This window comes from Oncorhynchus keta, chromosome 2 (genome assembly GCF_023373465.1).
Source record: "Oncorhynchus keta strain PuntledgeMale-10-30-2019 chromosome 2, Oket_V2, whole genome shotgun sequence".
Lineage (NCBI taxonomy): Eukaryota > Metazoa > Chordata > Actinopteri > Salmoniformes > Salmonidae > Oncorhynchus > Oncorhynchus keta.
This window is the reverse complement of record NC_068422.1, coordinates 80,676,392-80,748,480: the sequence shown is the minus strand read 5'-3', so window position 1 is coordinate 80,748,480 and position 72,089 is coordinate 80,676,392. Positions and strand designations below refer to the sequence as shown.

Here is a 72,089-nt window from a genome sequence, read left to right as displayed (position 1 = left end):
CTCTGTTCAGTACATCTCTATCTCTCCTTTGTACTGTGCTCCTGCCCTGCTCTGTTCAGTATATCTCTATCTCTCTGTTGTACTGCTGCCCTGTTCTGTTCAGTATAGCTGTGTCTCTATCTCTCTGCTGTACTGTACTGCTGCCCTGCTCTGTTCAGTATATCTCTATCTCTCTATGTGTTATACGGTCTGCTGAATTACTCTGTTTACAGTAGCTCTATTTCTGTCTCTACCTGTACTGTACTTGCAGGACAAATGAAAGATTTACACCCCTCGACACAAGAGGGCACTCCAGCCTCGCTGACCTCCTGGGGATAACGCCCCCACCCCTCCCTCCCTTGCCCGGCTAGGACTGACGTGGCTGGGTCTGGGGCAGCCGTACACAGCTGGCAGCATTAGAAGCCTAACCCCTGATGCTAATGTGGCTCCGCAGCGCAGGACGGGCACACTGAGCTGGGCAGGCTGGGCAGAAGGGGGCTTTTCCAGGGTAGGATTAGTGGACAGTCTGGCCAGGGCAGACCACTGGAGGATCAGCATGGGCTGGCCAACCGTGTACTCCATCACAGATGCCAATCCCTGCCATGCTTGTTGTTCACAAGCCCATACAGAGTCGTGTTGTCTGAATGTGGCACAAGCTAATGGAGACTTTTGACCTGGTGGATAATAACACCATTCATGTGACTGTGTGGTTGGGCAGTATTGTTATGGAAAATATTTATCTTTGATGACAATCCTTTGTCACTACATTCTCTTTGAAAAAAAACATATCGCTTAGCTGACATCCTTTCCTCCTGTAATATTTATTCAGTCTGGAGTTGTCATGGAGAAGCCTTAGCCTCTGGCGCACCACAATTTCCCAGTCCAAGTGAACCAGTGCCCTTTGGCCCAGAACCACAGTATCCAGCCTCTATCACCATCTCCTCCATTTCTCTCTCTGCCAGCCATCCCTCTTTATTCCTCTCCTCCTCTTTTGGTTTTCTGCCCAGTCTTCCTCCTCAGAGGCGTCACCAGCTGCTGAAGCAACATGGCCGACGCTGACCTGAGGCCAGCAGCCTTTTCTGCCTGCCGGTCGGGTTCCCACACTACCTCCAAACCTCTGTTTATGAAGACGAACGATCAGGGGCTTATATTTATAACCACACCACCATGACCACTGTTCAGTCCTGCAGCATCGAGGTAATCACCACTGTTGCTTTGAGGCTGAGTGGAGTGGAGCAGACCTGATCCAGATGGGCCTGAGCCAACTTGGCTCCTCAGAGCTGCTGGGCTGAAATCATAGATTAAGCTGCCACAGAGTGCCAATGCTCGGCTCGTTGGACGGACTGACTGGCAAACCAGTTATTCTGACAGGGGAGAGAGAGAAAAGGGGAGAGAGAAAGTGATGTTAATGTTTCAGCTTAATTATATAAAGGTCAGATTGCTTTGTTCAATCATTTCTTTTGTACAGTGATTTGTTACTTCTGGGCTTTCCATTTCAGGACAAATACTGGGGTTTGGTAGAGCTAGATATCGTAGCAGGGTATTGGGCAGAATCCATAATTGATGATACCAGAAACTGATTCAGTTCGGGATTGCCCAAATTGGGCATTCTTACAGTATAAGGGATAATAAGGCTTAGTCTGTACCTTAATTTACAGACTTAAAGGCAAGCATCTGTATTCCTCTAAATACTTAACCCACTTAAATGTAACTTAAATTCTTTGTTTACCTGATATGTCTCCAAAGTCTCTTCATTTGAACTGACAGAACTGTTCTCATCAAATCAAATCAAATTGTATTTGTCACGTGAGCCGAATACAACAGGTGTAGACCATACAGTTAAATGCTTACTTACAAGCCCTTAACCTACAATGCAATTGAAGAAAATCCCTGAAAAAGTAAGAGATAAGAATGATAAATAATTAAAGAGCAGCAGTAAGTAACAATAGCTGGGCTATATACAGGGGCCACGGTACAGAGTCAATGTGTCAATGTGCGGGGGACACGGTGTCAAAATGAGGTAGTTATGTACATGTAGGTAGAGTTATTAGAGTGGCTATGCATAGATAACAACAAAGAGTAGCAGCAGTGTAGGGAGGGGGCAATACAAATAGTCTGGATAGCCATTTGATTAGCTGTTCAGGACTCTTATGGCTTGAGGGTAGAAGCTGTTTACATTACATTACATTACATTTAAGTCATTTAGCAGACGCTCTTATCCAGAGCGACTTACAAATTGGTGCATTCACCTTATGACATCCAGTAGAATAGTCACTTTAAAATAGTGCATCTAAATCTTAAAGGGGGGGGGGGGTGAGAAGGATTACTTATCCTATCCTAGGTATTCCTTAAAGAGGTGGGGTTTCAGGTGTCTCCGGAAGGTGGTGATTGACTCCGCTGTCCTGGCGTCGTGAGGGAGTTTGTTCCACCATTGGGGGGCCAGAGCAGCGAACAGTTTTGACTGGGCTGGCGGGAACTGTACTTCCTCAGTGGTAGGGAGGCGAGCAGGCCAGAGGTGGATGAACGCAGTGCCCTTGTTTGGGTGTAGGGCCTGATCAGAGCCTGGAGGTACTGAGGTGCCGTTCCCCTCACAGCTCCGTAGGCAAGCACCATGGTCTTGTAGTGGATGCGAGCTTCAACTGGAAGTCAGTGGAGAGAGCGGAGGAGCGGGTGACGTGAAGAACTTGGGAAGGTTGAACACCAGACGGGCTGCGGCGTTCTGGATGAGTTGTAGGGGTTTAATGGCACAGGCAGGGAGCCCAGCCAACAGCGGTTGCAGTAATCCAGACGGGAGATGACAAGTGCCTGGATTAGGACCTGCGCCGCTTCCTGTGTGAGGCAGGGTCGTACTCTGCGGATGTTGTAGAGCATGAACCTACAGGAACGGGCCACCGCCTTGATGTTAGTTGAGAACGACAGGGTGTTGTCAAGATCACGCCAAGGTTCTTAGCGCTCTGGGAGGAGGACACAATGGAGTTGTCAACCGTGATGGCGAGATCATGGAACGGGCAGTCCTTCCCGGGAGGAAGAGCAGCTCAGTCTTGCCGAGGTTCAGCTTGAGGTGGTGATCCGTCATCCACACTGATATGTCTGCCAGACATGCAGAGATGCGATTCGCCACCTGGTCATCAGAAAGGGGAAAGGAGAAGATTAATTGTGCGTCGTCTGCATAGCAATGATAGGAGAGACCATGTGAGGTTATGACAGAGCCAAGTGACTTGGTGTATAGCGAGAATAGGAGAGGGCCTAGAACAGAGCCCTGGGGACACCAGTGGTGAGAGCGCGTGGTGAGGAGACAGATTCTCGCCACGCCACCTGGTAGGAGCGACCTGTCAGGTAGGACGCGATCTAGCGTGCCGCGCCGGAGAGATGCCCAACTCGGAGAGGGTGGAAGGAGGATCTGATGGTTCACAGTATCGAAGGCAGCCGATAGGTCTAGAAGGATGAGAGCAGAGGAGAGAGTTAGCTTTAGCGGTGCGGGCGCCTCCGTGATACAGAGAAGAGCAGTCTCAGTTGAATGACTAGTCTTGAAACCTGACTGATTTGGATCAAGAAGGTCATTCAGAGAGAGATAGCGGGAGGCTGGCCAAGGACGGCACGTTCAAGAGTTTTGGAGAGAAAAGAAAGAAGGGATACTGGTCTGTAGTTGTTGACATCGGAGGGATTAGTGTAAATTTTTTTCAGAAGGGTGCAACTCTCGCTCTCTTGAGGACGGAAGGGACGTAGCCAGCGGTCAGGGATGAGTTGATGAGCGAGGTGAGGTAGGGAGGAGGTCTCCGGAAATGGTCTGGGAGAAGAGAGGAGGGGATAGGGTCAAGCGGGCAGGTTGTTGGGCGGCCGGCCATCACAAGGCGAGATTTCATCTGGAGAGAGAGGAGAAAGAGGTCAGAGCACAGGGTAGGGCAGTGTGAGCAGAACCAGCGGTGCCGTTTGACTTCGCAAACGAGGACCGGATGTCGTCGACCTTCTTTTCAAAATGGTTGTGAAGTCATCTGCAGAGAGGTAGGAGGGGGATTCAGGAGTGAGGAGAAGGTGGCAAAGAGCTTCCTAGGGTTAGAGGCAGATGCTTGGAATTTAGAGTGGTAGAAGCAATACCAGGCAGTGAGGGTCCCCGTGTTGAGGATCTGCGTAGCGGATTTGTTGTTACCTACCCTTACCACCTGGGCGGCCTGTCAGGAAGTACATGATCCAGTTGCAGAGGAGGTGTTTAGTGATGAGCTTAGAGGCACTATGGTATTGAATGCTGAGCTGTTGTCAATGAATAGCATTCTCACATAGGTGTTCCTTTTGTCCAGGTGGGAAAGGGCAGTGTGGAGTGCAATAGAGATTGCATCATCTGTGGATCTATTGGTGCATTGGAGTGGGTCTAGAATTTCTGGGATAATGGTGTTGATGTGAGCCATGACCAGCCTTTCAAAGAATTTATTGGCTACAGACGTGAGTGCTACGGGTCGGTAGCACTCACGTTACCTTAGTGTTAGGCAGGTTACCTTAGTGTTCTTGGGCACAGGGACTATGGTGGTCTGCTTGAAACATGTTGGTATTACAGACTCGGACAGGGAGAGGTTGAAAATGTCAGTAAAGATACTTGTCAGTTGGTCAGCACATGCTTGGAGTACACATTCTGGTAATCCGTCTGGCCCCACGGCCTTGTGAATGTTGACCTGTTTAAAGGTCTTACTCACATCGGCTGCGGAGAGCGTGATCACACAGTCGTCCAGAACAGCTGATGCTCTCATGCATGTTTCAGTGTTGCTTGCCTCGAAGTGAGCATAAAAGTTAGTTAGCTCGTCTGGTAGGCTTGTGACACTGGGCAGCTCTTGGCTGTGCTTCCCTTTGTAGTCTGTAACAGTTTGCAAGCCCTGCCACATCTGACTAGCGTCAGAGCCGGTGTAGTACGATTCGATCTTAATCCTGTATTGACGCTTTGCCTGTTCGATGGTTTGTCGGAGGGCATAGCGGGATTTCTTATGAGCTTCTGGGTTAGAGTTTAGCATCTGCTTCACCTGACCACTTTTGTATAGTCACTGGTGCTGGTGCCTCCTGATCTTATATCAGTCAAGCTCCGTTCTCAAGCTCTTATCCTTTATTTTCTGATGTTTTCCCTTTCTACCCCATCTTTTGTGCTTTTTCTTTTCATTTCCCATCCTGACCCCGTAAAAACATGTCATTGTGGTGGTGGTAGTGGCTCGGGGAGATGCGTGGACTGTGGACTATTCCCACCACACCACGACAACCTGACAACGCTGTTCTCCACAATCCCACTGGTGTTCCAGACACCAGATGTAGCAGAAGATCAGCAACACCTCCCTAAAACCCTGACCATTGTTTGTGGATGCTGTAACCCAACCTTTAGAGAAACCAACGAAACAGTGCAGGCTACATCAAAGTACACTTAATGGAGCAAGTTTAAACTTAGCCCACACTGACATGTCGATTTGGGTTTTTTAAGTTGCCTTTCTATGGTTTTCTGCGGAGGAGGTGTTCTTGAAAATATGCATGGGGTAGAATTAATGTGGGCTTAGGTGAAAGGCAAAGGGAGCAAAGGAAGTAGCTGTGGATGGCTAGCGCTAGTTTCTAGCTAGTTAGCAGGCTCAGAGTTGGAGCCCTGGCCGGTAGTACTTGCTGGTTTTGGCTGGCTGTGTTGGACTCCATGGTCATTGGGAACGAGGGTGAGACTGGGAGAGGGAGAGGGAGAGGGAGAGGGAGAGAGAGAGAGAGAGGAGAGAGGAGAGAGAGAGAGAGAGAGAGAGCACAGAGATAGCACAGAGAGAGAGATAGCACAGAGAGAGAGAGAGCAGGAGACTGGGAGAGGGTTCCCTGCTGTGATTATAAAGTCACCAGTGATCTCACCAGTATTATCGATACTTAACCTTCCAGTCATTCAGAATGGGATGTTAGCTCTATTGCTGGACCGGAGCGTAAAAGTATTTTAAGAGTTAAAGAGTTCCTGTTTGAAGACGATTCCGTGGAGGATTAGTTTGATGGGCTGAAACAGATAGAGTCATTAAACCAACAGGCCTCAGTAAAATAAGCCAGACCATATTTCTAACTAGATTTTTGACATGTGTCCATCTGACAGGTGGCATCTCAATGGTTTTGTCTGGATGGCTAACACTGGGTACTGTTAAGCATTATGGTTCTCTTTCTATACTTTCTCTATGCATATCCATGTGTGTGTGTGTGTGTGTGTGTGTGTGTGTTATAATAGTCCATGAGAAGAAAAGCACTTGTGTTCAGTATTCAAGGAATGCTATGTGATTTCTGAAAGGCCTACAGGTATAAGTGGTAGTGATGCTGGTGGAATGCCTGTCTATGAGATTCTCTCTCTCTCTCTCTCTCTCTCTCTCTCTCTCTCTCTCTCTCTCTCTCTCTCTCTCAATTTACTTTATTGACATGGCAAGTTCATTATTACTTACATTGTCAAACTATACATATCAAAAAATAAAATCAAAATATATGTTTATCTCTCTCTCTGTCAGTGTGTGTGTGGGAGGGAGGGAGGGTGGGTTGGTGTTTGTGTTTCAATGGGCTTCTCTGTCTTATCTATGTCTGTCTGGGTCAGTTTTAGTATGCCATGTATCATGTAGCCCTGTACTCATTAACCCTGTCTGTGGAGCCAGCCTGCAGTTCATACAAGGCGTATAGCAGCCTCTCCAGCCTGCAGCCGCTGCTCTGGGATCAGTGTGATGGAGAGAGAATGAGATCAGGTTACGCCAGGGATAATCCCCCAAAGCCCTTTTGTTCTGGCCTAAAGCGCTGGATATTATCCTATCCATAAGTGATTTTAATTGGTTGTCTCATATGACACATGCGCCCGCCCACTGCTAATTCTGCCCTGTAATTGGCTGAGAGCCTTCTGTGTCTGAGAGCTGCATTTTAAGTTCAGATGACAATAATGGTTTAGGTGGCGTGGTGGTCAGAGGTTGGATGGTCAGTGTGTGGAGGATGGTTAGTGTGTGGAGGATGGTCAGTGTGTGGAGGTGACCAGTACCCTGACTCACTACACTGTCTCTGTCTGTCTGACTGTCTGGCTTTGTTGCTGTTTTCATCACTGTGAAGAACAGGGAGGGAGGTTATTTAATTGTCTCAGACATGGTTGTCTGTCTGTCTGTCCAGCTCCGTTATTGAAGGCTTGCCTCCCCAGATGACAGTAGATAATGGGTTACCATTGTAATCATGAGGTCTTTGATTACCACGGATGGCTGTAATGCTATCTCCTGCTAGCTCCATTCACCAAGCCTGGCCAGCACCTGGGACCCTGCCTGCCTCCTGCCTGCCTGGTGGGCTTGTTGGCTGGCCTCATGGAATCTGCTGTCTGGCTGCCGGTCAGAAACAGACTCCATGAGGGTGGTATGAGGGCCCGACGTCCACAGGTGGGGTTGTGCTTACAGCCCAACACCGTGCAGGACGTTTGGCATTTGCCAGAGAACACCAAGGTTGGCAAATTTGCCACTGGCGCCCTGTGCTCTTCACAGATGAAAGCAGGTTCACACTGAGCACGTGACAGAAGTGACAGAGTCTGGAGACGCCGTGGAGAACGTACTGCTGCCTGCAACATCCTCCAGCATGACCGGTTTGGCGGTGGGTCAGTCATGGTGTGGGGTGGCATTTCTTTGGGGGCCGCACAGCCCTCCATGTGCTCGCCAGAGGTAGCCTGACTGCCATTAGGTACCGAGATGAGATCCTCAGACCCCTTGTGAGACCATATGCTGGTGCGGTTGGCCCTGGGTTCATCCTAATGCAAGACAATGCTAGACCTCATGTGGCTGGAGTGTGTCAGCAGTTCCTGCAAGAGGAAGGCATTGATGCTATGGACTGGCCCGCCCGTTCCCCAGACCTGAATCAATTGAGCACATCTGGGACATCATGTCTCGCTCCATCCACCAACGCCACGTTGCACCACAGACTGTCCAGGAGTTGGCGGATGCTTTAGTCCAGGTCTGGGAGGAGATCCCTCAGGAGACCATCCGCCACCTCATCAGGAGCATGGCCAGGCATTGTAGGGAGGTCATACAGGCACGTGGAGGCCACACACACTACTGAGCCTCATTTTGACTTGTTTTAAGGACATTACATCAAAGTTGGATCAGCCTGTAGTGTGGTTTTCCACTTTAATTTTGAGTGTGACTCCAAATCCAGACCTCCATGGGTTGATAAATTTGATTTCCATTGATAATTTTTGTGTGATTTTGTTGTCAGCACATTCAAATATGTAAAGAAAAAAGTATTTAATAAGAATGTTTAATTCATTCAGTTCTAGGATGTGTTTTTTTAGTGTTCCCTTTATTTGTTTGAGCAGTGTATATAGAAGTCAGGACCCCATATGTGAGTCAATATACTGTAGAGTGAGATGACATTGTTGGGTTTATCAGAGGTACATTTACTTGTATGTCTTATCTGTGATGTAGAGTATCTGTCTAAATGTGTTTTTCTTTTTGATGAACGTTGTGCTTGGAAATGTGTTGTGTTGGTGTTGCAAGTGTTGCTTAGAAAGAAAGGCATCCGGTACAAAGGGAGGAAAAGATGAGGAAGTAGAACAATTGTCAGTTTGGTGAAGGAAGGATCAGATCAGATTGTGTTAGAGGAGGGCTGGCACCACAGGAACCATAGGCATTCGGCACAACTTCTTGTTGTAGCTCATTCATTCCTCATGGTTGGTATCCCTCTGTGGACTATAACACAAACTGGATTTCACCTGATGATTAGCAAGAAGTTAAAATGGTGTAAGGCACATGGGAGCTCAATAACATAGTAAACACACATCCACACTATTCAAATTCTCTTCTGCGTTGTGTTAGAAGGAGGAGGAGTTGGGGTAGGAAAATAATGGGAGGTACTGTAAAGGAAAGGGAGGAGTGGTTAGGGTGTGTTGGGGCACAGAGACTGTGTGTGTGTGTGTGTGTGTGTGTGTGTGTGTGTGTGTGTGTGTGTGTGTGTGTGTGTGTGTGTGTGTGTGTGTGTGTGTGTGTGTGTGTGTGTGTGTGTGTGTGTGTGTGTGTCCGTGTGTGTGTGTGTGTAGTACCCCCACCCTACCCTTCTCTAGGGGTCGTTCCTAGTAATGTGGGCTCCCCTTCTCCTCCTCCCTCTCCTCCTTCTCCTCCTCATCCCCCAAAGGTGACTCTGTGCCCCATAGGGCCCCTCACTCCCCCGCTCCCTGGGCTAACTCTGGAGTTTACAACTCCTTCTATTACAATCATCATCCACAGACACAACCACTAATGAATTACTGTTGAGGCAGCTGAGGGGGATCCATGGTTTAGAGAGAGATCCAGGGTTTGGGGAGAGGGAGAGGGAGAGGGAGAGGGAGAGATCCAGGGTTTAGGGAGAGGGGAGAGGGGAGAGAGAGATCCAGGGTTTAGGGAGAGGGAGAGGGGAGAGAGAGATCCAGGGTTTAGGGAGAGGGAGGAGAGAGAGATCCAGGGTTTAGGGAGAGAGGGAGAGAGAGAGATCCAGGGTTTAGGGAGAGGGAGAGGAGAGAGAGAGATCAAGGGTTTAGGGGAGAGGGAGAGAGAGATCCAGGGTTTAGGGAGAGGAGAGAGAGATCCAGGGTTTAGGGAGAGGGAGAGGGAGAGAGGGAGAGAGATCCAGGGTTTAGGGAGAGGGAGAGAGAGAGATCCAGGGTTTAGGGAGAGGAGAGAGAGATCCAGGGTTTAGGGAGAGGGGAGAGAGAGATCCAGGGTTTAGGGGAGAGAGAGAGAGAGAGAGATCCAGGGTTTAGGGAGAGGGAGAGGGAGAGAGATCCAGGGTTTAGGGAGAGGGAGAGGGAGAGAGAGAGATCCAGGGTTTAGGGAGAGGGAGAGAGAGAGAGAGATCCAGGGTTTAGGGAGAGAGAGAGAGAGAGATCCAGGGTTTAGGAGAGAGAGAGATCCAGGGTTTAGGGAGAAGGAGAGGAGAGAGATCCAGGGTTTAGGGAGAGGGAGAGGAGAGAGAGAGAGATCCAGGGTTTAGGGAGAGGAGAGGAGAGAGAGAGAGATCCAGGGTTTAGGGAGAGGGAGAGGAGAGAGAGAGATCCAGGGTTTAGGGAGAGGAGAGGGAGAGGGAGAGAGAGAGAGAGAGATCCAGGGTTTAGGGAGAAGGAGAGAGAGAGAGAGAGAGAGATCCAGGGTTTAGGGAGAGGGAGAGAGAGAGAGAGATCCAGGGTTTAGGGAGAGGGAGAGGAGAGAGAGAGAGATCCAGGGTTTAGGGAGAGGGAGAGAGAGAGATCCAGGGTTTAGGGAGAGGGAGAGAGAGAGAGAGATCCAGGGTTTAGGGAGAGGGAGAGAGGGAGAGAGAGATCCAGGGTTTAGGGAGAGAGATAGAGATCCAGGGTTTAGAGAGAGGGAGAGGGGGAGAGAGAGATCCAGGGTTTAGGGAGAGGGAGAGGAGAGAGATCCAGGGTTTAGGGAGAGGGAGAGGGAGAGGGATCCAGGGTTTAGGGAGAGGGAGAGGGAGAGGGAGAGGGATCCAGGGTTTAGGAGAGGGAGAGAGAGAGAGAGAGAGAGAGAGAGAGAGAGAGAGAGAGAGAGAGATAGATCCAGGGTTTAGGGAGGAGAGAGAGAGAGAGAGATCAAGGGTTTAGGGAGAGGGGAGAGAGAGAGATCCAGGGTTTAGGGAGAGGGAGAGGGAGAGAGATCCAGGGTTTAGGGAGAGGGAGAGGGAGAGAGATCCAGGGTTTAGGGAGAGGGAGAGGGAGAGAGATCCAGGGTTTAGGGAGAGGGAGAGGGAGAGAGATCCAGGGTTTAGGGAGAGGGAGAGAGAGAGATCCAGGGTTTAGGGAGAGGGAGAGAGAGAGAGAGAGAGAGATCCAGGGAGGGAGAGGGAGAGAGAGAGAGAGATCCAGGGTTTAGGGAGGGAGAGGAGAGAGATCCAGGGTTTAGGGAGAGAGGAGAGAGAGAGAGAGAGAGATCCAGGGTTTAGGGAGAGGGAGAGAGAGAGAGAGATCCAGGGTTTAGGGAGAGAGAGAGAGAGAGATCCAGGGTTTAGAGGAGAGAGAGAGAGAGAGAGAGAGAGAGAGAGAGAGATCCAGGGTTTAGGGAGAGAGAGAGAGAAAGAGAAAGAGAGAGAGAGATCCAGGGTTTAGGAGAGGGAGAGAGAGAGAGATCCAGGGTTTAGGGAGAGGGAGAGGGAGAGAGATCCAGGGTTTAGGGAGAGGGAGAGAGAGAGATCCAGGTTTTAGGGAGAGAGAGAGAGAGAGATCCAGGGTTTAGGGAGAGGGAGAGAGAGAGAGATCCAGGGTTTAGGGAGGGAGAGATCCAGGGTTTAGGGAGAGAGGAGAGGGGAGAGAGAGAGATCCAGGGTTTAGGGAGAGGGAGAGGGAGAGATCCAGGGTTTAGGGAGAGAGAGAGAGAGATCCAGGGTTTAGGGGAGAGAGAGAGATCCAGGGTTTAGGGGGGAGAGAGAGAGAGATCCAGGGTTTTAGAGAGAGAGAGAGAGAGAGATCCAGGGTTTAGGGAGGGGAGAGAGAGAGAGATCCAGGGTTTAGGGAGAGGAGAGGGAGAGGGAGAGAGATTTAAAATCCGTCTTTAACAATTCCTGACATTTAATCAGAGTAAAAATCCCTGTCTTAGGTCAGTTAGGATCACCACTTTATTGTGAAATGTCAGAATAATAGTTGAGAGAATGATTTATTTCAACATATTTTTCTTTCATCACATTCCCAGTAGGTCAAAAGTTTACATGCACTCAATTAGTATTTGGTAGCATTGCCTTTAAATTGTTTAACTTGGGTCAAACATTTCGGATAGCCTTCTACCAGCTTCCCACAATAAATTGGGTAAATTATGGCCCATTCCTCCTGACAGAGCTGGTGTAACTGAGTCAGGTCTGTCGGCCTCCTTGCTCGCACACACTTTTTCAGTTCTGCTCACAAATGTTCTATAGGATTGAGGTCAGAGCTTTGTGATGGGCACTCCCCTACCTTGACTTTGTTGTCCTTTAAGCCATTTTTCCACAACTTTGGAAGTATGCTTGGGGTCATTGTCCATTTGGAAGACCCTTTTTCGACGAAGGTTTAATACCTCTTAGGGATCCCTTAACCTGTTGCGACGAGCAATCCCGTATCCGGGAGCGTAATTATAGCCTCAAGCTCATTACCATAACGCAACGTTAACTATTCATGAAAATCGCAAATGAAATGAAATAAATATATTGGCTCACAAGGTTAGCCTTTTGTTAACAACACTGTCATCTCAGATTTTCAAAAAATGCTTTTCAACCATAGCTACACAAGCATTTGTGTAAGAGTATTGATAGCTAGCATAGCATTAAGCCTAGCATTCAGCAGGCAACATTTTCACAAAAACAAGAAAAGCATTCAAATAAAATAATTTACCTTTGAAGAACTTCTGAAGGTTTCAATGAGAGACTCTCAGTTAGATAGCAAATGTTCAGTTTTTCCAAAAAGATTATTTGTGTAGGAGAAATCGCTCCGTTTTGTTCATCACGTTTGGTTGAGAAACCCCCGGAAAATTCAGTCATTTACAACGCTAACTTTTTCAAAATTAGCCTATCAAAAGCTTCTAAAGCCATGACATACATTTCTGGAATTTTCTAAGTTGTTTAAAGGCACAGTCAACTTAGTGTATGTAAACTTCTGACTAACTGGAATTGTGATACGGTGAATTATAAGTGAAATAATCTGTAAACAATTGTTGGGTCATGCACAAAGTAGATGTCCTAACCGACTTGCCAAAACTATAGTTTGTTAACAAGAAATTTGTGGAGTGGTTGAAAAACTAGTTTTAATGACTCCAACTTAAGTGTATGTAAACTTCCGACTTCAACTGTATAAATACTTGTTCTCCCCACTGTATATATATATATATATATATATATATATATATATATATATATATATATATATATATATATATATATACACACAGTGGGGAGAACAAGTATTTGATACACTGCCGATTTTACAGGTTTTCCTACTTACAAAGCATGTAGAGGTCTGGGATGGGCTACAGGATGATAGGCAAGCAGCTTGGTGAGAAGGCAACAACTGTTGGCGCAATTATTCGAAAATGGAAGAAGTTCAAGATGACGGTCAATCACCCTCGGTCTGGGGCTCCATGCAAGATCTCACCTCGTGAGGCATCAATGATCATGAGGAAGGCGAGGGATCAGCCCAGAACTACATGGCAGGACCTGGTCAATGACCCGAAGAGAGCTGGAACCACAGTCTCAAAGAAAACCATTAGTAACACACTATGCCGTCATGTATTAAAATCCTGCAGCACACGCAAGGTCCCCCTGCTCAAGCCAGCGCATGTCCAGGCCCGTCTGAAGTTTGCCAATGATCATCTGGATGATCCAGAGGAGGAATGGGAGAAGGTCATGTGGTCTGATGAGACAAAAATAGAGCTTTTTGGTCTAAACTCCACTTGCCGTGTTTGGAGGAAGAAGAAGGATGAGTACAACCCCAAGAACACCATCCCAACCGTGAAGCATGGAGGTGGAAACATCATTCTTTGGGGATGATTTTCTGCAAAGGGGACAGGACGACTGCACCGTATTGAGGGGAGGATGGATGGGGCCATGTTTGGGGCCATGCAAGATCTTGGCCAACAACCTCCTTCCCTCAGTAAGAGCATTGAATATGGGTCGTGGCTGGGTCTTCCAGCATGACAACGACCCGAAACACACAGCCAGGGCAACTAAGGAATGGCTCCGTAAGAAGCATCTCAAGGTCCTGGAGTGGCCTAGCCAGTCTCCAAACCTGAACCCAATAGAAAATCTTTGGAGGGAGCTGAAAGTCTGTATTGCCCAGCGACAGCCCCCGAAACCTGAAGGATCTGGAGAAGGTCTGTATGGAGGAGTGGGTCAAAATCCCTGCTGCAGTGTGTGCAAACCTGGTCAAGAACTACAGGAAACATATGATCTCTGTAATTGCAAACAAAGGTTTCTTTACCAAATATAAGTTCTGCTTTTCTGATGTATCAAATACTTTGTCATGCAATGAAACTTAAAATCACTTATCACTTAAAAATCATACAATGTGATTTTCTGGATTTTTGTTTTAGATTCCGTCTCTCACAGTTGAAGTATACCTATGATAAAAATGTAAGACCTCTACATGCTTTGTAAGTAGTGTCATGATGTTGCCCTCTTTGAGTACAGCGGGCAACATCCCCCGTTCTCTGCTTCTACAACCAGACTGCTGTGTTCAGAGGTCGTAAATTCCTCCGAACACCCTGCCTCATGGCCACACAGTATTAGAGATTGGATAAACTTTCACAGAGGACAAAGGAAATCTTTCCACCTCACAGAACTTGAGGTACGAACAAATTTCATGTTCCAGAGAAAGTGTAAAAGATCGGTGAAGAATCCAGCTACAAACTGGTCTGTTTGTCACAACTTGGGAAGCTCAAGAGAGACGGTGTGGCCACATTACCATAATGCTGTTTATATAATTGTTACAACTTCTACAAATGATGCGGTGGAGGAGTCAAACGCAGAGAGCAGGTAATATCCTACGTGAATCTATTTATTCCAACGACAGCGGAGACATGGACATGCCAACACTAGGGCGTAAGAAACCACCCGTCCAAAATACACAGGCCTGTAAAAAACTGTCTGGAAAATAATGAGGAATACACTTATACACCAACATCAAAATAACAGAGAACAAGCCCGCACAAATACCCAGCGGGCCTAGTGCCCTTAAATAGCCTACAAACAAACACTAACTCAAAACTGGTGTACCCAATTAAACACAATAAACAGAAACAAACGGAAAGGGAATCGATGGCAGCTAATAGGCCGACGACGACGACCGCCGAGCGCCGCCCGAACAGGAAGAGGCACCTTCGGTGAGATTCGTGACAATAATAGCCTCAGATATGAGGTTTACATCAAATTGTTATATAAGATGAATGAGTAAGTATGATACTGTTTGTATCATGGTGTAATATGATTGTGGACTGTTAAATGAAGAATAATACAATTCCCAATTGGATTTGAACTAAATCAGAGGAACGCTCCTGAGCCCAGTTAGGGTCAGACATCCTGGGACAGCCCTCTTCGGCCCTTCCGAATACAAAACAACTTTGAGAAATTATCACCAGACCAAGCTTACCTCAATTACGAGATGACTAAAGGTTGTAGAATATTTTCAACATACCACGTGGTAAAACTCTTAGACTATCGATACCGACAGAATAAGAACAAGTCTTTGATATTTATTACTAGTCTGCAGCTAGGATTTCGGTCTCATTGAACGCGAAGAATGACAACCGCCGAAACCTCCATTCTATAATGAATGTCACTTTGAACTATCCCCTCTAACCAAGACAGAGAGAGAGAGAGGGAGAGAGACGGACAATTCTACCAAAAGAAAGACTTTTCACCAGCGATCAAGATGACACACTGAGCGTAAATATATATATATATGTTCATGTGTAAAGGATTAGCATTTTGATTGTTATAGTTAACTCTGTAGGGCCTTCTTAGTCGACCCCCATTGCCCCTTTGTCTAACAAGCCGCCATGCCGGTTCAGCCCACTAGGCACATCCTATCATTTCATGTAACCATATCTACTGTTTGTTTATGCATTTCTGTGAATTACTTAGTTAGTAATAAATAAATGATTTATTAAGACAATTGATGTATGGATGACTCATAATGAAGACTGGATTCGTGCAGATAACCAACAATTTACGATGTTTGGAATGAGACTAACGTGAGATAAACAAATCATTAATCAGAAGACTATTGATCCGATATGAAAATATCTGAAAGGTTATATTGGGAAATTATAACTTTGTAATCTGAAAACTTTCCTTGGTGCCCCAACTTCCTAGTTAATTACAGTATATGATTATTCAATTTAATCGAGTAACTAATTACAGAGTATATTTGATAAAAACGAAGTCTTCAGTTTAATGATAGTAAAGACACGACAGTAGGAAAACCTGCAAAATCGACAGTTTATCAAATACTTGTTCTCCCCACTGTGTATGTATATATATATATATATATATATATATATATATATATATATATATATATATATATATATATATATATACTGGATAGAGAGAGAGAGAGAGAGAGAGAGAGAGAGAGAGAGAGAGAGAGAGAGAGAGAGAGAGGGAGAGAGAGGGAGAGAGAAAGTGATACAGTGGGGCAAAAAAGTATTTAATCAGCCACCAATTGTGCAAGTTCTCCCATTTAAAAACATGAGAGAGGCCTGTAATTTTCATCATATGTACACTATGACAGACAAGATAGAAAAATAAATACATTTTTAATTAATTTATTTGCAATTTATGGTGGAAAACAAACCCTCCCAAAATCCATTTTAATTCCAGGGGTGAATACTTTCGCACTTTGAAGACAAAATATTTTTTATTGTGAAGCAAACAGGAAATAAAAACTGAAGACTTGAGCGTACATAATTAACCTCCTCCTCAAAGTCAATGCATTGTCGAGCCACCTTTTGCATCAATTACAGCTGCAAGTCTCTTGGGGTATGTCTCTATATGTCTCTATAAGCTTGGCACATCTAGACACTGGGATTTTTGCCCATTCTTCAAGGCAAAACTGCTCCAGCTCCTTCAAGTTGGATGGTTTCTGATGGTGTACAGCAATCTTTAAGTAATACCACAGATTCTCAATTGGATTGAGGTCTGGGCTTTGACTAGGCCATTCCAAGACATTTCAATGTTTCCCCAGAAACCACTCGAGTGTTACTTTAGCAGTATGATTAGGGTCATTGTCCTGCTGGAAGGTAAACCTTTGTCCCAGTCTCAAATCTCTGAAAGACAGAAACAGGTTTCCCTCAAGAATATCCCTATATTTAGCACCATACATCATACCTTCAATTCTGAGCAGTTTCCCAGTCTCTGCCAAGGAAAAACATCCCCACAGCATGATGCTGGGGATGGTATTTTCGGGTGATGAGAGGTGTTGGGTTTATGCCAGACATAGTGTTTTCCTTGATGGACAAAAATTTCAATTTTAGTCTCATCTGACCAGAGCAGCTTCTTCCATATGTTTTGGGAGTCTCCCACATGTCTTCTGGCGAACAACAAACATGTTTGCTTATTTTTTTCTTTAAGCAATGTCTTTTTTCTGGCCATTCTTCTGTAAAGCCCAGCTCTGTAGAGTGTACAGCTTAAAGTGGTCCTGTGGACAGATGCTCCAATCTCCGCTGTGGAACTTTGCAGCTCCTTCAGGGTTATCTTTGGTCTCTTTGTTACCTCTCTGATTAATGCCCTCCTTGCCTGGTCCGTGAGATTTTTGCATGCACCCCTTTTCCATTTACGTTTTTATTTATTTATTTTTGAAACAAGTCATTTTTTAAAAATTTCATTTCACAAGTTTGGACTATTTTATATATATCCATTATATGAAATCCAAATAAAAATCCATTTAAATTACAGGTAGTAATGCAACAAAATATGAAAAACGCCAAGGGGTGATGAATACTTTTGCAAGGCACTGTATAGAGAGAGATAGCCAAACAACCCTCCTCTCACAAATAACTACTCAGAGCTAATCATAGATACACTTTGAATCAGGACCAAAGAAATGTAATAGTTTACAAGATGTTCCAGTGCTTATTATTTCACTTTTATTTCAACTATGTCAACCATAGTTCAACACCGACAGTTGATGTAAAAAAACATACCAGACCATATTTTTGTAGTTGCAGAAACATAGAAAACAACATACTGTCACACCCTGAACGTAGAGATCGTTTTAATTCTCGGTTTGGTTAGGTCAGGGTGTGACTAGGGTGGGCAATCTATTTTTTCTATTTCTTTGTTGGCCTGGAATGGTTCCCAATCAGAGGCAGCTGTCTATCGTTGTCTCTGATTGGGGATCATATTTAGGCAGCCTTTTCTCACCTGTAGTTTGTGGGATCTTGTTTTGGGACTGTGCTGTTCAGCCCAACTATACTTTACGTTTAGTTTGTATTTGTTGTTTTTTCTTCAGTGTTCATTGAATAAAGTTAGATGTACGCTGACCACGCTGTACCTTGGTCGATCAACGAGCGTGACAGAAGATCCCTCCACCCATGGACCAAGCAGCGTGTCCAGGAGGAGCAGGGATCCTGAGTCTGGGAGGAAAGCCAGGAGTGGAGGACAACCTGGACGTGGGACAAAATCATGGCAGGAGACAGAAGCCTGCCATGGAAGCAGGCGGAGGCAGCGAGGGAGCAACAACGACGACACCGGGGTTCGCGGCCACGATGGAAGCCCGAGATGCAGCCTCAAAAGAAATTGGGGGCGGCACACGGGTTGGTCGGCGGAGCGAGGTGTGAACCAGAGCCAGTCCACACGGGGTGGTCGGTGGAGCCGAGGGTTGAACCAGAGCCAGCCTGGAGGAAGGTGAACTTGGAGGGGAGTGAAGGTAGTGAATCAGAGACAGTTAAGGAGTTGATGAGGAAATTGGAGGAGAGAGTTATGAGAGAGCTGTGTTGGTGCATGAGGCACGACATTCACCCTAAGGGGCGTGTCCTCAGTTTAATGCCACCTGAGTCAGCTCTCCATACTCGTCCTGACGATCCACGGTCCGGTTCCTCCGGCGACAATCCACAGTCCGGAGTCCCTGGCGACGATCTACGGTCCGGAGTCCCTGGGGGCGATGCATGGTCCGCAGTGCCCTGCGACGATCTACGGTCTGGAGTCCCCGGACGACGATCTACGGTCCGCAGTCCCCGGCGACGATCCACGGTCCGCAGTCCCCTGCCACGATCTACGGTCCGAGTCTCCGGCGCGATCCACGATCCGGAGTCCCCGGCGAAGATCTACGGTCCGCAGTCCCCTGCCACGATCTACGGTCCGGAGTCTCCGGCGATGATCCACGGTCCGAAGCTTCTGGCGGCGATCCCCGCACCGGAGCCGCCACCAAGGGTAGATGCCCACCCGGACCCTCCCCTATAGGTTCAGATTTTCGGCCGGGGTCCGCACCTTTGAGATGGGGTACTGTCACGCCCTGACCATAACCATAGAGATCCTTTTAGTTTTCTATTTGGTTATGTCAGGGAGTGACTAGGGTGGGCAATCTATGTTTTCTATTTCTTTGTTGGTTCCCAATAAGAGGCATATTTAGGCAGCCTTTTCCCACCTGTTTGTGGGATCTTGTTTTTGTGTAGCTGCCTGTGAGCAGCCCAGAACGTCATGTTTAGTTTTCTTCTATATTGTTTTTGGTGAGTTTCATATTTATTCAACATCTGGAAGTCTCAGTACCCTGCGCCTTGGTCCATTCATTCAGACGAGCGTGACACATACATTCCTTTTTCTGTTTTTCTCCGTCTATCTTTGCAGATGCCTGATTGTATGTCATTGCCACACACAAAACATTTACAAATGGGAACAATGAATGTGGTGGAGATCAAACTGTGTCTAAGAACAGAACAGCTGTGTAAAACAATGGGGCTGTAACAGTAACAGCATGTGATATATAGTCTCCTGACTTCGCCTGTGATTTCACAAGATGCCAGTTCTCTACTTTCAAAGGGAATACTCAAATGGTAATATCAAGATAAATCAAGACAAAGCTGCAACATGACTTTTATATCCACTGTGCCACTTTCATAGGTGCCTGTGCTATGTTGAACTGTACTGTATCCTTATGGGCCCTGAAAAACAGGGGAATACATTTCATTTTAGTGGTGGTGAGAGGTGGGACAGATGGCTCTCTTTAGACCAATCCTTGGGGAGATGGAGAGGAGAGGAAAGACGTCCAGCTTTGTCGTCTCTCTTAGTGAAGTTCTGCTGTCTTCAATACAGGTTTTATTCTTCTAAATCACACAAACACATCGTCACACACACAGAAGTGCAGGGGGTTTACATCCCTACTCGAGCACACACACACACACACACACACACACACACACACACACACACACACACACACACACACACACACACACACACACACACACACACACACACACACACACACACACACACACACACACACACACACACACACACACACACACACACACACACTGTCATTGCTAAGCCTCTGAGAAGAGGACTCGCAGGAAATGAAAGACACTTGTAGTAGTATAAGGAATTAGCGAGATATAGCAATATATAGCATACTTACCTATGTGACAGAGGCAATACCAGTTCATGAAGTTCTTTGGTGGAAATTCAGCCCTGTTTGTAACACAGTCCATTATAGTGTAATCTGATTTAACTCTCGTATATTGTGACCTATTATGAAAAGAATAGTATAAAGAACATGGCGGTAAATGGCATCTGGGGATGCTGTCAGTCCCCATCCTCCCTGGAAGTCCACTCTCTCCCTCACACTGTCACAGACCTCTGGGGGCAGAAACCAGGGGACAGGTGGGGAGGGAGTGGTGGTGACCAGGAGGACACTTGTCAGAACAGACCTGTGTTTGAATAAAACAGAGGGGGGTTACAGAGAGAGACAGAGAGTGTGTGTCCAGGCCAGTGTGTGTAATTGTGCCTAAATAAGAGAGTGTGTGTGTGTGTGTGTGTGTGTGTGTGTGTGTGTGTGTGTGCGTGCGTGCGTGCGTGCGTGCGTGCGTGCGTGTGCGCGTGCGTGCGTGCGTGCGTGTGTGTGTGTGTGTGTGCCAGTACGCGTGTGAGGTGTGCACACACTTAAGTGTGTGTCTGTATGTATGTATGTATGTGTGTGTGTGTGTGTGTGTGTGTGTGTGTGTGTGTGTGTGTGTGTGTGTGTATAGGTGTATAGGTGTATATGTGTAATCATGTGCAAGTGTGTGTATGTGTTAAAGAGACAGCTGTTGATGTAGATGGGATGTGACAGTTCTTCCTGGGATTCTGGGATTAATTGGGATCAGGTCACCTCTTCACTGTCTGGACAGTAATGCTATGCAGTCTCATATGGCTATTTACATAGCCAGCCTCCCTGGGCTCTTCACTCACACATAGGCACACACGCACACATACACACACACAGCCACGCACACATACACACACACGCACAGACTATACAGCGTGCCTAGCTAGAGACGATGTGTTGTCATTATTTTTAGCCGAGCTAGCAGCAGAAGTTGTTTTACTAGCAGCAGTCGAGCTTGTTGGTTACCATGTTATATTCAGATATACTTTTTTAGTAGTCACTTTTTTTATATATTTCCTTGCTCAGGAACAAATATGTGTACTTGACAAGAGCCTCCCTACTAAGAAAGTGGTTGTCGATGCTGAAGTAACTATGTTACCTTTTGCAAACTCTGTCTGAAAGCGGCAGCCCCCTTCAGAAGAGCAGATAGATGGGAGAGAGACAATGAATGTGCAGGTACTAAGAAGACACACTGTACTGAATAATTTATGTCTCAGCAAAATAAAGACAGCGTCTTGAAGTCCTGAGTAAAGTAGAAGATGTAGACTGTGGTGACATATGAAGAGACAATAAAGACAGGAACAGTGGAGGGAAGGGGAGAAGCTGTGAGCCTGAGTTAAGAGATTGTTTTGGTTTCACTGCCAACTGCCTTCTTTCTGAAAGTTGTATTACTTTGACTTGTTTACCACGAGGCCTCTCCCACTCTCTGCTCCTTCACGACCATCACACTCGGGAAGCTACAGTAACCAGGTGAATCCTGGGTAGACACACTAGAGGAAGAGAAACAGCCAGTGGCCTCTTTGATTCCAGGCCTCTGGTTCTCTTAGATGAGCTATTCTCTCTATAGATACAACTACAAACCCACTGGCAGGTAGAGCAACCTGAAGAATGGAGAAAAGGATCCTGTCCCTATTCTAATTGAGGTGGAACAGTAATGGAATGGTGCTGGGTTGGTTGGTTTGATGGTTGGTTGTTTGGTTTGATGCTTGGTTGGTGGCTTGGCTTGGATTAGGTTGGGTGGTTGGTTGATTTGATGGTTGGTTGGTGGCTTGGCTTGGATTAGGTTGGGTGGTTGGTTGGTTTGATGCTTGGTTGGTGGCTTGGCTTGGATTAGGTTGGGTGGTTGGTTGGTTTGATGCTTGGTTGGTGGCTTGGCTTGTATTAGATTGGGTGGTTGGTTGGTTTGATGCTTGGTTGGTGGCTTGGCTTGGATTAGGATGGGTGGTTGGTTGGTTTGATGCTTGGTTGGTGGCTTGGCTTGGATTAGGTTGGGTGGTTGGTTGGTTTGATGCTTGGTTGGTGGATGTATTAGATTGGGTGGTTGGTTGGTTTGATGCTTGGTTGGTGGCTTTTGATTAGGATGGGTGGTTGGTTGGTTTGATGCTTGGTTGGTGGCTTGATTAGGATGGGTGGTTGGTTGGTTTGATGCTTGGTTGGTGGCTTGGCTTGTATTAGATTGGGTGGTTGGTTGGTTTGATGTTTGGTTGGTGGCTTGGCTTGGATTAGGATGGGTGGTTGGTTGGTTTGATGCTTGGTTGGTGGCTTGGCTTGGATTAGGATGGGTGGTTGGTTGGTTTGATGCTTGGTTGGTGGCTTGGCTTGGATTAGGATGGGTAGTTGGTTGGTTTGATGCTTGGTTGGTGGCTTGGCTTGGATTAGGATGGGTGGTTGGTTGGTTTGATGCTTGGTTGGTGGCTTGGCTTGGATTAGGTTGGGTGGTTGGTTGGTTTGATGCTTGGTTGGTGGCTTGGCTTGTATTAGATTGGGTGGTTGGTTGGTTTGATGCTTGGTTGGTGGCTTGGCTTGGATTAGGATGGGTGGTTGGTTGGTTTGATGGTGGCTTGGCTTGGATTAGGTTGGGTGGTTGGTTGGTTTGATGCTTGGATGCTTGGTTGGTGGCTTGGCTTGGATTAGGATGGGTGGTTGGTTGGTTTGATGCTTGGTTGGTGGCTTGGCTTGGATTAGGTTGGGTGGTTGGTTGGTTTGATGCTTGGTTGGTGGCTTGGCTTGTATTAGATTGGGTGGTTGGTTGGTTTGATGCTTGGTTGGTGGCTTGGCTTGGATTAGGATGGGTGGTTGGTTGGTTTGATGCTTGGTTGGTGGCTTGGCTTGGATTAGGATGGGTGGTTGGTTGGTTTGATGCTTGGTTGGTTGGTTTGATTGGGTGGTTGGTTGGTTTGCTTGGTTGGTGGCTTGGCTTGTATTAGGATGGGTGGTTGGTTGGTTTGATGCTTGTTTGATGCTTTGGTGGCTTGGCTTGGATTAGGATGGGTGGTTGGTTGGTTTGATGCTTGGTTGGTGGCTTGGCTTGGATTAGGATGGGTGGTTGGTTGGTTTGATGCTTGGTTGGTGGCTTGGCTTGGATTAGGTTGGGTGGTTGGTTGGTTTGATGCTTGGTTGGTGGCTTGGCTTGTATTAGATTGGGTGGTTGGTTGGTTTGATGCTTGGTTGGTGGCTTGGCTTGGATTAGGATGGGTGGTTGGTTGGTTTGATGCTTGGGATTAGGTTGGGTGGTTGGTTGGTTTGATGCTTGGCTTGTATTAGATTGGGTGGTTGGTTGGTTTGATGCTTGGTTGGTGGCTTGGCTTGGATTAGGATGGGTGGTTGGTTGGTTTGATGCTTGGTTGGTGGCTTGGCTTGGATTAGGTTGGGTGGTTGGTTGGTTTGATGCTTGGTTGGTGGCTTGGCTTGTATTAGATTGGGTGGTTGGTTGGTTTGATGCTTGGTTGGTGGCTTGGCTTGGATTAGGATGGGTGGTTGGTTGGTTTGATGCTTGGTTGGTGGCTTGGCTTGGATTAGGATGGGTGGTTGGTTGGTTTGATGCTTGGTTGGTGGCTTGGGCTTGTATTAGATTGGGTGGTTGGTTGGTTTGATGTTTGGTTGGTGGCTTGGCTTGGATTAGGATGGGTGGTTGGTTGGTTTGATGCTTGGTTGGTGGCTTGGCTTGGATTAGGATGGGTGGTTGGTTGGTTTGATGCTTGGTTGGTGGCTTGGATTAGGATGGGTGGTTGGTTGGTTTGATGCTTGGTTGGTGGCTGCTTGTATTAGATTGGGTGGTTGGTTGGTTTGATGCTTGGTTGGTGGCTTGGCTTGGATTTAGGGTATGGTTGGTTTGATGCTTGGTTGGTGGCTTGGCTTGGATTAGGATGGGTAGTTGGTTGGTTTGATGGCTTGGATTAGGATGGGGTTGGTTGGTTTGATGCTTGGTTGGTGGCTTGGCTTGGATTTGGGTAGTTGGTTGGTTTGATGCTTGGTTGGTGGTTTGGCTTGGATTAGGATGGGTGGTTGGTTGGTTTATGGTGGCTTGGCTTGTATTAGATTGGGTGGTTGGTTGGTTTGATGCTTGGTTGGTGGCTTGGCTTGGATTAGGATGGGTAGTTGGTTGGTTTTGATTGGTTTGGATTAGGATGGGTAGTTGGTTGGTTTGATGCTTGGTTGGTGGTCTTGGATTAGGATGGGTAGTTGGTTGGTTTGACTGGATTAGGATTTTTTAGTTGATTAGGCAATAGGCCTGACCAAATTTAGTCGACTGATCGATTGTTTGGTTGATGGCTGTCGACTGAGATTTTTTTTTTTAGTTGAGCAATGGCAAATATTACACTGTCTGATTCCTCTTTCTGAGTGGACTAATACATTGCGGAGGCTGCGGTATGACACACCAGTATCACCAGTAGTATATTTACTGTTCATTCCCAGCCTATCAACCAAACAATCGACCAGTTTACTAAATGGAGTCAGGCCTATTGCCAACCAACCAACCGACCACCCCACCAACCATCAAACAAGCCAACCAACCACCCAACCTAACCCACCAACCAAGCATCAAACCAATTACAATGTTTGTTACAGTCATTTCTGTGCATTCAATACATTATTATTACAGTCTTACTGTTGTCATTGTAACAGTGGACACATTGTTTGCAGAGCGCACAACCTAGGCTACACTTGTGAGCAAAAAGTTTTGGTTTATTTCATTCCATTTAAGATTTGTATCATTTTCATTTAGATAGGATCTTGATTAACCACCTGACGGTGATTTTGAGATATTATAAATTAAATTGTTCCATGAAAATGTGCATATGGAAATCATAACTGGCACGCAGATCAGTAGAAGTGGTATGATAACTTGGCACTCCAAATGGAAAAGGTTGCCGACCATTGGTGTAACCTATAACCGGCAACAGGAGCGTAACGGCTGTGAAGGCCAGCAGCAGCGGGCAGCGGGAGGAGCAGGGTGGGGAACAGGGTTTTTTCTTCTGGTTATATTTATCTCTGGCTCCCTCTTTAGTCATTTATGTGTCTTCATTTTTAATTGCAGTGCCTAAAGCATCAGACAAGCACAGTAGACAACGTATAGTTGATTTTAATCAAACATACGGTGTGTCTATATATGGGAAAATACACATTTCATCAATTTGACCAACAGACGACTCTTGATTGACCAAGTTTTTTTTTTTGTCGGGGACAGCACTATGTGGGAAGCTGGTGGTTGGTTGGTAGTTAGTAGCCTTGGTGACGCTGGAGAGAAATGCTATCCAACTGGATTGGTTGGTGATTGGCTTCCCTCCCTAATAAAGGAGGATTGGTAGCTGGATTGTTTGGTGATTGGCTTCCCTCCCTGATAAAGGAGGATTGGTAACTGGATTGGTTGTTGATTGGCTTCCCTCCCTAATAAAGGAGGATTGGTAACTGGATAGGTTGTTGATTGGCTTCCCTCCCTAATAAAGGAGGATTGGTAACTGGATTGGTTGTTGATTGGCTTCCCTCCCTAATAAAGGAGGATTGGTAACTGGATAGGTTGTTGATTGGCTTCCCTCCCTAATAAAGGAGGATTGGTAACTGGATTGGTTGTTGATTGGCTTCCCTCCCTAATAAAGGAGGATTGGTAACTGGATTGGTTGGGGATTGGCTTCCCTCCCTAATAAAGGAGGATTGGTAACTGGATTGGTTGGGCATTGGCTTCACTCCCTAATAAAGGAGGATTGGTAACTGGATTGGTTGGGGATTGGCTTCCCTCCCTAATAAAGGAAGATTGGTAGCTGGATTGATTTGTGATTGGCTTCCCTCCCTAAGAAAGGAGGATTAGTAGCTGGATTGGTTGGTGATTGGCTTCCCTCCCTAATAAAGGAGGATTGGTAACTGGATAGGTTGTTGATTGGCTTCCCTCCCTAATAAAGGAGGATTGGTAACTGGATAGGTTGTTGATTGGCTTCCCTCCCTAATAAAGGAGGATTGGTAGCTGGATTGATTGGTGATTGGCTTCCCTCCCTAAGAAAGGAGGATTAGTAGCTGGATTGGTTGGTGATTGGCTTCCCTCCCTAATAAAGGAGGATTGGTAACTGGATTGGTTGGGCATTGGCTTCCCTCCCTAATAAAGGAGGATTGGTAACTGGATTGGTTGGGGATTGGCTTCCCTTCCTAATAAAGGAGGATTGGTAACTGGATTGGTTGGGGATTGGCTTCCCTCCCTAATAAAGGAGGATTCGTAAGTGGATTGGTTGGGCATTGGCTTCCCTCCCTAATAAAGGAGGATTGGTAACTGGATTGGTTGTTGATTGGCTTCCCTCCCTAATAAAGGAGGATTGGTAACTGGATTGGTTGTTGATTGGCTTCCCTCCCTAATAAAGGAGGATTGGTAGCTGGATTGGTTGGTGATTGGCTTCCCTCCCTAATAAAGGAGGATTGGTAGCTGGATTGGTTGGGGATTGGCAGGCGAGGTGAGGGTGCCTGCATGATTTCTGGAGGAGGGAGGGCACCAGGTGGGTACGCAGACAGACACTCAGACACCCAGACGGCCAGTGGAGAGCTCCTGTCCTGCCAGTCTGCCCCCATTATACCTCCGGAGCACTGATGACACCTGACGATGGCAGCCTACTGGGTCCTCGTCTGGAGTAATGCAGCTGCCCGCACGACGCCAGTCATTTCCAACGCCACTTTCATCCCTGTGCTCACTTCAAAAGTGACATCTGTCATCCCTAAGAAGCTTAGAGACGTCATGTTCCTGCCATCAGACGCTTTGATGGTGATTTGGCCCCGGGCATTTGTCATACATAACTTACCAAGAGAGAACAATGGAGGAATCAGACTTGGGTTTTAAAAGTAATGTTGTAAAGTACAGGCAAGATGAAGTAAAATCCCCCCACTATCGCTAGAGAGATAGGGAATCAAAGTGTAGCATTGAGCTGGTGGAAGTGTGTATCACACGTCTTGTCAGCTTTCTTCTTGTTCGCCTCATGACTGCATCTGCCTTGTCTGCACCACAACGGAGCAGCATCTGCTGATGACGTCTGCATGATTGGTTTAGCCTTGTTGTATTGTTTTGTTACCATACACCATTTGAAAGAGCTACAAACAGTGTGTTTTGGTGTAAACTCACCCAATGTGTCTTGATATTGTGTAATGAAGGGAGGAGAAGAAGAAACAGCTCATCATAGTTCACAAGGCCGTCAGAGGAATCAGACTTATCATAGGGAATGTGTGAAGTGTGTGTGTCTGTGTATGAGAGTTTGTTGAATGTTTGTGCCAGTGTTTGTGGAATGTGTAGTGTATGTGTGTGTGCTTGTGGCTGTTGTAGTGTGTGTGGCAGTTGCTGTGACTGAGTTCATGACTCTGACTAGGATCAGATGCTATATAACTGTCAAATGGTCATGTCTCTAACTCAGTTAGCAGGCGTCACATTTGATTGTATCTTTGGAGATATATTTAGCTCTAGCTATGGCCATTTAATTTTCTGTCCATCTGTAGCAATGTTCTCTATCCTTCTGAAGCAATGTTCTCTCTCTCTCTCTCTCTCTCTCTCTCCCCTCTCTGTTGCTCTCCCTCCCTCTCTTTCTCTCTCTCTGGGTTAACCCAGAGTTCATCCATCCCTCTTTCTCACCTCTCTGTGACTGACAAGTCTGTCTTCCAGATGGCTGCCAGATTGCCGGCTCCCTGTCACTTCATATTAAGACCCGTTTGATTAATGCATCATTTAAGGCCCCGTTAAGTTCCTCTCCACAAATATATGTGTATCCAATTAGAACTGTTAAGCTAGGTGACATCACTGCCTAACTATTTGTTTTTCCTCCCCACAATCAGTTTTCTACTTATAGCCTGGGCTAGCGGGCTAGGCTAACCCGGGCAAGGCGTCTCTCTAACCCCGCCTCTTTAACCCCACCTCTCTAACCCCGCCTCTCTAACCCCGCCTCTCTAACCCCGCCTCTCTAACCCTGCCTCTCTAACCCCGCCTCTCTAACCCCGCCTCTCTAACCTCGCCTCTCTAACCCCACCTCTCTAACCCCGCCTCTCTAACCTCGCCTCTCTAACCCCGCCTCTCTAACCCCGCCTCTCTAACCCCCGCCTCTCTAACCCTGCCTCTTTAACCCCGCCTCTCTAACCCCCGCCTCTCTAACCCCGCCTCTCTAACCCCACCCGCCTAACGCCTCTCTAACCCCGCCTCTCTAACCCCCGCCTCTCTAACCCCACCTCTCTAACCCCGCCTCTCTAACCCCGCCTCTCTAACCCCGCCTCTTTAACCCCGCCTCTCTAACCCCGCCTCTCTAACCCCGCCTCTCTAACCCCGCCTCTCTAACCCCGCCTCTTTAACCCCACCTCTCTAACCCCGCCTCTCTAACCCTGCCTCTCTAACCCCGCCTCTCTAACCCCACCTCTCTAACCCCGCCTCTCTAACCTCGCCTCTCTAACCCCACCTCTCTAACCCCGCCTCTCTAACCCCGCCTCTCTAACCCCGCCTCTCTAACCTCGCCTCTCTAACCCCACCTCTCTAACCCCGCCTCTCTAACCCCGCCTCTCTAACCCCACCTCTCTAACCCCGCCTCTCTAACCCCGCCTCTCTACCCCGCCTCTTTAACCCCACCTCTCTAACCCCGCCTCTCTAACCCCGCCTCTCTAACCCCACCTCTCTAACCCCACCTCTCTAACCCCGCCTCTCTAACCCTGCCTCTCTAACCCCTCCTCTTTAACCCCACCTCTCTAACCCCACCTCTCTAACCCCACCTCTCTAACCCCGCCTCTCTAACCCCGCCTCTCTAACCCTGCCTCTCTAACCCCGCCTCTCCAACCCCGCCTCTCTAACCCCACCTCTCTAACCCCACCTCTCTAACCCCGCCTCTCTAACCCCACCTCTCTAACCGCACCTCTCTCCATCCTACTCTCTGGTTGTTGAAATAAACTGTCAGTGGAACCAACCGGGGTGAAACAAGGCTGATTAAGCTTGTTTACCACTGATGCTGGGTTTTGGATACACATACTCACACATGTACACAAACACACAAATGCGCAGAAACACACGTGTTTGTGTTCTCGGCAACTGCCGGTGATGAGGCTGAGCTGCAGAAAATCAGAACTTTAAGATGGGGTCGGACCGCAAGCCGGAGGCACTCGTAGGATTTGTTTTATTTGCGTCGCCAAATGATCCTGGTTGTTTAATTCCAACATTAACACATCTACCCCAACAACATCAACTGAGGGAGGAAGTGGTTTAAGATACTGTTCTATTCTTACCACCTAAATACAACTACCGTGTCATGTCTGAAACAAGTGGATACCAAAGTATCTCAGAGTCTAAATTGGATGCCACTGGATCTCCATTGGGTCTTACATATTCAATCCCTTCTGATCACAGAATATTGATTCATGTAGTACACATACTGGGTCCTGTGTGTGCTACTGACCACAACCAAGCACATTTTGAAGCATACTTCAATAAACTCTTGCAATAAAACATAACACTCTTTGTCAGAGCACAATGTCCTCCTGGCTGCATATGTATTTTTGTACTTTAGTCAGTGTGGCTCTGTCTGTGAGTATGTCTCCCTGAGGCAGGGCTGTATTGTAGAAGTGTAGCCTCAGTGTTCAGTGATCTCCTCCTAACTCACACAGGCCTTGTCTTCTATAATTCATCAGCTCCATCACTGTGTGGTGGCTCAGGGGGACTGGATGCTAGAGGTACCTGGGGTACAGGACCATCACCCCTGGTACACACACATCGTCCTGCTCTGGTGAACGACACAGACAGAAGTATGAAGCAGATTGGGCTTATGTTGCAGGAGGAGAGGGGGACCAAAGAGATGAGGAAAAGTTTCAGTTCATCTAGGTAGAGGAGTATGGTGAGTTCCAAAAAGCCTAACAGTACATTATGTCCTGAGGCTGACCAGACTAAGGCTTTAGGAGAGGCCAGAACAGCCCTGAGGTAAAGGCCAACACACTGCCTCGACAACTGAACACACACTGTAAATACACACACACATTCAGACATAACATTCCCTCATTCACATTGTTGAACGTCGTTATTCTTTACTTTCGACGTGAGGAAACTTATGAGGTAAAATGCATTTAAAATACTTATTTTCTCCTTATACAGAGGATACAGTAAACTAATTCAGTAGTTGTGTATAATGTACTATACCTACTAAGTTCCATTAATATTCAGTAACATAATCATCATAAGAGAAATTACATGGATACAAAACTAATATTGAAATGAAGCCTATGTGGAAATATCATCGCTACTTAAAACACCGTATGAGAATTTATACACACTCAAACTGACAGCTTTCCCATCAAATGATGCACTCAAGCCACATTGGGTAACTGAATGTAAATGTCACTCTCCAAATAATAACTAATCAAGTTCAGTGGGAGTACACAGGAAAGCAGGAGTCCACTTCCAACCCAGCCAGCCAGCAGAGTGCTGAAAGCCTCAGCCTCACCTGCACTAGCAGCTACTTTAATATGGAGGCATGAGCACCCACAGATCTATCTGTCAAAAATAACTGTCATATCTGAGTCCAGAGAGAGAGGAAGAACAGGAGAGGGAGAGAGAGGGGGAGAGAGGGAGAGAGAGAGAGAGAGAGAGAGAGGGGGGAGAGAGAGAGAGAGAGAGAGAGAGAGAGAGAGAGAGAGAGAGAGAGAGAGAGAGAGAGGGGGAGAGAGGGAGAGAGAGGAGAGAGAGTGAGAGAGAGAGAGAGAGAGAGAGAGAGAGAGAGAGAGAGAGAGAGAGGGGGAGAGAGGAGAGAGAGGAGAGAGAGTGAGAGAGAGAGAGAGAGAGAGAGAGAGAGAGAGAGAGAGAGAGGGGGGGGAGAGGGAGAGAGAGTGAGAGAGAGAGAGAGAGAGAGAGAGAGAGAGAGAGAGAGAGAAGGGAAGAGTGAGAGAAGTGAGGATAAAGAGAGAGGGGAAGAGGGAAATAATTAAGAGAGAGAGATCTCCAGACTCATTTGTACGTGTCCCTCAGTGTGTGTACTCTAGCTTCGTTATAACAGTGGTTGAGGCTCTGATCTGTCAGCGTGTCTCTACCAGCTGTCACTGAGATGGGGCTGCAGATTTCACCCAATCACAACTGTCGTCAGTTCCCTCTGTGGGCACACACACACAGATGAAGAGGAGAGTGATAGGGCTATGGCTGGCTGTGTGCAATCCTAACTCCACATTCAGTACATATGATAATGTATGAAACATAGTATGATGAAGGAGAGAAGCCAGCTGACATAGACCTAATCCTACTGTGTGTTTGATGCTGTATGGTCCCTGTATGGATAGTTCATACTTCACTGCCTACAGCACAGGTAAGCCAAAGTGTTGTAGGTGCATCAAGGCCCTCTTATCAGAGCCATTGCAGGCCAGAGTACGATAACAGAATATCCACTATGATAATGTATGAAACATACTGTAATCAAAGAAAGAAACAGATGAACCCTGTGTGGATGAGTAGACACGTGCCTACACAGTGGTGCATAGGCAGAAGTATTGGAGGTGCATCTCGCTCCTCTATCTTCTGACAAGTTTACACTGATTGTTTCATGTATCTGGGCCTGTACCCCTGACGCCTGCATTCCCTTTGAACCTGGCCTTTTGTGCTGTGGAATAGCCTTTTGTTCTAGATAAAACAGACTATGTATGGTCAGACTCTGACTACATGTCCTGCCAAATGTCAGCTCCGCAGAGCATGAAGAAACCCAGAAACACACACTGACTCTGGACTGCTGCTGGGCTACTGACAGGGTGTGTTCTCTGTATAACCTACTATTTCCTTGGCCTGTTGTATCATCCAAGTGCAACCTCAATTACGAGAGAGACAACAGAATTAATGTTTCAAGACGGTTCTAACATGATGCCTGACCTCTATTGGAAACAACATCTGAAGGCAGTTGTTTTCCTTTCAGAAATATCAGTGTTTTTTTCTGATGGTTGAAACTTTGGGTGGAACAGAAAGTGAGCTTCTAGTTTTTCACAGACCTTGTTTTGAGGTTTTTATAAGCAAGAATAGAGAGACTTAGGAATTGGTAGATATCCCATACTGTAACCATGGAGATATAGTGATTGTGGTGCAGGTTAGAGGGGAGAAGCAGAGAGGGCTCTGTGTGGAAGCGTCAGGCCCTTGGGAGGCCTTTCTTTGACGCAGAGCACTTCACATAGTGCTCTACACACACAACTCTACACACAGGACTCATCTCATCCACCTGCCTCCAACCCATCCTCCCTACCCAAACTGAACCTGGGTCTGTGCCTTGGCCTCCTCTCAGCGACAAGCTCTAGTCTCAGATATTCATACAGAGCAGGAGTGTGACACACACACACACACACACACACACACACACACACACACACACACACACACACACACACACACACACACACACACACACACACACACACACACACACACACACACACACACACACACACACACACACACACCATCTCTCTCTCCTCTATCCTTTCTCCTAACCTTCAAAGTCAGCAGGCAGCATGTACCAGAGCCTCAGTGAACTAGGTACTGTAGGACAGACAGACCGACAGGCAGGCAGGCAACCAGACAGCCAGCCAGCCAGCCAGCCAGCCAGCCAGCCAGCCAGCCAGACAGACAGACAGACAGACAGACAGACAGACAGCAGTGTCAGAACTCTGTCAGCACACACACAATTAAAAACATAATGTCTGCTCCCCTCTCCTCCCCTTGTCGCCTTATCAAGCCTACACTGGTATACCTGAATATCAAGTCTACACTGGTATACCTGAATATCAAGTATACATGGTATACCTGAATATCAAGTCTACATGGTATACCTGAATATCAAGTCTACACTGGTATACCTGAATATCAAGTCTACACTGGTATACCTGAATATCAAGTCTACACTGGTATACCTGAATATCAAGTCTACATGGTATATCTGCATATCAAGTCTACATGGTATATCTGAATATCAAGTCTACACTGGTATATCTGAATATCAGGTCTACATGGTATATCTGAATATCAAGTCTACATGGCATACCTGAATATCAAGTCTACATGGTATACCTGAATATCAAGTCTACATGGTATGCCTGAATATCAAGTCTACATGGTATATCTGAATATCAAGTCTACATGGTATACCTGAATATCAAGTCTACATGGTATACCTGAATATCAAGTTTACATGGTATAACTGAATATCAAGTCTACATGGTATACCTGAATGTCAAGTCTACATGGTAAACCTGAATATCAAGTCTACATGGTATACCTGAATATCAAGTCTACATGGTATACCTGAATATCAAGTCTACATGGTATACCTGAATATCAAGTTTACATGGTATACATGAATATCAAGTCTACATGGTATACCTGAATGTCAAGTCTACATGGTATACCTGAATATCAAGTGTTCATGGTATACCTGAATATCAAGTCTACATGGTATATCTGAATATCAAGTCTACATGGTATACCTGAATGTCAAGTCTACATGGTATACCTGAATATCAAGTTGACATGGTATACCTGAATATCAAGTGTTCATGGTATACCTGAATATCAAGTCTACATGGTATATCTGAATATCAAGTATACATGGTATACCTGAATATCAAGTCTACATGGTATACCTGAATATCAAGTCTACATGGTATGCCTGAATATCAAGTCTACATGGTATGCCTGAATATCAAGTCTACATGGTAGACCTGAATATCAAGTCTACACTGGTATACCTGAATATCAAGTCTACATGGTATACCTGAATATCACGTCTACATGGTATACCTGAATATCAAGTCTACATGGTATACCTGAATATCAAGTCTACATGGTATACCTGAATATCAAGTCTACATGGTATACCTGAATATCAAGTCTACATGGTATGCCTGAATATCAAGTCTACATGGTATACCTGAATATCAAGTCTACACTGGTATACCTGAATATCAAGTCTACATGGTATGCCTGAATATCAAGTGTTCATGGTATACCTGAATATCAAGTCTACATGGTATATCTGAATATCAAGTATACATGGTATACCTGAATATCAAGTCTACATGGTATACCTGAATATCAAGTCTACATGGTATGCCTGAATATCAAGTCTACATGGTATGCTTGAATATCAAGTCTACATGGTAGACCTGAATATCAAGTCTACACTGGTATACCTGAATATCAAGTCTACATGGTATACCTGAATATCACGTCTACATGGTATACCTGAATATCAAGTCTACATGGTATACCTGAATATCAAGTTTACATGGTATACCTGAATATCAAGTCTACATGGTATACCTGAATGTCAAGTCTACATGGTATACCTGAATATCAAGTCTTCATGGTATACCTGAATATCAAGTCTACATGGTATACCTGAATATCAAGTCTACATGGTATACCTGAATATCAAGTCTACATGGTATACCTGAATATAAAGTCTACATGGTATGCCTGAATATCAAGTCTACATGGTATACCTGAATATCAAGTCTACACTGGTATACCTGAATATCAAGTATACATGGTATACCTGAATATCAAGTCTACATGGTATACCTGAATATCAAGTCTACACTGGTATACCTGAATATCAAGTCTACACTGGTATACCTGAATATCAAGTCTACACTGGTATACCTGAATATCAAGTCTACATGGTATATCTGCATATCAAGTCTACATGGTATATCTGAATATCAAGTCTACACTGGTATATCTGAATATCAGGTCTACATGGTATATCTGAATATCAAGTCTACATGGCATACCTGAATATCAAGTCTACATGGTATACCTGAATATCAAGTCTACATGGTATGCCTGAATATCAAGTCTACATGGTATATCTGAATATCAAGTCTACATGGTATACCTGAATATCAAGTCTACATGGTATACCTGAATATCAAGTTTACATGGTATAACTGAATATCAAGTCTACATGGTATACCTGAATGTCAAGTCTACATGGTAAACCTGAATATCAAGTCTACATGGTATACCTGAATATCAAGTCTACATGGTATACCTGAATATCAAGTCTACATGGTATACCTGAATATCAAGTTTACATGGTATACATGAATATCAAGTCTACATGGTATACCTGAATGTCAAGTCTACATGGTATACCTGAATATCAAGTGTTCATGGTATACCTGAATATCAAGTCTACATGGTATATCTGAATATCAAGTCTACATGGTATACCTGAATGTCAAGTCTACATGGTATACCTGAATATCAAGTCGACATGGTATACCTGAATATCAAGTGTTCATGGTATACCTGAATATCAAGTCTACATGGTATATCTGAATATCAAGTATACATGGTATACCTGAATATCAAGTCTACATGGTATACCTGAATATCAAGTCTACATGGTATGCCTGAATATCAAGTCTACATGGTATGCCTGAATATCAAGTCTACATGGTAGACCTGAATATCAAGTCTACACTGGTATACCTGAATATCAAGTCTACATGGTATACCTGAATATCACGTCTACATGGTATACCTGAATATCAAGTCTACATGGTATACCTGAATATCAAGTCTACATGGTATACCTGAATATCAAGTCTACATGGTATACCTGAATATCAAGTCTACATGGTATGCCTGAATATCAAGTCTACATGGTATACCTGAATATCAAGTCTACACTGGTATACCTGAATATCAAGTCTACATGGTATGCCTGAATATCAAGTGTTCATGGTATACCTGAATATCAAGTCTACATGGTATATCTGAATATCAAGTATACATGGTATACCTGAATATCAAGTCTACATGGTATACCTGAATATCAAGTCTACATGGTAATCCTGAATATCAAGTCTACATGGTATGCTTGAATATCAAGTCTTCATGGTAGACCTGAATATCAAGTCTACATGGTATACCTGAATATCAAGTCTACATGGTATACCTGAATATCAAGTCTACATGGTATGCCTGAATATCAAGTCTACATGGTATACCTGAATATAAAGTCTACATGGTATGCCTGAATATCAAGTCTACATGGTATACCTGAATATCAAGTTTACATGGTATACCTGAATATCAAGTCTACATGGTATACCTGAATGTCAAGTCTACATGGTATACCTGAATATCAAGTCTTCATGGTATACCTGAATATCAAGTCTACATGGTATACCTGAATATCAAGTCTACATGGTATACCTGAATATCAAGTCTACATGGTATACCTGAATATCAAGTCTACATGGTATACCTGAATGTCAAGTCTACATGGTATACCTGAATATCAAGTCTACATGGTACATCTGAATATCAAGTCCCCATGGTATACCTGAATGTCAAGTCTACATGGTATACCTGAATATCAAGTTTACATGGTATACCTGAATATCAAGTCTACATGGTATACCTGAATGTCAAGTCTTCATGGTATACCTGAATATCAAGTGTTCATGGTATACCTGAATATCAAGTCTACATGGTACATCTGAATATCAAGTCCCCATGGTATACCTGAATGTCAAGTCTACATGGTATACCTGAATATCAAGTCTACATGGTATACCTGAATATCAAGTCTACATGGTTTCCGTGAATATCAAGTCTACATGGTATATCTGAATGCCTGAATATCAAGTCTACATGGTATACCTGAATACCTGAATATCAAGTCTACATGGTATACCTGAATATCAAGTCTACATGGTATATCTGAATACCTGAATATCAAGTCTACATGGTATATCTGAATACCTGAATATCAAGTCTACATGGTATACCTGAATATCAAGTCTACATGGTATATCTGAATACCTGAATATCAAGTCTACATGGTATATCTGAATACCTGAATATCAAGTCTACATGGTATACCTGAATACCTGAATATCAAGTCTACATGGTATACCTGAATATCAAGTCTACATGGTATATCTGAATACCTGAATATCAAGTCTACATGGTATATCTGAATACCTGAATATCAAGTCTACATGGTAGACCTGAATATCAAGTCTACATGGTATACCTGAATATCAAGTCTACACTGGTATACATGAATATCAAGTCTACATGGTATACCTGAATATCAAGTCTACATGGTATACCTGAATATCAAGTCTACATGGTAGACCTGAATATCAAGTCTACATGGTATACCTGAATATCAAGTCTACATGGTATACCTGAATGTCAAGTCTACATGGTATACCTGAATATCAAGTCGACATGGTATACCTGAATATCAAGTCTACATGGTTTTCCGTGAATATCAAGTCTACATGGTATACCTGAATACCTGAATATCAAGTCTACATGGTATACCTGAATTTCAAGTCTACATGGTATATCTGAATACCTGAATATCAAGTCTACATGGTATATCTGAATACCTGAATATCTAGTCTACATGGTATACCTGAATATCAAGTCTACATGGTATATCTGAATATCAAGTCTACATGGTATACCTGAATATCAAGTCTACATAGTATACCTGAATATCAAGTCTACATGGTATGCCTGAATATCAAGTCTACATGGTATGCCTGAATATCAAGTCTACATGTTATACCTGAATATCAAGTCTACATGGTATACCTGAATATCAAGTCTACATGGTATACCTGAATATCAAGTCTACATGGTATGCCTGAATATCAAGTCTACATGGTATACCTGAATATCAAGTCTACACTGGTATACCTGAATATCAAGTCTACATGGTATACCTGAATATCAAGTCTACATGGTATACCTGAATATCAAGTCTACATGGTATATCTGAATACCTGAATATCAAGTCTACATGGTATATCTGATTACCTGAATATCAAGTCTACATGGTATACCTGAATATCAAGTCTACATGGTAGACCTGAATATCAAGTCTACATGGTATACCTGAATATCAAGTCTACACTGGTATACCTGAATATCAAGTCTACATGGTATACCTGAATATCAAGTCTACATGGTATACCTGAATATCAAGTCTACATGGTAGACCTGAATATCAAGTCTACATGGTATACCTGAATATCAAGTCTACATGGTATACCTGAATGTCAAGTCTACATGGTATACCTGAATATCAAGTCGACATGGTATACCTGAATATCAAGTCTACATGGTTTCCGTGAATATCAAGTCTACATGGTATACCTGAATACCTGAATATCAAGTCTACATGGTATACCTGAATATCAAGTCTACATGGTATATCTGAATACCTGAATATCAAGTCTACATGGTAGACCTGAATATCAAGTCTACATGGTATACCTGAAACCTGAATATCAAGTCTACATGGTATACCTGAATATCAAGTCTACATGGTATATCTGAATACCTGAATATCAAGTCTACATAGACCTGAATATCAAGTCTACATGGTATACCTGAATATCAAGTCTATACTGGTATACCTGAATATCAAGTCTACATGGTATACCTGAATATCAAGTCTACATGGTATACCTGAATATCAAGTCTACATGGTAGACCTGAATATCAAGTCTACATGGTATACCTGAATATCAAGTCTACATGGTATACCTGAATGTCAAGTCTACATGGTATACCTGAATATCAAGTCGACATGGTATACCTGAATATCAAGTCTACATGGTTTTCCGTGAATATCAAGTCTACATGGTATACCTGAATACCTGAATATCAAGTCTACATGGTATACCTGAATATCAAGTCTACATGGTATATCTGAATACCTGAATATCAAGTCTACATGGTATATCTGAATACCTGAATATCTAGTCTACATGGTATACCTGAATATCAAGTCTACATGGTATATCTGAATATCAAGTCTACATGGTATACCTGAATATCAAGTCTACATAGTATACCTGAATATCAAGTCTACATGGTATGCCTGAATATCAAGTCTACATGGTATGCCTGAATATCAAGTCTACATGGTATACCTGAATATCAAGTCTACATGGTATACCTGAATATCAAGTCTACATGGTATACCTGAATATCAAGTCTACATGGTATGCCTGAATATCAAGTCTACATGGTATACCTGAATATCAAGTCTACACTGGTATACCTGAATATCAAGTCTACATGGTATACCTGAATATCAAGTCTACATGGTATACCTGAATATCAAGTCTACATGGTATATCTGAATACCTGAATATCAAGTCTACATGGTATATCTGAATACCTGAATATCAAGTCTACATGGTATACCTGAATATCAAGTCTACATGGTAGACCTGAATATCAAGTCTACATGGTATACCTGAATATCAAGTCTACACTGGTATACCTGAATATCAAGTCTACATGGTATACCTGAATATCAAGTCTACATGGTATACCTGAATATCAAGTCTACATGGTAGACCTGAATATCAAGTCTACATGGTATACCTGAATATCAAGTCTACATGGTATACCTGAATGTCAAGTCTACATGGTATACCTGAATATCAAGTCGACATCGTATACCTGAATATCAAGTCTACATGGTTTTCTGTGAATATCAAGTCTACATGGTATACCTGAATACCTGAATATCAAGTCTACATGGTATACCTGAATATCAAGTCTACATGGTATATCTGAATACCTGAATATCAAGTCTACATGGTATATCTGAATACCTGAATATCAAGTCTACATGGTATACCTGAATATCAAGTCTACATGGTATATCTGAATATCAAGTCTACATGGTATACCTGAATATCAAGTCTACATAGTATACCTGAATATCAAGTCTACATGGTATGCCTGAATATCAAGTCTACATGGTATGCCTGAATATCAAGTCTACATGGTATACCTGAATATCAAGTCTACATGGTATACCTGAATATCAAGTCTACATGGTATACCTGAATATCAAGTCTACATGGTATGCCTGAATATCAAGTCTACATGGTATACCTGAATATCAAGTCTACACTGGTATACCTGAATATCAAGTCTACATGGTATGCCTGAATATCAAGTGTTCATGGTATACCTGAATATCAAGTCTACATGGTATATCTGAATATCAAGTATACATGGTATACCTGAATATCAAGTCTACATGGTATACCTGAATATCAAGTCTACATGGTATGCCTGAATATCAAGTCTACATGGTATGCCTGAATATCAAGTCTACATGGTAGACCTGAATATCAAGTCTACACTGGTATACCTGAATATCAAGTCTACATGGTATACCTGAATATCACGTCTACATGGTATACCTGAATATCAAGTCTACATGGTAGACCTGAATATCAAGTCTACACTGGTATACCTGAATATCAAGTCTACACTGGTATACCTGAATATCAAGTCTACATGGTATACCTGAATATCAAGTCTACATGGTATACCTGAATATAAAGTCTACATGGTATGCCTGAATATCAAGTCTACATGGTATACCTGAATATCAAGTCTACATGGTATACCTGAATATAAAGTTTACATGGTATGCCTGAATATCAAGTCTACATGGTATACCTGAATATCAAGTCTACATGGTATGCCTGAATATCAAGTCTACATGGTAGACCTGAATATCAAGTCTACACTGGTATACCTGAATATCAAGTCTACACTGGTATACCTGAATATCAAGTCTACATGGTATACCTGAATATCAAGTCTACATGTATGTTTTCTATACTTTACATGTACATGGAGTTACACCAGGGTCTATTTCATCAGACATTCACATTCATTATTTTATGTTTATTTTATTTTGTGATTGTTTTCTATGACCTGTTCTGGTTTGGTAGAATGATTTGGTATAATGTAATAGTACACAGAATTATATCAAAATCAAAAAACATTCTTGATTTTCTTATTTTTTCCCTCTTTTTTAAGGAGTGGGAATAGCTTTCATCCCACAGTGATGGTGTGCATAGAAAATGACATTAGCATCCTAATATCAGACTCATGCTTAATTTCTCAGGGGTTGTGATGAAGTGAATTTTGACTGATGGTTCCTGATAGTGTCAACACGTGTCCCTCTTACCCGGCTGGCGCTCCTCACCCGCTACTCTACAGATGTGTCGCTTGATGTACCCGTCGATCGGTGCTCCACTGCCACTTAATAAAATATCACTCCTGCTTTGACAGCCAGCCTTAATTGAGTCCCTTGTCAGTTTTAGCAAACTGTGTGTTAACGTCATTTGAAACTTTTTTTCTTCTCCATCTATCTCAGTCTCTCTCTCTCGTTGTCTATAAGGAATATGTTAGCAGCCTAGCAGGCAAATCCTCTGTAACTTTGTTTAGGAAGGAGAGAGAGAGAGAGAGAGAGAGAGAGAGAGAGAGAGAGAGAGAGAGAGAGAGAGAGAGAGAGAGAGAGAGAGAGAGAGAGAGAGAGAGAGAGAATAAGCCTCAAAAGCCATCTTGTCATTGGATCCATAATTCAGGCTCATGATTTTAATTTCCCTCTGTTCTTTCAAAGGGATGAGAAGAGGAAGGGAAGAGGAGAGGAAGACTGGTAGTTAGCTGGATAACTGCATTTGAGATGAGCTGAGGTGTTCTGTCATGCTGCCTGTACTACATAATAGGGATGGAAATGTGCCAGAGAAGAAAGACACATCAAAATGAAGGGAAGCCAACTTCCCTCTCTGAACTCTCAAAATCCACATCGCACGCTGTTTACAAACGGAAAAACCCCATGTTGTTTCTTCTAAGACGAACCAATCCCAGACCAGAGGGCACTGTGGCACATTCAACAGTAGATTTAATGACAAACACAGACGTACACACAGGCAGATATAGGCAGATATTCCTTTTTATTTGAATAACAGTTATGTCCTTATATCAGAATTAACATGCCTTTAGTACAGTATCCAATGTGACCTATAGGCATGAGTTGTCGGGATGGTCCTTCCTTCACACTCTGTCAGTGTGTTTGGCCCGGCCTGGCCCCAGCCTGTGTGTATGTGTGTGTTTTGTGTGTGCTTGCGCAGAGGGAACTGACGATAGTTAAAATTGTGCGTGTTTGTATGTGCGTGGGTGGGTGGCTTCAGGCTGTATACTTCAGGCTGCTGGTCTGGGGCCCAGTGTAGTGTGTCTCTCTGTCTGTATTTCCCTCCCTCCCCTCTCTCTCTCTCTCTCTCTCTCTCTCTCTCTCTCGCTCTCTGTCACCCTCTTTCTTTCTCTCTCTCTCTCTGTCTCCCCTCTTTCTTCTCTCTCTCTCTCTCTGTCTCCTTCTTTCTCTCTGTCTTTCTCTCTCTCTCTCTCTCTCTCTCTCTCTCTCTCTCCTTCTTTCTCTCTGTCTACCCTCTTTTCCTCTCTCTCTCTCTCTCTCTCTCTCTCTCTCTCTCTCTCTCTCTCTCTCTCTCTCTCTCTCTCTCTCTCTCTCTCTCTCTCTCTCTCTCTCTCTCTCTCTCTCTCTCTCTCTTCTCAGCTACACCAGGAGATGTTCTGATGTCAGCTGCATCTCTTTGTCTCTTCCTTCCTCTCCCCTCATCTTTTTCTTCATCATTTTCTCTTTTCCCGTTCCCTCCCTCTCTCTCTGTCTCTCTGTGAAGCTCAGGTTGTGGTGCTTACAGGACTCGGCAGTGCCACTGTACTCCTCACCATACCATTTGATCATTAATTTATCACAGCTCCAACAGTTTGTTTGACAGGTGCAGTAACTTTCATCTGGTGGGCTTGGCAGCATTTGCTGCTCACTCTCTCTTTCTCTCTGACTCCCCCTCTCTCCCCCTATATTTTGCTTTCCACTCCTCCCGCCCTCATCTCTACCTCACCCTCTCTCTCTCTCTGTCCACTTTCTCTCAGCCCTGGTAAGGTGAAAGTAAAGACAGCAGCCACCTTTCCCTTACAGGATCCATTTGCCCCTCTCTGGTAATGAGAAGACAGACAGACACGGTTCCTCTCTGATACATCATGTTTTATTGATACAGTCAGCGTCGGGAATACATGAATGGGAACAGGAGGATCATTTGGGGGTCTTGTAGGCCTATGTGTAGCTAGCTAGTGATGTTGTCGTTAATCGACTTGTGGTGCTATAGCAACAGCATAGCTCTTCCTTGTATCTCTCTACCATCTCTCTCAGTATATTTATTTATATCACTGATGCATCTTTGTCTTGTTACCCCTCCATCTTTCTTCCTGAAACTATCTTTTCTTCCACAAAGATTATTCTACCTTGTCTCATTGATTTACATTTACATTACATTTACATTTAAGTCATTTAGCAGACGCTCTTATCCAGAGCGACTTACAAATTGGTGCATTCACCTTATGACATCCAGTGGAACAGCCACTTTACAATAGTGCATCTAAATCTTTTTAGGGGGGGTGAGAAGGATTACTTATCCTATCCTAGGTATTCCTTAAAGAGGTGGGGTTTCAGGTGTCTCCGGAAGGTGGTGATTGACTCCGCAATCCTGGCGTCGTGAGGGAGTTTGTTCCACCATTGGGGGGCCAGAGCAGCGAACAGTTTTGACTGGGCTGAGCGGGAACTGTACTTCCTCAGTGGTAGTGCGATTCGCCACCTGGTCATCAGAAGGGGGAAAGGAGAAGATTAATTGTGTGTCGTCTGCATAGCAATGATAGGAGAGACCATGTGAGGTTATGACAGAGCCAAGTGACTTGGTGTATAGCGAGAATAAGAGAGGGCCTAGAACAGAGCCCTGGGGGACACCAGTGGTGAGAGCGCGTGGTGAGGAGACAGATTCTCGCCACGCCACCTGGTAGGAGCGACCTGTCAGGTAGGACGCAATCCAAGCGTGGGCCGCGCCGGAGATGCCCAACTCGGAGAGGGTGGAGAGGAGGATCTGATGGTTCACAGTATCGAAGGCAGCCGATAGGTCTAGAAGGATGAGAGCAGAGGAGAGAGAGTTAGCTTTAGCAGTGCGGAGCGCCTCCGTGATGCAGAGAAGAGCAGTCTCAGTTGAATGACTAGTCTTGAAACCTGACTGATTTGGATCAAGAAGGTCATTCTGAGAGAGATAGCGGTAGAGCTGGCCAAGGACGGCACGCTCAAGAGTTTTGGAGAGAAAAGAGAGAAGGGATACTGGTCTGTAGTTATTGACATCGGAGGGATCGAGTGTAGGTTTTTTCAGAAGGGGTGCAACTCTCGCTCTCTTGAAGACGGAAGGGACGTAGCCAGCGGTCAGGGATGAGTTGATGAGCGAGGTGAGGTAAGGGAGAAGGTCTCCGGAAATGGTCTGGAGAAGAGAGGAGGGGATAGGGTCAAGCGGGCAGGTTGTTGGGCGGCCAGCCGTCACAAGACGCGAGATTTCATCTGGAGAGAGAGGGGAGAAAGAGGTCAGAGCACAGGGTAGGGCAGTGTGAGCAGAACCAGCGGTGTCGTTTGACTTAGCAAACGAGGATCGGATGTCGTCGACCTTCTTTTCAAAATGGTTGACGAAGTCATCTGCAGAGAGGGAGGAGGGGGGAGGGGGAGGAGTATTCAGGAGGGAGGAGAAGGTGGCAAAGAGCTTCCTAGGGTTAGAGGCAGATGCTTGGAATTTAGAGTGGTAGAAAGTGGCTTTAGCAGCAGAGACAGAGGAGGAAAATGTAGAGAGGAGGGAGTGAAAGGATGCCAGGTCCGCAGGGAGGCGAGTTTTCCTCCATTTCCGCTCGGCTGCCCGGAGCCCTGTTCTGTGAGCTCGCAATGAGTCGTCGAGCCACGGAGCGGGAGGGGAGGACCGAGCCGGCCTGGAGGATAGGGGACATAGAGAGTCAAAGGATGCAGAAAGGGAGGAGAAGAGGGTTGAGGAGGCAGAATCAGGAGATAGGTTGGAGAAGGTTTGAGCAGAGGGAAGAGATGATAGGATGGAAGAGGAGAGAGTAGCGGGGGAGAGAGAGCGAAGGTTGGGACGGCGCGATACCATCCGAGTAGGGGCAGTGTGGGAAGTGTTGGATGAGAGCGAGAGGGAAAAGGATACAAGGTAGTGGTCGGAGACTTGGAGGGGAGTTGCAATGAGGTTAGTGGAAGAACAGCATCTAGTAAAGATGAGGTCAAGCGTATTGCCTGCCTTGTGAGTAGGGGGAAGGTGAGAGGGTGAGGTCAAAAGAGGAGAGGAGTGGAAAGAAGGAGGCAGAGAGGAATGAGTCAAAGGTAGACGTGGGGAAGTTAAAGTCGCCCAGAACTGTGAGAGGTGAGCCGTCCTCAGGAAAGGAGCTTATCAAGGCATCAAGCTCATTGATGAACTCTCCAAGGGAACCTGGAGGGCGATAAATGATAAGGATGTTAAGCTTGAAAGGGCTGGTAACTGTGACAGCATGGAATTCAAAGGAGGCGATAGACAGATGGGTAAGGGGAGAAAGAGAGAATGACCACTTGGGAGAGATGAGGATCCCGGTGCCACCACCCCGCTGACCAGAAGCTCTCGGGGTGTGCGAGAACACGTGGGCGGACGAGGAGAGAGCAGTAGGAGTAGCAGTGTTATCTGTGGTGATCCATGTTTCCGTCAGTGCCAAGAAGTCGAGGGACTGGAGGGAGGCATAGGCTGAGATGAACTCTGCCTTGTTGGCCGCAGATCGGCAGTTCCAGAGGCTACCGGAGACCTGGAACTCCACGTGGGTCGTACGCGCTGGGACCACCAGATTAGGGTGGCCGCGGCCACGCGGTGTGGAGCGTTTGTGTGGTCTGTGCAGAGAGGAGAGAACAGGGATAGACAGACACATAGTTGACAGGCTACAGAAGAGGCTACGCTAATGCAAGGAGATTGGAATGACAAGTGGACTACACATCTCGAATGTTCAGAAAGTTAAGCTTACGTAGCAAGAATCTTATTGACTAAAATGATTAAAATGATACAGTACTGCTGAAGTAGGCTAGCTGGCAGTGGCTGCGTTGTTGACACTACACTAATCAAGTCGTTCCGTTGAGTGTAATAGTTTCTACAGTGCTACTATTCGGGGGCTAGCTGGCTAGCTAGCAGTGTTGATTACGTTACGTTGCGTTAAAATAACGACAATAGCTGGCTAGCTAACCTAGAAAATCGCTCTAGACTACACAATTATCTTTGATACAAAGACGGCTATGTAGCTAGCTATGTAGCTAGCTACGATCAAGCAAATCAAACCGTTGTGCTGTAATGAAATGAAATGAAAATGTGATACTACCTGTGGAGCGAAGCGGAATGCGACCGGGTTGTTGAGTGCAGAAGTTATATTCGGTAGACGTTGGCTAGCTGTTAGCTGTTAGCTAGCTAGCAGTGTCTCCTACGTTAAGGACGACAAATAGCTGGGTAGCTGTTAGCTGTTAGTTAGCTAGCAGTGTCTCCTACGTTAAGGACGACAAATAGCTGGCTAGCTGTTAGCTGTTAGCTAGCCAGCAGTGTCTCCTACGTTAGGACGACAAATAGCTGGCTAGCTGTTAGCTGTTAGCTAGCTAGCAGTGTCTCCTACGTTAAGGACGACAAATAGCTGGCTAGCTAACCTCGGTAAATTAAGATAATCACTCTAAGACTACACACTCTAAACTACACAATTATCTTGGCTACGAAGACAGCAAAGACAACTATGTAGCTAGCTAACACTACACCAATCAAGTCGTTGAGTATAATAGTTTCTAATTGATGACCTGGACAGGAAGGTTGTGTGGAGAGACTCCATCATGATGAGTTGATCATCCCTGACCAGAGAAAGGCCCGTAATTCATCCAGTACATTGACCTAGAGTAAAGGTTCAGACCAGTGTACTGACCCAGAGTAAAGGTTCAGACCAGTATACTGACCCAGAGTAAAGGTTCAGACCAGGATGTTGACCCAGAGTAAAGGTTCAGACCAGGATGTTGACCCAGAGTAAAGGTTCAGACCAGGATGTTGACCCAGAGTAAAGGTTCAGACAAGTATACTGACCCAGAGTAAAGGTTCATACAAGTATACTGACCCAGAGTAAAGGTTCAGACCAGTATATAAACCCAGAGTAAAGGTTCATACAAGTATACTGACCAAGAGTAAAGGTTCAGACCAGTATATAAACCCAGAGTAAAGGTTCATACAAGTATACTGACCCAGAGTAAAGGTTCATACAAGTATACTGACCCAGAGTAAAGGTTCATACAAGTATACTGACCCAGAGTAAAGGTTCATACAAGTATACTGACCCAGAGTAAACGTTCATACCAGTATATTAACCCAGAGTAAAGGTTCAGACCAGTATATTAACCCAGAGTAAATGTTCATACCAAGATGATGACCCATAGTAAAGGTTCATACCAAGATGTTGACCCTGTGTAAAGGTTCAGACCAGGATGTTGACCCAGAGTAAAGGTTCAGACCAGGATGTTGACCCAGAGTAAAGGTTCAGACCAGGATGTTGACCCAGAGTAAAGGTTCAGACCAAGATGATGAACCAGAGTAAAGGTTCATACCAAGATGATGACCCAGAGTAAAGGTTCAGACCATTATATTGGCCCAGAAAAAGGTTTGAAATAGTATAGTGACCCAGAATAAAGGTTCATACCAGTATATTAACCCAGAATAAAGGTTCAGACCAGTATATTAACCCAGAGTAAAGGTTCAGACCAGTATAATAACCCAGAGTAAAGGTTCAGACCAGTATATTAACCCAGAGTAAAGGTTCAGACCAGTATATTAACCCAGAGTAAAGGTTCAGACCAGTATATTAACCCAGAGTAAAGGTTCAGACCAGTATATTAACCCAGAGTAAAGGTTCAGACCAGTATATTAACCCAGAGTAAAGGTTCAGAACAGTATATTAACCCCGTGTAAAGGTTCAGACCAGTATATTAACCCAGATTAAAGGTTCAGACCAGTATATTAACCCAGAGTAAAGGTTCAGACCAGTATATTAACCCAGTGTAAAGGTTCAGACCAGTATATTAACCCCGTGTAAAGGTTCAGACCAGTATATTAACCCAGATTAAAGGTTCAGACCAGTATATTAACCCAGAGTAAAGGTTCAGACCAGTATATTAACCCAGAGTAAAGGTTCAGACCAGTATATTAACCCCGTGCAAAGGTTCAGACCAGCATATTAACCCAGAGTAAAGGTTCAGACCAGTATATTAACCCAGAGTAAAGGTTCAGACCAGTATATTAACCCAGAGTAAAGGTTCAGACCAGTATATTAACCCCGTGTAAAGGTTCAGACCAGTATATTAACCCAGAGTAAAGGTTCAGACCAGTATATTAACCCAGAGTAAAGGTTCAGACCAGTATATTAACCCAGAGTAAAGGTTCAGACCAGGATGTTGACCCAGAGTAAAGGTTCAGACCAGTATATTAACCCAGAGTAAAGGTTCAGACCAGTATATTAACCCAGAGTAAAGGTTCAGACCAGTATATTAACCCAGAGTAAAGGTTCAGACCAGTATATTAACCCAGAGTAAGGGTTCAGACCAGTATATTAACCCAGAGTAAAGGTTCAGACCAGTATATTAACCCAGAGTAAAGGTTCAGACCAGTATATTAACCCAGAGTAAATGTTCATACCAAGATGATGACCCAGAGTAAAGGTTCATACCAAGATGATGACCCAGAGTAAAGGTTCATACCAAGATGTTGACCCGAGTAAAGGTTCAGACCAGGATGTTGACCCAGAGTAAAGGTTCAGACCAGGATGTTGACCCAGAGTAAAGGTTCAGACCAAGATGATGAACCAGAGTAAAGGTTCATACCAAGATGATGACCCAGACTAAAGGTTCAGACCATTATATTGGCCCAGAAAAAGGTTTGAAATAGTATAGTGACCCAGAATAAAGGTTCAGACCAGTATATTAACCCAGAGTAAAGGTTCAGACCAGTATAATAACCCAGAGTAAAGGTTCAGACCAGTATATTAACCCAGATTAAAGGTTCAGACCAGTATATTAACCCAGAGTAAAGGTTCAAACCAGTATATTAACCCAGTGTAAAGGTTCAGACCAGTATATTAACCCAGAGTAAAGGTTCAGACCAGTATATTAACCCAGAGTAAAGGTTCAGACCAGTATATTAACCCAGAGTAAAGGTTCAGACCAGTATATTAACCCAGAGTAAAGGTTCAGACCAGTACATTAACCCAGTGTAAAGGTTCAGACCAGTATATTAACCCAGATTAAAGGTTCAGACCAGTATATTAACCCAGAGTAAAGGTTCAGACCAGTATATTAACCCAGAGTAAAGGTTCAGACCAGTATATTAACCCTGTGTAAAGGTTCAGACCAGTATATTAACCCAGAGTAAAGGTTCAGACCAGTATATTAACCCAGAGTAAAGGTTCAGACCAGTATATTAACCCCGTGTAAAGGTTCAGACCAGTATATTAACCCAGAGTAAAGGTTCAGACCAGTATATTAACCCCGTGTAAAGGTTCAGACTAGTATATTAACCCAGAGTAAAGGTTCAGACCAGTATATTAACCCAGAGTAAAGGTTCAGACCAGTATATTAACCCAGAGTAAAGGTTCAGACCAGTATATTAACCCCGTGTAAAGGTTCAGACCAGTATATTAACCCAGAGTAAAGGTTCAGACCAGTATATTAACCCAGAGTAAAGGTTCAGACCAGTATATTAACCCAGAGTAAAGGTTCAGACCAGTATATTAACCCAGAGTAAAGGTTCAGACCAGTATATTAACCCAGAGTAAAGGTTCAGACCAGTATATTAACCCAGAGTAAAGGTTCAGACCAGTATATTAACCCAGAGTAAAGGTTCAGACCAGTATATTAACCCAGAGTAAATGTTCATACCAAGATGATGACCCAGAGTAAAGGTTCATACCAAGATGATGACCCAGAGTAAAGGTTCATACCAAGATGTTGACCCAGAGTAAAGGTTCAGACCAGGATGTTGACCCAGAGTAAAGGTTCAGACCAGGATGTTGACCCAGAGTAAAGGTTCAGACCAAGATGATGAACCAGAGTAAAGGTTCATACCAAGATGATGACCCAGACTAAAGGTTCAGACCATTATATTGGCCCAGAAAAAGGTTTGAAATAGTATAGTGACCCAGAATAAAGGTTCAGACCAGTATATTAACCCAGAGTAAAGGTTCAGACCAGTATAATAACCCAGAGTAAAGGTTCAGACCAGTATATTAACCCAGATTAAAGGTTCAGACCAGTATATTAACCCAGAGTAAAGGTTCAAACCAGTATATTAACCCAGTGTAAAGGTTCAGACCAGTATATTAACCCAGAGTAAAGGTTCAGACCAGTATATTAACCCAGAGTAAAGGTTCAGACCAGTATATTAACCCAGAGTAAAGGTTCAGACCAGTATATTAACCCAGAGTAAAGGTTCAGACCAGTATATTAACCCCGTGTAAAGTTTCAGACAAGTATATTAACCCAGATTAAAGGTTCAGACCAGTATATTAACCCAGAGTAAAGGTTCAGACCAGTATATTAACCCAGAGTAAAGGTTCAGACCAGTATATTAACCCCGTGTAAAGGTTCAGACCAGTATATTTACCCAGAGTAAAGGTTCAGACCAGTATATTAACCCCGTGTAAAGGTTCAGACCAGCATATTAACCCAGAGTAAAGGTTCAGACCAGTATATTAACCCAGAGTAAAGGTTCAGACCAGTATATTAACCCAGAGTAAAGGTTCAGACCAGTATATTAACCCCGTGTAAAGGTTCAGACCAGTATATTAACCCAGAGTAAAGGTTCAGACCAGTATATTAACCCAGAGTAAAGGTTCAGCCCAGTATATTAACCCAGAGTAAAGGTTCAGACCAGGATGTTGACCCAGAGTAAAGGTTCAGACCAGTATATTAACCCAGAGTAAAGGTTCAGACCAGTATATTAACCCAGAGTAAAGGTTCAGACCAGTATATTAACCCAGAGTAAAGGTTCAGACCAGTATATTAACCCAGAGTAAAGGTTCAGACCAGTATATTAACCCAGAGTAAAGGTTCAGACCAGTATATTAACCCAGAGTAAAGGTTCAGACCAGTATATTAACCCAGAGTAAATGTTCATACCAGTATATTAACCCAGAGTAAAGGTTCAGACCAGTATATTAACCCAGAGTAAAGGTTCAGACCAGTATATTAACCCAGAGTAAAGGTTCAGACCAGTATATTAACCCAGAGTAAAGGTTCAGACCAGTATATTAAAAGGTTCAGACCAGTATATTAACCCCGTGTAAAGGTTCAGACCAGTATATTAACCCAGAGTAAAGGTTCAGACCAGTATATTAACCCAGAGTAAAGGTTCAGACCAGTATATTAACCCAGAGTAAAGGTTCAGACCAGTATATTAACCCAGAGTAAAGGTTCAGACCAGTATATTAACCCAGAGTAAAGGTTCAGACCAGTATATTAACCCAGAGTAAAGGTTCAGACCAGTATATTAACCCAGAGTAAATGTTCAAGGTTCAGACCAGTATATTAACCCAGAGTAAAGGTTCAGACCAGTATATTAACCCAGAGTAAAGGTTCAGACCCAGAGTAAAGGTTCAGACCAGGATGTTGACCCAGAGTAAAGGTTCAGACCAGTATATTAACCCAGAGTAAAGGTTCAGACCAGTATATTAACCCAGAGTAAAGGTTCATACCAAGATGATGACCCAGAGTAAAGGTTCAGACCAGGATGTTGACCCAGAGTAAAGGTTCAGACCAGGATGTTGACCCAGAGTAAAGGTTCAGACCAAGATGATGAACCAGAGTAAAGGTTCATACCAAGATGATGACCCAGACTAAAGGTTCAGACCAAGATGATGAACCAGAGTAAAGGTTCATACCAAGATGATGACCCAGACTAAAGTTTCAGACCATTATTTTGGCCCAGAAAAAGGTTTGAAATAGTATAGTGACCCAGAATAAAGGTTCAGACCAGTATATTAACCCAGAGTAAAGGTTCAAACCAGTATATTAACCCAGTGTAAAGGTTCAGACCAGTATATTAACCCAGAGTAAAGGTTCAGACCAGTATATTAACCCAGAGTAAAGGTTCAGACCAGTATATTAACCCAGAGTAAAGGTTCAGACCAGTATATTAACCCAGAGTAAAGGTTCAGACCAGTATATTAACCCAGAGTAAAGGTTCAGACCAGTATATTAACCCAGAGTAAAGGTTCAGACCAGTATATTAACCCAGAGTAAAGGTTCAGACCAGTATATTAACCCAGAGTAAATGTTCATACCAAGATGATGACCCAGAGTAAAGGTTCATACCAAGATGATGACCCAGAGTAAAGGTTCATACCAAGATGTTGACCCAGAGAAAAGGTTCAGACCAGGATGTTGACCCAGAGTAAAGGTTCAGACCAAGATGATGAACCAGAGTAAAGGTTCATACCAAGATGATGACCCAGACTAAAGGTTCAGACCATTATATTGGCCCAGAAAAAGGTTTGAAATAGTATAGTGACCCAGAATAAAGGTTCAGACCAGTATATTAACCCAGAGTAAAGGTTCAGACCAGTATAATAACCCAGAGTAAAGGTTCAGACCAGTATATTAACCCAGAGTAAAGGTTCAGACCAGTATATTAACCCAGAGTAAAGGTTCAAACCCGTATATTAACCCAGAGTAAAGGTTCAAACCAGCATATTAACCCAGAGTAAAGGTTCAGACCAGTATATTAACCCAGAGTAAAGGTTCAGACCAGTATATTAACCCAGAGTAAAGGTTCAGACCAGTATATTAACCCAGAGTAAAGGTTCAGACCAGTATATTAACCCAGAGTAAAGGTTCAGACCAGTATATTAACCCAGTGTAAAGGTTCAGACCAGTATATTAACCCAGAGTAAAGGTTCAAACCAGTATATTAACCCAGAGTAAAGGTTCAGACCAGTATATTAACCCAGAGTAAAGGTTCAGACCAGTATATTAACCCAGAGTAAAGGTTCAGAAAAGTATAATAACCCAGAGTAAAGGTTCAGACCAGTATATTAACCCAGAGTAAAGGTTCAGAAAAGTATAATAACCCAGAGTAAAGGTTCAGACCAGTATATTAACCCCATGTAAAGGTTCAGACCAGAATATTAACCCAGAGTAAAGGTTCAGACCAGTATATTAACCCCGTGTAAAGGTTCAGACCAGCATATTAACCCAGATTAAAGGTTCAGACCAGTATATTAACCCAGAGTAAAGGTTCAGACCAGTATATTAACCCAGAGTAAAGGTTCAGACCAGTATATTAACCCAGAGTAAAGGTTCAGACCAGTATATTAACCCGTGTAAAGGTTCAGACCAGTATATTAACCCAGAGTAAAGGTTCAGACCAGTATATTAACCCAGAGTAAAGGTTCAGACCAGTATATTAACCCAGAGTAAAGGTTCAACCAGTATATTAACCCAGAGTAAAGGTTCAAACCAGCATATTAACCCAGAGTAAAGGTTCAGACCAGTATATTAACCCAGAGTAAAGGTTCAGACCAGTATATTAACCCAGAGTAAAGGTTCAGACCAGTATATTAACCCAGTGTAAAGGTTCAGACCAGTATATTAACCCAGAGTAAAGGTTCAAACCAGTATATTAACCCAGAGTAAAGGTTCAGACCAGTATATTAACCCAGAGTAAAGGTTCAGACCAGTATATTAACCCAGAGTAAAGGTTCAGACCAGTATATTAACCCAGAGTAAAGGTTCAGACCAGTATATTAACCCAGAGTAAAGGTTCAGACCAGTATATTAACCCAGAGTAAAGGTTCAGAAAAGTATAATAACCCAGAGTAAAGGTTCAGACCAGTATATTAACCCAGAGTAAAGGTTCAGACAAGTATAATAACCCAGAGTAAAGGTTCAGACCAGTATATTAACCCCATGTAAAGGTTCAGACCAGAATATTAACCCAGAGTAAAGGTTCAGACCAGTATATTAACCCCGTGTAAAGGTTCAGACCAGCATATTAACCCAGATTAAAGGTTCAGACCAGTATATTAACCCAGAGTAAAGGTTCAGACCAGTATATTAACCCAGAGTAAAGGTTCAGACCAGTATATTAACCCAGAGTAAAGGTTCAGACCAGTATATTAACCCAGTGTAAAGGTTCAGACCAGTATATTAACCCAGAGTAAAGGTTCAGACCAGTATATTAACCCAGAGTAAAGGTTCAGACCAGTATATTAACCCAGAGTAAATGTTCAGACCAGTATATTAACCCAGAGTAAAGGTTCAGACCAGTATATTAACCCAGAGTAAAGGTTCAGACCAGTATATTAACCCAGAGTAAAGGTTCAGACCAGTATATTAACCCAGAGTAAAGGTTCAGACCAGGATGTTGACCCAGAGTAAAGGTTCAGACCAGTATATTAACCCAGAGTAAAGGTTCAGACCAGTATATTAACCCAGAGTAAAGGTTCAGACCAGTATATTAACCCAGAGTAAAGGTTCAGACCAGTATATTAACCCAGTGTAAAGGTTCAGACCAGTATATTAACCCAGAGTAAAGGTTCAGACCAGTATATTAACCCAGAGTAAAGGTTCAGACCAGTATATTAACCCAGAGTAAATGTTCAGACCAGTATATTAACCCTGTGTAAAGGTTCAGACCAGTATATTAACCCAGAGTAAAGGTTCAGACCAGTATATTAACCCAGAGTAAAGGTTCAGACCAGTATATTAACCCAGAGTAAAGGTTCAGACCAGTATATTAACCCAGAGTAAAGGTTCAGACCAGTATATTAACCCAGAGTAAAGGTTCAGACCAGTATATTAACCCAGAGTAAAGGTTCAGACCAGTATATTAACCCAGAGTAAAGGTTCATACCAAGATGATGACCCAGAGTAAAGGTTCAGACCAGGATGTTGACCCAGAGTAAAGGTTCAGACCAGGATGTTGACCCAGAGTAAAGGTTCAGACCAAGATGATGAACCAGAGTAAAGGTTCATACCAAGATGATGACCCAGACTAAAGGTTCAGACCATTATTTTGGCCCAGAAAAAGGTTTGAAATAGTATAGTGACCCAGAATAAAGGTTCAGACCAGTATATTAACCCAGAGTAAAGGTTCAGACCAGTATATTAACCCAGAGTAAAGGTTCAAACCAGTATATTAACCCAGTGTAAAGGTTCAGACCAGTATATTAACCCAGAGTAAAGGTTCAGACCAGTATATTAACCCAGAGTAAAGGTTCAGACCAGTATATTAACCCAGAGTAAAGGTTCAGACCAGTATATTAACCCAGAGTAAAGGTTCAGACCAGTATATTAACCCAGAGTAAAGGTTCAGACCAGTATATTAACCCAGAGTAAAGGTTCAGACCAGTATATTAACCCAGAGTAAAGGTTCAGACCAGTATATTAACCCAGAGTAAATGTTCATACCAAGATGATGACCCAGAGTAAAGGTTCATACCAAGATGATGACCAGAGTAAAGTTCATACCAAGATGTTGACCCAGAGTAAAGGTTCAGACCAGGATGTTGACCCAGAGTAAAGGTTCAGACCAAGATGATGAACCAGAGTAAAGGTTCATACCAAGATGATGACCCAGACTAAAGGTTCAGACCATTATATTGGCCCAGAAAAAGGTTTGAAATAGTATAGTGACCCAGAATAAAGGTTCAGACCAGTATATTAACCCAGAGTAAAGGTTCAGACCAGTATAATAACCCAGAGTAAAGGTTCAGACCAGTATATTAACCCAGAATAAAGGTTCAGACCAGTATATTAACCCAGAGTAAAGGTTCAAACCAGTATATTAACCCAGTGTAAAGGTTCAGACCAGTATATTAACCCAGAGTAAAGGTTCAAACCAGTATATTAACCCAGAGTAAAGGTTCAGACCAGTATATTAACCCAGAGTAAAGGTTCAGACCAGTATATTAACCCAGAGTAAAGGTTCAAACCAGTATATTAACCCAGAGTAAAGGTTCAGACCAGTATATTAACCCAGAGTAAAGGTTCAGACCAGTATATTAACCCAGAGTAAAGGTTCAGACCAGTATATTAACCCAGAGTAAAGGTTCAGACCAGTATATTAACCCAGAGTAAAGGTTCAAACCAGTATATTAACCCAGAGTAAAGGTTCAGACCAGTATATTAACCCAGAGTAAAGGTTCAGACCAGTATATTAACCCAGAGTAAAGGTTCAGACCAGTATATTAACCCAGTGTAAAGGTTCAGACCAGTATATTAACCCAGAGTAAAGGTTCAGACCAGTATATTAACCCAGAGTAAAGGTTTACCAAGATGATGACCCAGAGTAAAGGTTCAGACCAGGATGTTGACCCAGAGTAAAGGTTCAGACCAGGATGTTGACCCAGAGTAAAGGTTCAGACCAAGATGATGAACCAGAGTAAAGGTTCATACCAAGATGATGACCCAGACTAAAGGTTCAGACCATTATTTTGGCCCAGAAAAAGGTTTGAAATAGTATAGTGACCCAGAATAAAGGTTCAGACCAGTATATTTAAGGTTCAGACCAGTATATTAACCCAGAGTAAAGGTTCAAACCAGTATATTAACCCAGTGTAAAGGTTCAGACCAGTATATTAACCCAGAGTAAAGGTTCAGACCAGTATATTAACCCAGAGTAAAGGTTCAGACCAGTATATTAACCCAGAGTAAAGGTTCAGACCAGTATATTAACCCAGAGTAAAGGTTCAGACCAGTATATTAACCCAGAGTAAAGGTTCAGACCAGTATATTAACCCAGAGTAAAGGTTCAGACCAGTATATTAACCCAGAGTAAAGGTTCAGACCAGTATATTAACCCAGAGTAAATGTTCATACCAAGATGATGACCCAGAGTAAAGGTTCATACCAAGATGATGACCCAGAGTAAAGGTTCATACCAAGATGTTGACCCAGAGTAAAGGTTCAGACCAGGATGTTGACCCAGAGTAAAGGTTCAGACCAAGATGATGAACCAGAGTAAAGGTTCATACCAAGATGATGACCCAGACTAAAGGTTCAGACCATTATATTGGCCCAGAAAAAGGTTTGAAATAGTATAGTGACCCAGAATAAAGGTTCAGACCAGTATATTAACCCAGAGTAAAGGTTCAGACCAGTATAATAACCCAGAGTAAAGGTTCAGACCAGTATATTAACCCAGAATAAAGGTTCAGACCAGTATATTAACCCAGAGTAAAGGTTCAAACCAGTATATTAACCCAGTGTAAAGGTTCAGACCAGTATATTAACCCAGAGTAAAGGTTCAAACCAGTATATTAACCCAGAGTAAAGGTTCAGACCAGTATATTAACCCAGAGTAAAGGTTCAGACCAGTATATTAACCCAGAGTAAAGGTTCAGACCAGTATATTAACCCAGAGTAAAGGTTCAGACCAGTATATTAACCCAGAGTAAAGGTTCAGACCAGTATATTAACCCAGAGTAAAGGTTCAGACCAGTATATTAACCCAGAGTAAAGGTTCAGACCAGTATATTAACCCAGAGTAAAGGTTCAGACCAGTATATTAACCCAGAGTAAAGGTTCAGACCAGTATATTAACCCAGAGTAAAGGTTCAGACCAGTATATTAACCCAGAGTAAAGGTTCAGACCAGTATATTAACCCAGAGTAAAGGTTCAGACCAGTATATTAACCCAGAGTAAAGGTTCAGACCAGTATATTAACCCAGAGTAAAGGTTCAGACCAGTATATTAACCCAGAGTAAAGGTTCAGACCAGTATATTAACCCCGTGTAAAGGTTCAGACCAGTATATTAACCCAGAGTAAAGGTTCAGACCAGTATATTAACCCAGAGTAAAGGTTCAGACCAGTATATTAACCCAGAGTAAAGGTTCAGACCAGTATATTAACCCAGAGTAAAGGTTCAGACCAGTATATTAACCCAGAGTAAATGTTCAGACCAGTATATTAACCCTGTGTAAAGGTTCAGACCAGTATATTAACCCAGAGTAAAGGTTCAGACCAGTATATTAACCCAGAGTAAAGGTTCAGACCAGTATATTAACCCAGAGTAAAGGTTCAGACCAGGATGTTGACCCAGAGTAAAGGTTCAGACCAGTATATTAACCCAGAGTAAAGGTTCAGACCAGTATATTAACCCAGAGTAAACGTTCAGACCAGTATATTAACCCAGAGTAAAGGTTCAGACCAGTATATTAACCCAGAGTAAAGGTTCATACCAAGATGATGACCCAGAGTAAAGGTTCAGACCAGGATGTTGACCCAGAGTAAAGGTTCAGACCAGGATGTTGACCCAGAGTAAAGGTTCAGACCAAGATGATGAACCAGAGTAAAGGTTCATACCAAGATGATGACCCAGACTAAAGGTTCAGACCATTATTTTGGCCCAGAAAAAGGTTTGAAATAGTATAGTGACCCAGAATAAAGGTTCAGACCAGTATATTAACCCAGAGTAAAGGTTCAAACCAGTATATTAACCCAGTGTAAAGGTTCAGACCAGTATATTAACCCAGAGTAAAGGTTCAGACCAGTATATTAACCCAGAGTAAAGGTTCAGACCAGTATATTAACCCAGAGTAAAGGTTCAGACCAGTATATTAACCCAGAGTAAAGGTTCAGACCAGTATATTAACCCAGAGTAAAGGTTCAGACCAGTATATTAACCCAGAGTAAAGGTTCAGACCAGTATATTAACCCAGAGTAAATGTTCATACCAAGATGATGACCCAGAGTAAAGGTTCATACCAAGATGATGACCCAGAGTAAAGGTTCATACCAAGATGTTGACCCAGAGTAAAGGTTCAGACCAGGATGTTGACCCAGAGTAAAGGTTCAGACCAAGATGATGAACCAGAGTAAAGGTTCATACCAAGATGATGACCCAGACAAAAGGTTCAGACCATTATATTGGCCCAGAAAAAGGTTTGAAATAGTATAGTGACCCAGAATAAAGGTTCAGACCAGTATAATAACCCAGAGTAAAGGTTCAGACCAGTATAATAACCCAGAGTAAAGGTTCAGACCAGTATATTAACCCAGAGTAAAGGTTCAGACCAGTATATTAACCCAGAGTAAAGGTTCAAACCAGTATATTAACCCAGAGTAAAGGTTCAAACCAGTATATTAACCCAGAGTAAAGGTTCAGACCAGTATATTAACCCAGAGTAAAGGTTCAGACCAGTATATTAACCCAGAGTAAAGGTTCAGACCAGTATATTAACCCAGAGTAAAGGTTCAGACCAGTATATTAACCCAGAGTAAAGGTTCAGACCAGTATATTAACCCAGAGTAAAGGTTCAGACCAGTATATTAACCCAGAGTAAAGGTTCAAACCAGTATATTAACCCAGAGTAAAGGTTCAGACCAGTATATTAACCCAGAGTAAAGGTTCAGACCAGTATATTAACCCAGAGTAAAGGTTCAGACCAGTATATTAACCCAGAGTAAAGGTTCAGACCAGTATATTAACCCAGAGTAAAGGTTCAGACCAGTATATTAACCCAGAGTAAAGGTTCAGAAAAGTATAATAACCCAGAGTAAAGGTTCAGACCAGTATATTAACCCAGAGTAAAGGTTCAGAAAAGTATAATAACCCAGAGTAAAGGTTCAGACCAGTATATAACCCCATGTAAAGGTTCAGACCAGAATATTAACCCAGAGTAAAGGTTCAGACCAGTATATTAACCCAGAGTAAAGGTTCAGACCAGTATATTAACCCAGAGTAAAGGTTCAGACCAGTATATTAACCCAGAGTAAAGGTTCAGACCAGTATATTAACCCAGAGTAAAGGTTCAGACCAGTATATTAACCCAGAGTAAAGGTTCAGACCAGTATATTAACCCAGAGTAAAGGTTCATACCAGATGATGACCCAGAGTAAAGGTTCAGACCAGGATGTTGACCCAGAGTAAAGGTTCAGACCAGGATGTTGACCCAGAGTAAAGGTTCATACCAAGATGATGACCCAGAGTAAAGGTTCATACCAAGATGATGACCCAGAGTAAAGGTTCATACCAGGATGTTGACCCAGAGTAAAGGTTCAGACCAGGATGTTGACCCAGAGTAAAGGTTCAGACCAAGATGATGAACCAGAGTAAAGGTTCATACCAAGATGATGACCCAGACTAAAGGTTCAGACCATTATTTTGGCCCAGAAAAAGGTTTGAAATAGTATAGTGACCCAGAATAAAGGTTCAGACCAGTATATTAACCCAGAGTAAAGGTTCAGACCAGTATAATAACCCAGAGTAAAGGTTCAGACCAGTATATCAACCCAGAGTAAAGGTTCAGACCAGTATATTAACCCAGAGTAAAGGTTCAGACCAGTATAGTAACCCAGAGTAAAGGTTCAGACCAGTATATTAACCCAGAGTAAAGGTTCAGACCAGTATATTAACCCCGTGTAAAGGTTCAGACCAGTATATTAACCCAGAGTAAAGGTTCAGACCAGTATATTAACCCAGAGTAAAGGTTCAGACCAGTATATTAACCCAGAGTAAAGGTTCAGACCAGTATATTAACCCAGAGTAAAGGTTCAGACCAGTATATTAACCCAGAGTAAAGGTTCAGACCAGTATATTAACCCAGAGTAAAGGTTCAGACCAGTATATTAACCCCGTGTAAAGGTTCAGACCAGCATATTAACCCAGAGTAAAGGTTCAGACCAGTATATTAACCCAGAGTAAAGGTTCAGACCAGTATATTAACCCAGAGTAAAGGTTCAGACCAGTATATTAACCCAGAGTAAATGTTCATACCAAGATGATGACCCAGAGTAAAGGTTCATACCAAGATGATGACCCAGAGTAAAGGTTCAAACCAGGATGTTGACCCAGAGTAAAGGTTCAGACCAGGATGTTGACCCAGAGTAAAGGTTCAGACCAAGATGATGAACCAGAGTAAAGGTTCATACCAAGATGATGACCCAGACTAAAGGTTCAGACCATTATTTTGGCCCAGAAAAAGGTTTGAAATAGTATAGTGACCCAGAATAAAGGTTCAGACCAGTATATTAACCCCGTGTAAAGGTTCAGACCAGCATATTAACCCAGAGTAAAGGTTCAGACCAGTATATTAACCCAGAGTAAAGGTTCAGACCAGTATATTAACCCAGAGTAAAGGTTCAGACCAGTATATTAACCCAGAGTAAAGGTTCAGACCAGTATATTAACCCCGTGTAAAGGTTCAGACCAGTATATTAACCCAGAGTAAAGGTTCAGACCAGTATATTAACCCCGTGTAAAGGTTCAGACCAGCATATTAACCCAGAGTAAAGGTTCAGACCAGTATATTAACCCAGAGTAAAGGTTCAGACCAGTATATTAACCCAGAGTAAAGGTTCAGACCAGTATATTAACCCAGAGTAAAGGTTCAGACCAGGATGTTGACCCAGAGTAAAGGTTCAGACCAGTATATTAACCCAGAGTAAAGGTTCAGACCAGTATATTAACCCAGAGTAAAGGTTCAGACCAGTATATTAACCCAGAGTAAAGGTTCAGACCAGTATATTAACCCAGAGTAAAGGTTCAGACCAGTATATTAACCCAGAGTAAAGGTTCAGACCAGTATATTAACCCAGAGTAAAGGTTCAGACCAGTATATTAACCCAGAGTAAATGTTCATACCAAGATGATGACCCAGAGTAAAGGTTCATACCAAGATGATGACCCAGAGTAAAGGTTCAAACCAGGATGTTGACCCAGAGTAAAGGTTCAGACCAGGATGTTGACCCAGAGTAAAGGTTCAGACCAAGATGATGAACCAGAGTAAAGGTTCATACCAAGATGATGACCCAGACTAAAGGTTCAGACCATTATTTTGGCCCAGAAAAAGGTTTGAAATAGTATAGTGACCCAGAATAAAGGTTCAGACCAGTATATTAACCCAGAGTAAAGGTTCAGACCAGTATAATAACCCAGAGTAAAGGTTCAGACCAGTATATTAACCCAGAGTAAAGGTTCAGACCAGTATATTAACCCAGAGTAAAGGTTCAGACCAGTATAGTAACCCAGAGTAAAGGTTCAGACCAGTATATTAACCCAGAGTAAAGGTTCAGACCAGTATATTAACCCCGTGTAAAGGTTCAGACCAGTATATTAACCCAGAGTAAAGGTTCAGACCAGTATATTAACCCAGAGTAAAGGTTCAGACCAGTATATTAACCCAGAGTAAAGGTTCAGACCAGTATATTAACCCAGAGTAAAGGTTCAGACCAGTATATTAACCCAGAGTAAAGGTTCAGACCAGTATATTAACCCAGAGTAAAGGTTCAGACCAGTATATTAACCCCGTGTAAAGGTTCAGACCAGTATATTAATCCAGAGTAAAGGTTCAGACCAGTATATTAACCCAGAGTAAAGGTTCAGACCAGTATATTAACCCAGAGTAAAGGTTCAGACCAGTATATTAACCCAGAGTAAAGGTTCAGACCAGTATATTAACCCCGTGTAAAGGTTCAGACCAGTATATTAACCCAGAGTAAAGGTTCAGACCAGTATATTAACCCAGAGTAAAGGTTCAGACCAGTATATTAACCAGAGTAAAGGTTCAGACCAGTATATTAACCCCGTGTAAAGGTTCAGACCAGTATATTAACCCAGAGTAAAGGTTCAGACCAGTATATTAACCCAGAGTAAAGGTTCAGACCAGTATATTAACCCAGAGTAAAGGTTCAGACCAGTATATTAACCCAGAGTAAAGGTTCAGACCAGGATGTTGACCCAGAGTAAAGGTTCAGACCAGTATATTAACCCAGAGTAAATGTTCATACCAAGATGATGACCCAGAGTAAAGGTTCATACCAAGATGATGACCCAGAGTAAAGGTTCATACCAAGATGTTGACCCAGAGTAAAGGTTCAGACCAGGATGTTGACCCAGAGTAAAGGTTCAGACCAGTATATTAACCCAGAGTAAAGGTTCAGACCAGTATATTAACCCAGAGTAAAGGTTCAGACCAGGATGTTGACCCAGAGTAAAGGTTCAGACCAGTATATTAACCCAGAGTAAAGGTTCAGACCAGTATATTAACCCAGAGTAAAGGTTCAGACCAGTATATTAACCCAGAGTAAAGGTTCAGACCAGTATATTAACCCAGAGTAAAGGTTCAGACCAGTATATTAACCCAGAGTAAATGTTCATACCAAGATGATGACCCAGAGTAAAGGTTCATACCAGGATGTTGACCCAGAGTAAAGGTTTAGACCAGGATGTTGACCCAGAGTAAAGGTTCAGACCAAGATGATGAACCAGAGTAAAGGTTCATACCAAGATGATGACCCAGACTAAAGGTTCAGACCATTATTTTGGCCCAGAAAAAGGTTTGAAATAGTATAGTGACCCAGAATAAAGGTTCAGACCAGTATATTAACCCAGAGTAAAGGTTCAGACCAGTATAATAACCCAGAGTAAAGGTTCAGACCAGTATATTAACCCAGAGTAAAGGTTCAGACCAGTATATTAACCCAGAGTAAAGGTTCAGACCAGTATAGTAACCCAGAGTAAAGGTTCAGACCAGTATATTAACCCAGAGTAAAGGTTCAGACCAGTATATTAACCCGTGTAAAGGTTCAGACCAGTATATTAACCCAGAGTAAAGGTTCAGACCAGTATATTAACCCAGAGTAAAGGTTCAGACCAGTATATTAACCCAGAGTAAAGGTTCAGACCAGTATATTAACCCAGAGTAAAGGTTCAGACCAGTATATTAACCCAGAGTAAAGGTTCAGACCAGTATATTAACCCAGAGTAAAGGTTCAGACCAGTATATTAACCCAGAGTAAAGGTTCAGACCAGTATATTAATCCAGAGTAAAGGTTCAGACCAGTATATTAACCCAGAGTAAAGGTTCAGACCAGTATATTAACCCAGAGTAAAGGTTCAGACCAGTATATTAACCAAGAGTAAAGGTTCAGACCAGTATATTCACCCCGTGTAAAGGTTCAGACCAGTATATTAACCCAGAGTAAAGGTTCAGACCAGTATATTAACCCAGAGTAAAGGTTCAGACCAGTATATTAACCCAGAGTAAAGGTTCAGACCAGTATATTAACCCGTGTAAAGGTTCAGACCAGTATATTAACCCAGAGTAAAGGTTCAGACCAGTATATTAACCCAGAGTAAAGGTTCAGACCAGTATATTAACCCAGAGTAAAGGTTCAGACCAGTATATTAACCCAGAGTAAAGGTTCAGACCAGGATGTTGACCCAGAGTAAAGGTTCAGACCAGAATATTAACCCAGAGTAAATGTTCATACCAAGATGATGACCCAGAGTAAAGGTTCATACCAAGATGATGACCCAGAGTAAAGGTTCATACCAAGATGTTGACCCAGAGTAAAGGTTCAGACCAGGATGTTGACCCAGAGTAAAGGTTCAGACCAGTATATTAACCCAGAGTAAAGGTTCAGACCAGTATATTAACCCAGAGTAAAGGTTCAGACCAGTATATTAACCCAGAGTAAAGGTTCAGACCAGTATATTAACCCGTGTAAAGGTTCAGACCAGTATATTAACCCAGAGTAAAGGTTCAGACCAGTATATTAACCCAGAGTAAAGGTTCAGACCCGTGTAAAGGTTCAGACCAGTATATTAACCCACAGTAAAGGTTCAGACCAGTATATTAACCCAGAGTAAAGGTTCAGACCAGTATATTAACCCAGAGTAAAGGTTCAGACCAGTATATTAACCCAGAGTAAAGGTTCAGACCAGTATATTAACCCAGAGTAAAGGTTCAGACCAGTATATTAACCCAGAGTAAAGGTTCAGACCAGTATATTAACCCAGTGTAAAGGTTCAGACCAGTATATTAACCCAGAGTAAAGGTTCAAACCAGTATATTAACCCAGAGTAAAGGTTCAGACCAGTATATTAACCCAGAGTAAAGGTTCAGACCAGTATATTAACCCAGAGTAAAGGTTCAGACCAGTATATTAACCCAGAGTAAAGGTTCAGACCAGTATATTAACCCAGAGTAAAGGTTCAGACCAGTATATTAACCCAGAGTAAAGGTTCAGAAAAGTATAATAACCCAGAGTAAAGGTTCAGACCAGTATATTAACCCAGAGTAAAGGTTCAGAAAAGTATAATAACCCAGAGTAAAGGTTCAGACCAGTATATTAACCCCATGTAAAGGTTCAGACCAGAATATTAACCCAGAGTAAAGGTTCAGACCAGTATATTAACCCAGAGTAAAGGTTCAGACCAGTATATTAACCCAGAGTAAAGGTTCAGACCAGTATATTAACCCAGAGTAAAGGTTCAGACCAGTATATTAACCCAGAGTAAAGGTTCAGACCAGTATATTAACCCAGAGTAAAGGTTCAGACCAGTATATTAACCCAGAGTAAAGGTTCATACCAAGATGATGACCCAGAGTAAAGGTTCAGACCAGGATGTTGACCCAGAGTAAAGGTTCAGACCAGGATGTTGACCCAGAGTAAAGGTTCAGACCAAGATGATGAACCAGAGTAAAGGTTCATACCAAGATGATGACCCAGAGTAAAGGTTCATACCAGGATGTTGACCCAGAGTAAAGGTTCAGACCAGGATGTTGACCCAGAGTAAAGGTTCAGACCAAGATGATGAACCAGAGTAAAGGTTCATACCAAGATGATGACCCAGACTAAAGGTTCAGACCATTATTTTGGCCCAGAAAAAGGTTTGAAATAGTATAGTGACCCAGAATAAAGGTTCAGACCAGTATATTAACCCAGAGTAAAGGTTCAGACCAGTATAATAACCCAGAGTAAAGGTTCAACCAGTATATCAACCCAGAGTAAAGGTTCAGACCAGTATATTAACCCAGAGTAAAGGTTCAGACCAGTATAGTAACCCAGAGTAAAGGTTCAGACCAGTATATTAACCCAGAGTAAAGGTTCAGACCAGTATATTAACCCCGTGTAAAGGTTCAGACCAGTATATTAACCCAGAGTAAAGGTTCAGACCAGTATATTAACCCAGAGTAAAGGTTCAGACCAGTATATTAACCCAGAGTAAAGGTTCAGACCAGTATATTAACCCAGAGTAAAGGTTCAGACCAGTATATTAACCCAGAGTAAAGGTTCAGACCAGTATATTAACCCAGAGTAAAGGTTCAGACCAGTATATTAACCCAGAGTAAAGGTTCAGACCAGTATATTAACCCAGAGTAAAGGTTCAGACCAGTATATTAACCCAGAGTAAAGGTTCAGACCAGTATATTAACCCAGAGTAAAGGTTCAGACCAGTATATTAACCCAGAGTAAATGTTCATACCAAGATGATGACCAGAGTAAAGGTTCATACCAAGATGATGACCCAGAGTAAAGGTTCAAACCAGGATGTTGACCCAGAGTAAAGGTTCAGACCAGGATGTTGACCCAGAGTAAAGGTTCAGACCAAGATGATGAACCAGAGTAAAGGTTCATACCAAGATGATGACCCAGACTAAAGGTTCAGACCATTATTTTGGCCCAGAAAAAGGTTTGAAATAGTATAGTGACCCAGAATAAAGGTTCAGACCAGTATATTAACCCCGTGTAAAGGTTCAGACCAGCATATTAACCCAGAGTAAAGGTTCAGACCAGTATATTAACCCAGAGTAAAGGTTCAGACCAGTATATTAACCCAGAGTAAAGGTTCAGACCAGTATATTAACCCAGAGTAAAGGTTCAGACCAGTATATTAACCCAGAGTAAAGGTTCAGACCAGTATATTAACCCAGAGTAAAGGTTCAGACCAGTATATTAACCCCGTGTAAAGGTTCAGACCAGCATATTAACCCAGAGTAAAGGTTCAGACCAGTATATTAACCCAGAGTAAAGGTTCAGACCAGTATATTAACCCAGAGTAAAGGTTCAGACCAGTATATTAACCCAGAGTAAAGGTTCAGACCAGGATGTTGACCCAGAGTAAAGGTTCAGACCAGTATATTAACCCAGAGTAAAGGTTCAGACCAGTATATTAACCCAGAGTAAAGGTTCAGACCAGTATATTAACCCAGAGTAAAGGTTCAGACCAGTATATTAACCCAGAGTAAAGGTTCAGACCAGTATATTAACCCAGAGTAAAGGTTCAGACCAGTATATTAACCCAGAGTAAAGGTTCAGACCAGTATATTAACCCAGAGTAAATGTTCATACCAAGATGATGACCCAGAGTAAAGGTTCATACCAAGATGATGACCCAGAGTAAAGGTTCAAACCAGGATGTTGACCCAGAGTAAAGGTTCAGACCAGGATGTTGACCCAGAGTAAAGGTTCAGACCAAGATGATGAACCAGAGTAAAGGTTCATACCAAGATGATGACCCAGACTAAAGGTTCAGACCATTATTTTGGCCCAGAAAAAGGTTTGAAATAGTATAGTGACCCAGAATAAAGGTTCAGACCAGTATATTAACCCAGAGTAAAGGTTCAGACCAGTATAATAACCCAGAGTAAAGGTTCAGACCAGTATATTAACCCAGAGTAAAGGTTCAGACCAGTATATTAACCCAGAGTAAAGGTTCAGACCAGTATAGTAACCCAGAGTAAAGGTTCAGACCAGTATATTAACCCAGAGTAAAGGTTCAGACCAGTATATTAACCCAGAGTAAAGGTTCAGACCAGTATATTAACCCAGAGTAAAGGTTCAGACCAGTATATTAACCCAGAGTAAAGGTTCAGACCAGTATATTAACCCAGAGTAAAGGTTCAGACCAGTATATTAACCCAGAGTAAAGGTTCAGACCAGTATATTAACCCAGAGTAAAGGTTCAGACCAGTATATTAACCCAGAGTAAAGGTTCAGACCAGTATATTAACCCCGTGTAAAGGTTCAGACCAGTATATTAACCCAGAGTAAAGGTTCAGACCAGTATATTAACCCAGAGTAAAGGTTCAGACCAGTATATTAACCCAGAGTAAAGGTTCAGACCAGTATATTAACCCAGAGTAAAGGTTCAGACCAGTATATTAACCCCGTGTAAAGGTTCAGACCAGTATATTAACCCAGAGTAAAGGTTCAGACCAGTATATTAACCCAGAGTAAAGGTTCAGACCAGTATATTAACCCAGAGTAAAGGTTCAGACCAGTATATTAACCCCGTGTAAAGGTTCAGACCAGTATATTAACCCAGAGTAAAGGTTCAGACCAGTATATTAACCCAGAGTAAAGGTTCAGACCAGTATATTAACCCAGAGTAAAGGTTCAGACCAGTATATTAACCCAGAGTAAAGGTTCAGACCAGGATGTTGACCCAGAGTAAAGGTTCAGACCAGTATATTAACCCAGAGTAAATGTTCATACCAAGATGATGACCCAAGTAAAGGTTCATACCAAGATGATGACCCAGAGTAAAGGTTCATACCAAGATGTTGACCCCAGAGTAAAGGTTCAGACCAGGATGTTGACCCAGAGTAAAGGTTCAGACCAGTATATTAACCCAGAGTAAAGGTTCAGACCAGTATATTAACCCAGAGTAAAGGTTCAGACCAGTATATTAACCCAGAGTAAAGGTTCAGACCAGTATATTAACCCAGAGTAAAGGTTCAGACCAGTATATTAACCCAGAGTAAAGGTTCAGACCAGTATATTAACCCAGAGTAAAGGTTCAGACCAGTATATTAACCCAGAGTAAAGGTTCAGACCAGTATATTAACCCAGAGTAAAGGTTCAGACCAGTATATTAACCCAGAGTAAATGTTCATACCAAGATGATGACCCAGAGTAAAGGTTCATACCAAGATGATGACCCAGAGTAAAGGTTCAAACCAGGATGTTGACCCAGAGTAAAGGTTTAGACCAGGATGTTGACCCAGAGTAAAGGTTCAGACCAAGATGATGAACCAGAGTAAAGGTTCATACCAAGATGATGACCCAGACTAAAGGTTCAGACCATTATTTTGGCCCAGAAAAAGGTTTGAAATAGTATAGTGACCCAGAATAAAGGTTCAGACCAGTATATTAACCCAGAGTAAAGGTTCAGACCAGTATAATAACCCAGAGTAAAGGTTCAGACCAGTATATTAACCCAGAGTAAAGGTTCAGACCAGTATATTAACCCAGAGTAAAGGTTCAGACCAGTATAGTAACCCAGAGTAAAGGTTCAGACCAGTATATTAACCCAGAGTAAAGGTTCAGACCAGTATATTAACCCCGTGTAAAGGTTCAGACCAGTATATTAACCCAGAGTAAAGGTTCAGACCAGTATATTAACCCAGAGTAAAGGTTCAGACCAGTATATTAACCCAGAGTAAAGGTTCAGACCAGTATATTAACCCAGAGTAAAGGTTCAGACCAGTATATTAACCCAGAGTAAAGGTTCAGACCAGTATATTAACCCAGAGTAAAGGTTCAGACCAGTATATTAACCCCGTGTAAAGGTTCAGACCAGTATATTAATCCAGAGTAAAGGTTCAGACCAGTATATTAACCCAGAGTAAAGGTTCAGACCAGTATATTAACCCAGAGTAAAGGTTCAGACCAGTATATTAACCAAGAGTAAAGGTTCAGACCAGTATATTCACCCCGTGTAAAGGTTCAGACCAGTATATTAACCCAGAGTAAAGGTTCAGACCAGTATATTAACCCAGAGTAAAGGTTCAGACCAGTATATTAACCCAGAGTAAAGGTTCAGACCAGTATATTAACCCCGTGTAAAGGTTCAGACCAGTATATTAACCCAGAGTAAAGGTTCAGACCAGTATATTAACCCAGAGTAAAGGTTCAGACCAGTATATTAACCCAGAGTAAAGGTTCAGACCAGTATATTAACCCAGAGTAAAGGTTCAGACCAGGATGTTGACCCAGAGTAAAGGTTCAGACCAGAATATTAACCCAGAGTAAATGTTCATACCAAGATGATGACCCAGAGTAAAGGTTCATACCAAGATGATGACCCAGAGTAAAGGTTCATACCAAGATGTTGACCCAGAGTAAAGGTTCAGACCAGGATGTTGACCCAGAGTAAAGGTTCAGACCAGTATATTAACCCAGAGTAAAGGTTCAGACCAGTATATTAACCCAGAGTAAAGGTTCAGACCAGTATATTAACCCAGAGTAAAGGTTCAGACCAGTATATTAACCCCGTGTAAAGGTTCAGACCAGTATATTAACCCAGAGTAAAGGTTCAGACCAGTATATTAACCCAGAGTAAAGGTTCAGACCAGTATATTAACCCCGTGTAAAGGTTCAGACCAGTATATTAACCCACAGTAAAGGTTCAGACCAGTATATTAACCCAGAGTAAAGGTTCAGACCAGTATATTAACCCAGAGTAAAGGTTCAGACCAGTATATTAACCCAGAGTAAAGGTTCAGACCAGTATATTAACCCAGAGTAAAGGTTCAGACCAGTATATTAATCCAGAGTAAAGGTTCAGACCAGTATATTAACCCAGAGTAAAGGTTCAGACCAGTATATTAACCCAGAGTAAAGGTTTAGACCAGGATGTTGACCCAGAATAATGGTTCAGACCAGTATATTAACCCAGAGTAAAGGTTCAGACCAGTATATTAACCCAGAGTAAAGGTTCAGACCAGTATATTAACCCAGTGTAAAGGTTCAGACCAGTATATTAACCCAGAGTAAAGGTTCAGACCAGTATATTAACCCAGAGTAAAGGTTCAGACCAGTATAATAACCCAGAGTAAAGGTTCAGACCAGTATATTAACCGAGAGTAAAGGTTCAGACCAGTATATTAACCCAGAGTAAAGGTTCAGACCAGTATAGTAACCCAGAGTAAAGGTTCAGACCAGTATATTAACCCAGAGTAAAGGTTCAGACCAGTATATTAACCCCGTGTAAAGGTTCAGACCAGTATATTAACCCAGAGTAAAGGTTCAGACCAGTATATTAACCCAGAGTAAAGGTTCAGACCAGTATATTAACCCAGAGTAAAGGTTCAGACCAGTATATTAACCCAGAGTAAAGGTTCAGACCAGTATATTAACCCAGAGTAAAGGTTCAGACCAGTATATTAACCCAGAGTAAAGGTTCAGACCAGTATATTAACCCCGTGTAAAGGTTCAGACCAGTATATTAATCCAGAATAAAGGTTCAGACCAGTATATTAACCCAGAGTAAAGGTTCAGACCAGTATATTAACCCAGAGTAAAGGTTCAGACCAGTATATTAACCAAGAGTAAAGGTTCAGACCAGTATATTCACCCCGTGTAAAGGTTCAGACCAGTATATTAACCCAGAGTAAAGGTTCAGACCAGTATATTAACCCAGAGTAAAGGTTCAGACCAGTATATTAACCCAGAGTAAAGGTTCAGACCAGTATATTAACCCAGTGTAAAGGTTCAGACCAGTATATTAACCCAGAGTAAAGGTTCAGACCAGTATATTAACCCAGAGTAAAGGTTCAGACCAGTATATTAACCCAGAGTAAAGGTTCAGACCAGTATATTAACCCAGAGTAAAGGTTCAGACCAGGATGTTGACCCAGAGTAAAGGTTCAGACCAGTATATTAACCCAGAGTAAATGTTCATACCAAGATGATGACCCAGAGTAAAGGTTCATACCAAGATGATGACCCAGAGTAAAGGTTCATACCAAGATGTTGACCCAGAGTAAAGGTTCAGACCAGGATGTTGACCCAGAGTAAAGGTTCAGACCAGTATATTAACCCAGAGTAAAGGTTCAGACCAGTATATTAACCCAGAGTAAAGGTTCAGACCAGTATATTAACCCAGAGTAAAGGTTCAGACCAGTATATTAACCCCGTGTAAAGGTTCAGACCAGTATATTAACCCAGAGTAAAGGTTCAGACCAGTATATTAACCCAGAGTAAAGGTTCAGACCAGTATATTAACCCCGTGTAAAGGTTCAGACCAGTATATTAACCCACAGTAAAGGTTCAGACCAGTATATTAACCCAGAGTAAAGGTTCAGACCAGTATATTAACCCAGAGTAAAGGTTCAGACCAGTATATTAACCCAGAGTAAAGGTTCAGACCAGTATATTAACCCAGAGTAAAGGTTCAGACCAGTATATTAATCCAGAGTAAAGGTTCAGACCAGTATATTAACCCAGAGTAAAGGTTCAGACCAGTATATTAACCCAGAGTAAAGGTTTAGACCAGGATGTTGACCCAGAATAATGGTTCAGACCAGTATATTAACCCAGAGTAAAGGTTCAGACCAGTATATTAACCCAGAGTAAAGGTTCAGACCAGTATATTAACCCCGTGTAAAGGTTCAGACCAGTATATTAACCCAGAGTAAAGGTTCAGACCAGTATATTAACCCAGAGTAAAGGTTCAGACCAGTATATTAACCCAGAGTAAAGGTTCAGACCAGTATATTAACCCAGAGTAAAGGTTCAGACCAGTATATTAACCCAGAGTAAAGGTTCAGACCAGTATATTAACCC

At 43.1% G+C, this 72,089-nt stretch overlaps 1 long non-coding RNA gene across 6 annotated transcripts; it reads right to left on the bottom strand.

Annotated features, from left to right (window-relative positions):
• Window positions 1-36,668: 36,668 nt before the first annotated feature.
• Window positions 36,669-39,757, bottom strand: LOC127909337 (uncharacterized). Of its 6 annotated transcripts, none has more exons than XR_008070859.1 (3): window positions 39,731-39,757; window positions 37,406-37,457; window positions 36,669-36,861 (listed from the first exon to the last, which is right to left on the bottom strand). It is a non-coding gene; the product is annotated as an uncharacterized LOC127909337 (long non-coding RNA). The 6 variants fall into 6 exon arrangements; XR_008070867.1 differs by lacking the exon at window positions 39,731-39,757 and adding an exon at window positions 38,856-38,882; XR_008070869.1 differs by having other exon boundaries at window positions 36,675-36,767.
• Window positions 39,758-72,089: the final 32,332 nt, after the last annotated feature.